We start from the raw sequence: 70,484 nt of genomic DNA, 5'->3' as shown, positions 1-70,484 counted from the left end.
GCTTCCTGCCCGACAGGACAGTAAATCAAGAGACGAGCTGCTGGAGCAAGGAATAGTGGCTTTATTCAGACAGCCAGCAGAGTGAGAAGATTGTGGACTAGTGTCCCAAAGAACCATCTTCCCAAGTTAAAGTTCAAGCTTCTTTTATGCTCAAAGGGAAGGGGGCATAGTCCTGCTTCCAGCCAGACTCCTGAGGGGATGCGCCAATTTCTTCTCTTCTGCGGCCCTCCACGGGTGGGTGTGGTCAGGACGTTTCCTGTGAGCTAGACAGAGGTGTCGCAGCTGAACGCTCATTGCCTGGGAGACAGGGTTCAATCTAAGCTTAGAAGCAACATCCCTTTAGTGATTAACTTGCAGTAGAATACAAAGTTGCTTCCTTCTTATATTTCCACCTCTAACAAAATTAACACTAATCCCTGGGTATTATCTAAAAATCGATCCATATTCAAATTTCCCCACTTGTTTTAAAAGTACCCTTTTCCAGTTTGTTGGAATTCTAGGTTGAATGATCTCTTAGGTCTCTTTTAATCTAGAGAGACTCTCCCATCACTTAAAAACAAAAACAAAAACAGGTGGGTTGACCTGTAGAGTGTCCTGTGTTCGGGAATTACCTGTTTCCTTCCTCCTTGTGTCATTTAACTTCCTCCTTTTGCCTTCATGTTTCCTGTAAACGGAAGTTGGCTCTATAAACTTAACCGAACTCAGGTTCAAGTTTCTGGCAGTATTTCACAGATGGTGGTGTCACATGAAAAGCACAGAACGTCTTGTCCCAGTTTTGCTAAAGTTAAGCCAGATCACTGGACTCAGGAAGTGGCAGCCTGATCCTTCCACGGTCACATCAAACTCAGAGCCAGTCATCATAAAATTTATTGTCCAAATCAGGACATCTTTTTCAAGACTTTATTTTTGAAAAATTGTACATTTGAAATTGTATATTTCAAACAATTGAAATTGTATATTTCTAAGCACTTTGCATACACAGGAGGAATTAATTTTATATTTGTGTATCTACAAAATAATTGCATTCAAATTGATCTGTATAATCAATGCATTCCCCATCAAAATGTCAGCGGGCTTATTTTTTTTTTGTAGAAATTGACAGGCCAAATCCAAAATTTATATGAAAATGCTAAGGACTTAGAGCAGTCAAAACGACTCTGGAACAGAAGGGCTGGAGGCTTTACACTGCTTGGCCTCAAGGTGCATTATAAAGCGACAGTTACCAAGGTGTTGCCGAAATATCGCCCCCGTCCCTGACCAGCCAAATAACCCAGAGACAAGGTCTTGGAGCTTAGAAGAAAAGAGGCAGCTTTATTACCTTGCCGGGTGAAGGGGACTCACAGCAGGCTCGTGCCTTCAGAACTGTGAGCCCGTCTCAGGGCTGGGGCTTAGTGATGACATAGTGAACAAGCTGGAGAGTGAAGGGGGACAGCAGTCAGCAGGGGTCTGTGATGAAGCTTCCTCCGGAGTCTTGGCGAGTCTGTCCCGCATCGTGGGACCGTCCGGTGGTCTGGAGGGCCATCCACCCGCGACCTTCTTTATCTGATCAGACTCATTAGGCGCCAGGAGGGACTTCGGAGGGTCTGGTCACTCTCCTGAGGTTGTCGTCCGGTGACTCCCTTCCTAGGGGGATGCCTCAGAATCCAAACATGATTGTAAATGTCAATTGCCAGAGTGAGGTAAACAAACAGGAAAATTAATAACTCCAGCTCTAATTGTAGCAGTGGGCCTGGGGCTGGGGGCAGGGTCCGGTCAGTCAGAGTTGCCGACCATTTTAAATGCAAACGGCTAGTATAAGGCCAGGAGTTAGTTAGCCTGAGCGCAGCTGTTTTATTATTTCTCTTTCAGAGGCAGCGAGGGTTGGCACTGAGTTGGACAACAGAGTGACGTAATCTAGAAACAGGGCAACGCTCGCATGGTTCCACTTCAAGATCGCAGCTTGAACTGCATACAGATTCAACTCAATGTGGATCATACATCTGAATGGAAAACCTAATGCTGTTAAAAGTTAGGAGATGGCTGAGGAAGCTTAGGGACTTTGGGTCAGACAGGGATGTCTTAGTTACAGCTCCAAAAGCACAGCTTGTACAAGAAAGAGATGGACAAATTGGACCTCATCAAAATCCAGAACTTCTGCTCTTCGAAAGACACAGTGAAGTGAATGAAAAGCCACAGACTGGAGAAAATGCTAGCAAGTGACGTGTCTGGTAAAGGACTTGTATCCAGTGTATACAAAGAGCTACCAAACCCAAGAGTAAGACAGCAAAGGTGGGGGAGGTTAGAAGTCAGTGTGTGCTTAGCATGCATGAGGCCCTGGCTTCCGTCCTCAGTACCTCCACTAAGATAAATGAATGAACCTAATCTCTCCCCTCCAAAAAAAGAAAAGAGCCCAATTTTTTTAAAAAAGAGCAAATTACTTGAATATGTACTTCATCAGAGATATACAAATGGCAAATAAGTACATGAAAGATATTCGACAGCATTAGTCATTAAGGAAATGCACATTAAGACCACAGTGGACTGTCACCGATGAGAACGGCTATAATTAGTGCTGGTGTTGGCCGGATGCTCAGCAGCCGGAACCCTCGTGCACTGCTGTTAGGCGTGCAGGATGGTACAACTTCTTTGGAAAACTGTTTGACAGTTTCTTAAAAAGTTAGGCGTATACCTAACTTATGACTCAGGCACTCCACTCCTAGGTACTTACCGATGGAAATGAAAGCTCGTGTCCGCGGGAAAACTTTTGCACAAATGCTCATAGCAGCTTTGCCTGTAAAGCCAAACAAGGAAACAAGCCAAGTGTCCGTCAACAGGTGCGGTGATAGAGCAGCTGTGTCTGCATTCAGAAGGAGGCCGGGCGTGCTCACGCTCTCGATTGAAGTGGTGGCTTCACGGGGGTGCACATGTGTCAAGGTAATCATATTGTGCACGTTACATTATGTAGAGTGTATTACATGGCAATTATACCTCAAAAAAGTTGTTTAAAAAATTAAAAATGCTTTCCAGGTCAGTGGTCAGGAGGGGCTAGATTCAGGGGAGCGGAGCCCTGTGAAACTGTAGTGATAGAAATGTTCTCAGTCTCACAGTAGCACCGAGTGACAGCTACATGGCTATGAACAATTGCCAGATTCACCAGACTGCACACTTACAGTGGGTGGATTTTATTGGATGTAAATTATAACTCAGTAAAGCTGGGGAAAATAACACTCAAAACAGCTTATAAAGAAATGAGGAAAATATAATGGTTATGTGACTTTCATTTCTAATAAGGTGAAAATTGTATTTACAGAGAAAAAGCCAAATTCTTTCAAAAAATAAAGATAACATTTGCTACATTAAAGCAAAAAAAACCCCCAAAAACCAGATTCCTTCTTTGCATTGATTGTCTAGATATTAAAAAGCAACTGAGTAACTGTTCTTGGTAAAAGTTCACATTCCTTGGTGGGAAGTTTACAGCTCAGTGGTAGAGCGCGGACTGAGCATGCGTGAGGTCATGGGTTTGATCCCCAGTACCTCTGTTAAATAAAATAATAATAATAATAATAATAATAATAATAATAATAATAATAATAAATACATCTGGTTACCTCCCCCACCAAAAAAATTTTTTTTTAAGTTCACACTCCTTAATCTGTTTTTTAATCTTATGTGATTTGATGCCATGTTAGTGGTATTTTCCAGAAGGATATATGACATTCACAGTTGCTTTATTACTTTTAATTTTTCACAAAATTGCCTGGCGTGTTCTTCCAGAAGACATTATGTTGATGATAAATCTGAACTGGCTGGTGAGTTAAACGGTGTCTTCTCTGTAAACCCTGATGCTATTGGATAAGTGAGTAGCCTGTGCGGGTACCACCTGGCCCCGTTCTGCTCAGAGAAGGACACCGCAATGTTTTTGTAATGAAGGTGTTGAAATTTAGCTCAGTTATTTTCACAGGTTCTGTGTTTTGGCTTCCATCCAGAGAATCTTCCTTTCATAAATATTTTTATAAGGCAAAATGTGTCAAATAGGCATTTTTTTTCATGTATGATTCTTTTGAATGCTTTGTCAAAATTATATGCTGAAAACGGTAGGTCTTCTCAGTTTTATTCCATTCTGATACATGCAGACATGTGCATACATGCAGATATATTCCTGTCTATATGTGTACCTCTCCAATTAAAATATGAGCACTGTTCAAAAATCCGCCCCATAAACAAAGATATTCCAAGGCGCCATTTTGGAATTCCAAAGTCCTTCTCATACACCACTTGGGCAGGCATCATGCAGTTTGTTCAGTTTTTCTCTTTCATCTGAAGCGATACATTTAGTCTGTCTGTTTTTCATCTTGTTTTCAATAATGACAATGATTCACCAAAAGCTTCAAAAGAAGTTTTTGGGAATCGATTTGTTGAACAGTTTGATTAAAGATTCTGACCAAAATGCAACCCAAATCCAGAGGATCCAGTTGCTCACACAGGAATCTAGTAACACTGTAAGTCATGCAGATCGATGTGCAAATGACTTTTTCACAGCTTACGCATTTCTAAAAACTGACCAGATATGGACCTCGAAGGGAGACAGAACATGCTGCCCTGATGAAGTCTTTCCTATTTGTGATCTGCATCAGCTTCATCACAGAAATTGTGTAGTTCAGTTTCTCTAACTCTGCATATAGAAAGGGGTTTGTAAGTTTTGATATAATGCAGCTTTTATTTCAATTAATGATATATTGCAGCTGAAGAGTCATTTATGAATTAAGTGTTCACCACAAAAATTCCAACTATATTTCTGCTTCATACTTTCTTTTAAAAAAATCATTAATTAAGTTTATGGAGGTCTCATTGACATACAAAACTCGTTGTTATGGTTTTTTCTCTTGTGATGAGAATTCTAAGATCTACTCTCTTAGCAACTTTCAACCCCCCCCCCCACTTCTGACAGCCACCAACACGTTCTCCATATTTATGTGCTTGTTTTTTGTTTCTTTATTTATTTTTTTTGGTTCCACATGTAAGTGAGATCATATGGTATTTGTCTTGCTTTCTGACTTATTTCACTTAGCATAATGCCCTCCAGGTCCATCCATGTTGTTGTAAATGGCAACATTTCACTCTTCTTCATGGCTGAGTAATATTCCATTGTCTGTTTATCATCTATCTATCTATTTATCTCACGCTTCCTTATCCATTCATCCATCAATGGACACTTAGGTTGTTTCCATATCTTAGGTATTGTAAACAATGCTGGGATGATCAAGGAGGGTACATAAATCTTTTCAAGTTTGTGTTTTCTTTTCTTTGTTTAATACCAGACATGGGATTTCTGGATCATATGACAGTTCTATTTTTAATTTTTCTGAGGAGACTCCACACTGTTTCCACACTGTTTTCCACTGTAGTGGCTGCCCCAATTTACATCCCTGCAAACAGTGCACAGGGGCTCCCTTTTCTCCACATCTTCACTAACACTTGTTATTTCTTATCTTTATAATAGTCAAGCTCCATACTTTCTTAATTTAATAATAACACATTTTTACCATGACACTGTGTGACCTCAGCATGTGTATTTGTTTTATCTCAATGAAAACAAGTAGTGACATCATTAATATTGACTTTTTAGCTGAGTTTGCATTTACATCTTGCATTTTCAAAAACACCACGGGACCCATCTTCAACAGAATAAATGTTCGAAGCTTTACTTGTATTTAATGATTTGAATAAAAATTAAGCAATTTTTAAAATTAGCTTAATTGGCTTTTCTATTTGAAACATCTGATAACACAGGTGGCAAACTGGCGTCAGTTCGCGGTTGGTGGAACTCTCCTGCTGGTGGAGCCAACACGGTAACAGCTATCACTTCATCTTTAAATGCACAAGCAAACTTGAAGTTGAAAATGAACACAGTTAATTAGAATGGCCATTTGCTCTAAATGAAGTCATACCTCACAGAGTGACAGCCACACTCCGCTGACTGTGATCAGCCTTTGTCTTTGCTGGTCTCCAAAGAATGATGCTCACAGACGTAGTAAACAATCTTATGGTTATTAGAGGGCAAGGGGGCGGGAAGGGATAAACTGGGAGTCTGCGATTTGTAAATATTAACTACTGCACATAGATAAACAAGTTTCTGTGTGTGCTGTATGTAGAGCACAGGCAAGTATACTCAACACCTTGTAGTGACCTTCGACGAAAAGAATGTGAAAACGCGTGTGTGCACGTACATGCACAGCTGAAGCGTTGTGCTGCGCACCAGAAACTGGCGCCTTGTGATTGACTGTGCTTCACAAAAACAAAGAAAGAGGGACTTCGGAGTGAGCGCTGACTTACTCAGCAGACCTGTGCCTTCTGCTTCTCACATGATCAGTGATGTCACTGGATGTGGAGGTGGCCACTCAAACGTATGGCACCTGTGGTACCACCGCCACAAATAACAACAGTGCCGGTTATTTGCCCCGCAGTGGAGAGATTATAACCAGAGGTGAAGGTCTTGTCTCCCAGCCCCACCCCAGTGTGACAGACGCAGGGTGGGGAGTCCAGCACTGTGACGCTGGGGTTGGATAATTGCTTGGGGTGCCCTGTGCACTGCCGGGTGTTGAGCAGCATCCTGGCCTCCACCCACCAGGTGCAGAGTGTCCCTCCGCCTGGATGTGACAACCGTGCTGTCTACAGACACTGGCCATGCCTCTGGGCGCCGGGGTGTTGGACAAAGGGAACAGCTGCGGTAGACAAATCCGTGGCTCTGTCTGAGCTGTTTCCCCTTTAGTAAAAGGGGAGGCAGGACCGTTCTTCTGTGTCACTCATGGGGAGGGGGTGCAGGGGGGTGCTGGGGTTCACAGAGTTCCCTGCTGGAAGGCGGGGTTCCCAAGGGCCCAAGCACACGCCAGCACAGACAACAGATGGGGGCCCAGCCACTTCTCCTGTGGGCCCAGTGACCGCTCCTGCCTGGCCCCCAAACTTGCCCCACCTATGCTGCCCTGACCTGGTAGGTGACGGCTGCCTCTGGCTGGCTCGCCTCTTGTTGGTGCTGGAAAGGCAACTGCCTTACGCTCTGACAGTCAGTCAACACAAGCCAGCTGCACACACTGTTACGCTGTTGTTACGCTGGCTGTTACGAGGGTCCTGAAAGTTTAAGGTGCAACCCACGCTCCCCCAATTCACCATCTAGTCAGGGAGACAGAGAAGACGCATGCGTAACAAGAGCCCATGAGGGAGAGGGTGTGTTTCTCAGCTTCCTTCACTGCCATCCAGCACCCAGGGCATGTCTGGCACACGGCAGGTGCTCAGCAAAGATCACGGGAGGAGTGAAGGAGCTCCGGGGAAGAGCGCAGTGAGAAGGGCGGCCCCAAGGCGGGGGCCTGCCCGCCTCCGGTCCAGCGCCACCTTCTCCCTGACCAGCCGGCCTTCAGAGACGTCTGGTGAGGCTGGCGGGGCTCTCCTCCCGGACTGCGGGCCCTGCCGCAGGCACAGCCTTGTCACCCATGGCACAGATGCCCCCTTCCCTCTCCAAGCACCACCGACACTCACACCATTGGAAATGGCGGTGGCTGTGAGGCCCGGAGGCTGGTCCTGCCAACAAACGTGCTTCCAAAGAAGCAGGTGCGACTGTATCTAACTTTGATTTTTCACATTCTGATGACGGCACTTTAACATCACTGGTTTCCTTCGGAATCCTACAGGTGTTTTCTTAACATGTTAACCTGAGAAATATTCGCGGCCTGAAAATGTCAGGAGCCCCCACTTAACATCAGAGCCATCTCTGCTCCGGGCCCCCTTCTCGCTGGGGGCCGCCCTCCTCCCTCCCATCCGCCTCGTCCCACCCCTCCAGGCGGCAACCAGCCGTCTGCCTTTTCACAGAGAGCTGCGCTTTACGGAACAGCCCAGCCCCACCCAGGAAGCCGAGGCCTCTGGGAGCTGCCCACCCCTCACCACCGTCATCCTGGTCAGATTCACCTGGTTCACGTCCCCAGGAACTCCCATTTCATACGGATGAAAGCGTAGCCACCCATAGTCGAAGCTGGGGCGGGATCGGCCAAGCCTGGGGGGCCCGAGGAGCCAGGCCTGCTCCCCCCACCGGGTCCTTTCTGGGCTCGCTTTTCCCCTCTAGAAACGGCCCAGCCCTGTTTTCTTGGCTCACAGGCCGTGTCACAGGTGAGGTCATCCTTGGAGCACCCCAAGAAGATGGAGAGGGTGCTATTTACAACCTTATCAGATCCTTTCCCTTGTGGTGCTGGGAGTCCCCAGGCCCAGCCCAGGCTGGGGCCCGCTCCCCACGGCCCGGAGGGGACAGGTGGAGGGGGCGGCTCAGAGGGCTCACCCTTCTGACTCCACAGACAGCCCCGGAGTGAGGGACACCCCTCACTCCTTTGGGGGTGCGCTTCCCCTCCGTGGTCTGACCTGTTGGCTCCGTCACTGCTTCCTGACATCAGGGGAGGCCCAGGTGGGCACAGGTGTCCAAGGGCGTCCCACGTGGGGAGGCTGTGGCGGGCAGGAGGAGAGCCCAGCTTTGGGGCCTGCAGATCTGCGCTCCCAGCCGGGGATGGCCGGTTCCCGGGCCTGGCTCAACCTCAGTTTCCCCGAGTGTAGAACAGGGTTGGTTCCCACCTTGGGTGGGGTTACATGTGCAGTGCACCTGGGGAGCCCCCAGCTCGTGAGGCTTGGTATAGAGGCCTTTCCTTCCACCTCGATGGAAGGGTGGTGAGGACCAGCCAGCTGTCTGAGGCCTACTGCGCCCCCGTCCAGTGCAGACACAGGACCCCAGCAGAGGCTGGGCCTGCTTGAACTATTTCTGTGACAGCACCGGCCGGCAGGGCCCAGGCTGGGATAGCCTGGGGCTCGGGACAGTCAGTCCTTCCTCAGTGGCGATGAGTCAGCCTGCTAACTGCTGCCGGTGGTCAGCGATGTTTGTCAACATCTGACCCCCTGCCAGGGGGCTCTTCCTTGACTGTCTGAGGGGCGCCCACCCCAGAGGGAGTTTGGGGCCCTATTCATGGAACAGCCGGGCACTGAGGGCAGTGCCCTGTAGCCTCCCGTGCGGGGCGACGTCCCACAGGCCCTGAAGCAGGTGTTTCTGTGACATCAACACACGAATCCCACCCCACAGAGACGCCCACGCCTTCCACGTCTGCCCACCGACACCCGAGCGCTTTGGGGCCCCTAGAACACAGCAAGGTCATTACAGCTGCATCTTCCATTCTCCACGTGGCAACACCTCCCGCGCGGGAGGAAGGACTCCGAGCGGCTGGAGTTGGCTCGTCCTCATGGTTCTCATGCCAGAATCTTCCTTTCCAACGCGGCCCTGGCTTTCCGCGCTTGCGGGAGCCAGCAGTCACCGCCAGGGAGCACAGAGACTCTCAAGAGCTCGGACAAAGCTCACAGGCCTTGCTTGGAAAGGGGGTGACACGTCAGACTGCTTTGGAGAGACCGAGCCGCCATGTCAGGGGACAGGCCTGGAGGGGTCTTAGGCGCAGAACGTCCAGGTAGCTGCTTGTTTCTGACAGTCCTGCTCCAAGGAAAACCCCTGCCTCCCTCCCGTGTCCTCGGGCGCTCACCTCCCCTAGGTGCTGCGCTCGCTGCTTTCACAGCATCTGTTCTCCCCAATTCTCAGCGACCTTTTGGAAAGGTCTGATTGCTATCCCATTTGACAGACAAGGAGACTTGGGGGGTGAACTCTCTGCCGGAGGCCCGGTGGAGCTGGTGTTGGTGGATTTGCGCCCAGGCCCATGGGACACCTGCCTCCCTGACTCCTACACTCTGCTCCCCGCCCCCCAAACCTGGCCGGCCATGGGGGCCACACTGCTGTGACTGCACCTGCTAACACAGGAAGGAGGCTCTGGGCCCCGCAGGTGGAGCTGGCCCAGAGATGGGGGTTCCATGAGCGGGACTCCCCGGGGTGCTGGTCTGATCTGGGAAATGGACCAAGGCTGACGTCACATCCCGTCTCACGCTCCTTTCCTTAAATCTTGTGGCCCCGGCCGACATTCCTGTCCCACTTCAGGTTTCCAATAAGGAGACACTTTCGGTCCTCTTTGTGCTTCGGAGGGATAAACCGGGAGTTCGGAATTTGCAGGCACACACCACTATATACAAAATAGATATACAGCAAGGCCCTACTGTACAGCACAGGGAACTATATTCAATAGCTTGTAATAGCCTATAATGAAAAGAATATGAAAAGGAATATATATGTATGTATAACTGAATCACTATGCTGTGCACCAGAAATTAACACAACGTTGTAAACCAACTATACTTCCATTAAAAACAGAAGGCACAGCTGTGTACACATTTATCTGTGTACAGGGGGCTTTGGGGATGGGGCCAATGTGCAGGTGAGGGTTTGTCGTGAGTCAGGTGACTTGGAGAGAGAAATAGATTCCGCTGAAATTCTCCGTGCAGCTCACCAGAGCAGCTGTTTCTGCAGAAGAGGGCTGGGAAGGATGTAGGCGGGCACATCTGTCCTCTGCTCACGCCCATGACCGAGCCGCCCACCTACGTCCACCTGTGGACTGGCTTTTCATCTTATGTTACTTCCTGAGAGCCCCCAGCCTTACATGAAGGGTCAGAGAAACGACCTCCTCCACCCCCGTGGGGATGAGATTGTGAATTCTGGGAGAGGACACACAGGGCTGATGGAGGTACTGACGCCTGGTGACTGCTCCCCACTCTCCCACCAGGGCTGCCTGCCTGCAGGGCTCACTCCACACTCTGTAAGAGCCTCACTCGGCCTGTCCACGTGCATGTGACAACATTCCAGCAGTTATGATATTTGTCATATGCTGGTGGCGGGGTGGGGGTGGGGTGCAATGAGGAAACCAAACCCGCTCCCTCCTGGGGACACTTGACAGCTGGTCTTGGAACCAGCGGGAAAACCTCCAGGAGCTGCAATGCCTGGTCAGCCCCGGGGCAGAGACTCAGATTCTGGGGCGTCTGTGAGAACCATCAGGGAGATGCCCCACGCTGCAGCCTCCCCAGCGGCAGCTGAAAGGAATGCAGACGGTCTGGGGCCCTGACTTGGAAGAAAGTCTGTGCCTTGGGTGTGAGAGAAAGAAGAGCAAACAGCAGAGTGGTCGGTAGAGTGGGAGTCCATTTTTTGGAAACAAAACCTCAAAATGACCCAGTATTCACATGCACGTGTGTGTCCGCACAGCCCGGGTCTGAGGCCGCCTGCAGACGGGTCACCGAGGGGAGTGGGGGTAACAGGGACACAGGCGAGGACTTAATTTTGTTATTTTATGTGTTTCTTGATTGTTTGAACCTTAAAAACAAATATGCAGATCTTCTAAAATTTTGTTTTTAATTGCCACCCCCACCTCCAAAAAAATACAAAGAGAGGTTCTCGAATGACTCTGCCAATCAACCAAGGTTGGAAATGGTCAGTTTCTACCCCGAAGTCTGGGCCTCGCCAGGGGATGCCAACTGGCTGTCCAGGAGGAGGACAAGGCGGGGGTGAAGGCAGACAGGTGATTGTGAGACCAGGAAGGACCAGGTCCCGGCGGTCTGGTCCTTCCTGGTGGATAACAGGTGAATTCACATGTCTTCGCTCAGCGGGGCGCCCATCCTCCAGTCACCGCAGGCACTGCCCCGCGGCTGGCGCCCCCGCCCGGCCCCTGTGGGTGTGGAGAGTGAGGCAACTCCACCACCCCGCACACAGGGGAGCCCCTGAGCTGCCACCAGCACTCAGGGTCACCACCAACAGCTGCCGCTCCCCACCCCGATTCCCTCTGCTCGCAGCCGCCACCACTCCCGTGTGCCTTCTCCGGAGCACGGTCCTTGGTGAACAGGAGCTGCCAGACGTGACCCCCGCTCCCAGCAGCCCTCAGCTAGGCACTTCCAGGCTGACACTAAACCACCAGCCCGCGGTCTCAAGGACAGACAGGGCTCAGGGACGATTTTACCCACGCCTTTCACAGCCTCCTTCTCCCCCACCCATCTCCTCTCTCCCCCAGCCATTTCCACAGCGCACCCTGTCCAGAAAGCAAGTGCGCCGTCCCGCCTGGGCTCTGGGTTAGGGGCGTGGCCCAAGGAAGTGACTCTAAAGATGGGTTCCAGGGCGGGATTCTGTGGGGCAGCAGCGAGATCCCTGCACGTGTGAGCTGGAAGATTGACAGCCCGGCCGACGGGAGCTTCAGCCTGGCCGGCTCTATTACTCAGCAGTTTACATAAAAGATGGGCGCCTTTACAGAGAGCCCCGTCTCCGCAGCAGGCAGAGCCGAGGACCAGGACGGGACTTAACCTGGGGAACGAGAAGTGACAGGGGCAAGGCCATTCCAGTTGCAGCCCAGAACTGCCCTTTATCTGAAAGGCAGTGCTTGTGGGGGAGACTTTCTGGGCCTTGGGAGAAACACCATCTGCCCGTGGGATGTGGCCAGACAACGGCATTTCCACCAGCGGACTACTATCCAGCCGTAAGAAGGAACGAAGTTCTGACCCGTGGTGCGAGGGATGGACCTTGAGGTCATTATGCTCAGTGAGAGAAGTGGACAGAAAAGGGCACACACGCACGATTCCGTTTATAAGGCATGTCTAGACTAGACAAATCCATGCAGGCGGGCAGTAAACAGATGAGTGGGTCCCTGGGTGATGCAGATATTCTAAAGTTGACTGGAGGGATGGCTGCACACCTGTGATTACACTAAAAATCATTGTATTGTATACTTTAAATGGGTAAATTGTGTGGTATGTGAATTATATCTCAATAACCCTGTTTTTGAAAAAGTTGTGGAATAAAAAATGAAAACAGTAACCACATCAACACAACCCCCACGTGAGTGTGCTGAGGGGTACTGATGCCTCAAGTCAAATGCAGAGCAGTTTCTCTCATTTGAAAAGACATGTGCACCGCAGTGTTCACAGCAGCACTGTTTACAACAGCCAAGACAAGGAAACAGCCTAAATGTCCATCAACAGATGACTGGATAAAGAAGTTGTGGTGTATTTCTACAGTGGAATACTACTCAGCTATTAAAAAGGAATGAAATAATGCCACTCGCAAGAGTATGGATGGATCTGGAGATCATTATTCTAAGTGAAGTAAGCCAGGAAGAGAAAGAAAAGTACCATATCATATAACTTATATGTGGAATCTGAAAAAAAGACACAAATGAACTTATTGACAAAACAGAAACAGACTCACAGACATAGAAAACATAGTTGTGGTTTGGGGTGGAAGAGGGTGGGAAGGGTTAAATTGGGAGTTCAAGATTTGCAGATACTAACTACGATATATAAGAGAGATAACCAAGTGTCTTCTGTACAGCACAGGGAACTATATTCAATACCTGGTAGTAACCTATAAGGAAAAGGCATATGAAAAGGAATATATGCATGTACATGTATGACTGAAACATGATGCTGCACACCAGAAATTGACACAACACTGTAAACTGACTGTACCACGATTAAAAGAGAAATCTTAGGCTATCTTCAAAAAAAAAAGAATTGTTCCAAAAAATGATTTTACTATTAAAAAAATTATAAACAATTGAAAACCACAGTAAGGGAAAATATTTGTGGTCTGTGAAAAAAAATTATGTAACTTTATATATTGCATGATCCCATTTGGTAGAAACATTTATTTGTCGTTTTTACAAGCTAAATTTTAAGCAAAAACAACAACAACAACAAGTCAGCAGTACAACATTAAAAAAAATAAACAGTTTGAAAACAATGTTTGAATTTAGAAAGACAATTGGAACCCAGGTTTGGCCCTCATTTCCCTTGGTTCCAGTGGCCATGGCCTTGGACAAGTCTGTTAGAAACCAGCGCAGCGCGAGGAGGGGAAGGGGAGGGGATCTCACACGCCCCGCGGGGTCGGCGTTCTGAGGCTCCTGACTGTAGAACTTACGGGAAACGCGCTGTTTCCACCATCCAGCGCTTGTGGGATGAAAGAGCATCCGATGTGGATTCAGAAAATCTGGATTTTTGCTGACCATTTGACCTTGACCTGAACTAGGCAGCCTCCCTCCGAGCTCACGGGGCTCCTATGAGGATGAAGAGGGAAGGAGTGAAGGCAGCTTGAAGGTGTCCAGGGAGGGGGACGAAGCGTCCCCTGCAGGGTCACTGGGACTGGGTTTTCATCCAGGGACATTTTGGACCCACTCTGTCTCCACTCCTCATGCGTCGGTGTCGCCCTATGAGGAAAACAATCTGTTTTTACCATGTTTTCTAACACGTGTTTATCACACGGAGGCCAAGCAGGAGACTCCTGACTGCGTACCAGGCTCCTCAACTGGCCTTGACTCACACGCCCTGGGCCGGCTCCTTTGAACTCCCAGGGATGTTTGCCCTGGTCCCCTCCGGCACGTCTGGCTCTGTGCGGCCCACACACCTGCCCGTGTGCCGAGCCTTCTCCGTGGGGCAAGCAGGAGGTTCACAGAGGAGCAGCCCCTTCCTCCGTGGTGCTCAGCTGCACAAACTTGCATCTCCACGGAACAGGCAAAACACAGACTCACCCCTCCTCTGCCCTCCCCTCGTCCATTCCTAAGACCTACAGTGCCTACAACCTGCTGCTGGGGTCTGGACACTCGGGGCCCTGTGCTCAGAAGGCCCCCCAGCTTGGATTAAAACTTTGCTGTCGATGTCCTGAAATTCCTAGTACTTTGTGAACAAGGAGCCCACGTCTGTAGTTGACACTGGGCGCTGCAGACTCGGTAGCTGCTCCTGCCTGCCGCCCGTTCCTCCCCGGCTCCCCGCACGATTCTGTCCTCACCTCTGCAAGGATGAGGGGTGTCATCAGCAGTGAGCCTTGCGGGGCAGAAGGAGGTAACAAGGGAACAATCAGCAGGTAGAGGACCAGGTCTGGGGCACGTGGAGGGCGTCCCGCCTCATCCCTTCATCCTTCCTTCCAAAATCTGGGAAGGACTAGGGATCCGTGCCTTGCTTTGCAAAAAGCAAAGGAGAAACGGGTCTCTGGTCTTCTGATTTGGCCACATTTCTGAAGCACAACAAGGGGTAAACATGATGGTCCCACGTTGATCTCAAAATACTTTACAACTTTAGAATGCTTTAGAGTCTCTCTCCTTTCCCTGTGTTCATTCTCTGGGCTTTGCAGCCAGGAATGGAGGTAAGGGGGAGTGAGCAGTTCAGGTCCTGTGTCCTAGAGGCCCCTCCCCAAGCTGGGACTCTGGCCTGGGGTCTGGGGTGGGGATCGGGCCCCCCCCAACTCCCCCTATCAGCGCTGTCCCTTCCTTGTGACTGAGGGTCCCCAGGAAGACTTCCTCCTGAAGGCTGCTGCTCAGTCCCTGAATGCAGTCTTTGAAAGTCACTCTTAGTCACTGAAATCTGAAACACAGGAGCTGACAAATATCTTATTAGTTTATAAAACAGTAATTCTAAAACCAAAAAGAAATGAAATTTTTTAACACTTTCTCATTAGTTCTTATCAGATCCTTAGACAAAGCACCCATTTATAAACGGCTTAAGACTTAAACTCAAATCAGATGATCTTAGACCTAGGGCACTGCCTGTAATTCACAGGTGAAGAAAGAGAGGACAGACCAGAGAGGTGAAGTAACTTGCTCAGATCACACAGCCAGCAGCAGAGCCAGGGCTGGAACCCAGTTCTTCTAGTTCTTGGGCTGGGGGAGAAGGAGCTGGGGCCTGACCCAGAGCAGTCAGCGGGAAGGGAGACTCCGGGTGAGAGGCAGGCATTGCAGGAGATCCAGCCGTGGGCCCAGGGACTCACGGGGGTACCTCCGAGGCCACAGGGAGTCCTGGCCCTCTGACAATGCTAAGAGGCAGGAGGGAAGGAGGTCAAGGATGGAACCAGTCTGAATTTGTTTATGTCTATTTTTGTTTAAAGATACCTTATTTAATATACATTGCTTTTCTTCTTCTTTTTTTAAATTGAAGTACAGTCAGTTTACAATGTGTTCATTTCTGGTGCACAGCATCATGTTTCAGTGATACATATACATACATACATATATTCCTTTTCATATTCTTTTTCACGATAGGTTACTATAAGATACTGAATATAGTTCCCTGAGCTGTGCATTAGAAACTTCTCATTTACCTATTTTATACATAGTAGTTAGTATCTGCAAATCTTGGAACTCCCAATTTATCCCTCCCCATCCCTTTTCCCCACCAGTAACCATAACTTTGTTTCTATGTCTGTGAGTCTGTTTCTGTTTGGTAAATAAGTTCATTTGTGTCTTTTTTTTAAGTCCACATATAAGTGATTATCATATTGTATTTTTCTTTCTCTTTCTGATTTACTTCACTTAGAATGATTCCCAGGTCCATCCATGCTGCCGCAAATGGCATTATTTCAGTCCTTTTTATGGCTGAGTAGTATTCCATTGTATAAATATACCACAACTTCTTCATCCAGTCATCTGTTGATGGACATTTAGGTTGTTTCCATGTTTGGCTGTTGTAAATAGTGCTGCAAATGTTGTAAATGAATATTGGAGTGCATGTATCTTTTCAATTTAGAGTTCCCTCTGGATACATGCCCAGGAGTGGGATTGCTGGATCATGTGGTAAGTCTATTTTTAGTTTATTGAGAAACTTTCACACTGTTTTCCATAATGGCTGCACAAAACTATATTCCCATTCACAGTGTAGGAGGGCTCCCTATTCTCCAAGCCCTCTCCAGCATCTATGGACTTTTTAATGATGGCCATTCTGACTGGGTGAGGTGATGCTCATTGTAGTTTTGATTTGCATTTATTTGAGCAATTCCTGAATGAGGTCTTTTCACTTGGGGCTTTTGAAAAACAATGACATTTCAGAGAAGAAGTCAATATTTTGGCTGAAATACTTAAAGGGTTACGTAACAATGAAAAGCCTGTGAGTGGTTCTGGTCCCCGTGATACAGGGTTGGTCCTGGGGCCTGACGCTCCCTTCCACGGATACCTGGGAAGCACTTCTGGCTGGAGGAGGGGCGGAGGCGTGCAGGTGCCGGGGGCTTCCTCCTGGCCCTGGGGTCTTCTTCCCGACTCCCTCCGCTCTCTCCTGGTGCTCGTGGTTTGCTCGTGGTTTTCTCGTGTCCTGAATAATGAACACTCATTTTCTGCCCCTCCCATCAGTACTGCCGTTCCCCGTCTCTTGGCCTGGAACGTCCTGGACACGTCACCCAACGGCGGCATCATTTTACCTTGGATTTTCACCCACAGGTCTTGTTGACAACATGACTTTGGTGTCATAAATGTGGAGCCAGACAAGCCGTGAGAATGTACTACGTCTGAGGGGAGGCCCCTTTGCCCTGTTAGACCGGAAGGTGAGAAAAAAAGCCACCTGGTCGACTCTGACGCACGGGTGATGCCTGGTCTGGCGTCCCCAGCCGTTGGCCTCCGTCTGTGGTCTAGGATGGCAGCTGCACTCCAGCCAGAAGGAGGCAGGACAGGAAAGGAGGCCGCGTCCACCGCCCCAACCGTGTAGGCACTGCCCATTCTGTGTCCACTTCCACCCCACGGCCAGATCTTGGTCACAGGGAGTGGGGTGGGGAAACTGCATTTTTATTCGGCCTGGTGGTACGTCCAGCCAGGAAGTGGAGGGTGGTGATGACAGAGGAAGGAGATGGGACAGGAAGGGAACTGCCACGGGGGAGGTGTGGGCTTCAGCCGGACGGAGGTGGGGGGTGAAGAAAACACAGGGGCCTGGGGCCCAGGCTGCCCAGGCTGCCCAGGCACTGGTGCCCCTGTGACCCTGACAGGCTCAGCGGGGCCACCTGTGTATCCGGGAGAGTTCAGATCTGGGGTCCAAGTTGAAAGTCTCCAGTTAATAAGCAATTTTACCCTCTAGGAGGAAAACCCCAGTCTGCCTAGGAAAGTAAAATTATTTTCTTACTTGGCAAGAGTCTTCTAAATCTAGGAAGGCCTAGAAGTCAAGATGGAAATGATGCAGCAACTTTAAGCCCCTGGAGCTCAGGGAAGGGACCACGTCTGTGACAACGCTCTACTGCAACTCCTAAGGAACTGGTTTCTGGAAGGTTCTTTCTAGGGGTAAAGACGATGAGGTTATAACAACTCAGGAAAGTTCACCACTAAGGTGCCTAACTTGGGTATTTTTTTCCAGAGCTGTTTTATCGCTTTCAGTTTGTAGAACTTGGGGACTATTTCCATTTGTACAGAAAAAAAAAGACAGCGACAGACACGATTCAGTGAACATTCAGGCTGCCTTGCTGGTGGCCCTGTGACCAACAGAAACGCTAGCCGGCCTTCAGGCCGGGCAGGACGCGGGAGCGGTGCGTTCCCTCTGATGCTCTCTGACCGCCCCAACGGCCCCACGGGAGGTGGGCCGGTGGGGTTGTTGCTCCTCCTGGGGTTTCCAGGAAGATCGGGCTTTCTCACAACCCTGTCTTCAAGCTCGGAGAAGCCCCTGGAACTCCTCCTGGCCCTTTTCTACAGCTCTTCCCCCCACCCCTTCCAGCGGCCCCCTAAGATGGGTTCTTCCCCTCTGCATCTTCATTACATCTGCTGAAAAGACAGAGTCAATGGAGGTCTGTGCTTGCATCACTATAATATAACGCCCACCACAGTGGGGGGCTCCCCCAGAGAAGCACCCCAACCATGAGTCTGGCCCTGCCCACGGGGAACGCAAGTCCCCGCTCGGGGGGCTGTGGGGGCGTGGGGGGCTGTGGGGGCGCGGGGGGGTTGTGGGGGTGCGGGGGGTGTTGTGGGGGCGTGGGGGGCTGTGGGGGCGCGGGGGGTGCTGTGGGGGCGCCGGGGGTGCTGTGGGGGCACGGGGGGTGCTGTGGGGGTGCTGGGGGCTGTGGGGGCACGGGGGGCTGTGGGGGCGCGGGGGGCTGTGGGCTTTCACCTGGAGTTGGTCTCTGGATGCTCTTTGGAAGCAATGAAAATTGCAGGGGAGAGTGGATATACACCAAAAATTGACACAACATTGTAAACTGACTATACTTCAATTAGCAAACAAACAAACGAAGGGAAAGTGGGTAAAAATCGCATTTTCCGGCAGGTGTGTGAGGACTGCCCCCAGCCCAGGCACTTCCCTGCCAGAAGATCATTCCTTCTGGGGTGAGGCATCACTTTCTGGGGTGAGGGTCATATCCTGGGAGTGAGCGAGGTCACAGGTGAGATGCTCACTGGACCCAGAACCTGGGGGCTCTGTGTCAGACGCCTGAGTCTGCATCTGACTTGTCACCCTTGTGTGACCTCAGCTAAGCTTGGGTTTCTGAAATCTGGAAATCCAGCTTGGATTCCTGTTCCACAACCAGAGGCAGCAACAGCCAGTGCCCAGCAGCCAGGTCTCAGCCACAGCCGGCACACTGGGCTGCGGGCTTCCTGTCTCTCGGGGGAGCGAGGTCTCCCAAGCCCGCAGGAGGGCTGTCCAGTGACATGCTGGAGAACACGAGGGACCCAATGGGGCAGGTGCCTTTGGTTTGGACCATTTTCTACTCTGGGGGTGGGTTGACACCTCTGCTAGATTCATATGCACTCATAGAAAACTGTTAGCGCTGCACATGTTTCTACCTGATGACAACAGTTGAATTCTGTGCTGTGGAGATGCTAAGAGTTTATCAACCGACAGATCATCACACCAGGGAGAGTTTTATTGCATTGTGGGGCCCTGTGCAATCTGCCAGCATCACCCCAGCCGCCTTCTGTCACAGACCACGGTCTTCCGTTTCCTCTGCACTCTCAGAACCAGCTGTACCGTCCCACTGGCGTCCCTATAATTGGGATCAGTGTCACCACCAGATGCTTACTTCGTAGGAGTCAGACTTCTGACTGTCAGACGGTTCTGCTTCCCCAAGGCATCCTCCTCTGCTCCCATTCTGTCCCAGCGGCCGCGCCTCCTCCATCTCCTCCGTGCGCCCCTATCCTCGTGTCAACTTCCATCTCCTCCCACCCACGCTCACCCCTAGCGGATTCATCCAGTCTCAGAACTGGACCGATCTTGTTGAGACTCTAAAATTCCTCTCTCTCCAGAACGGACCCCTCCTCCCAGTTCTCAACCTGTACACTTGCCCCCATGTCTTGTGAGCGTCCCAAATCTAATGAGCTGAAACTGAACTCCTGATCACCTACTTCACCCCAACCTTGCTTCTTCAACACAGCACATGGCAAATCCATCCTTCTAACTGTCCAAGCTGAGGGGAGGCGGAGGGTAACCAAACAGCCAAAATGTCACGGCTGAGAATAAGGCCCGCTGCTCTGCTCAGTCACCCCACGGCACCGGCCCCGCCTCTCTGCTGTTCGTTCTTTCTCAAACACCAGAAGCAGGATCCTACCTCGAGATCCTCCGTCTCACTCACATCTCACACTCGCACGTGGGGAAATGCTGCTGGCTCCACTTCCCAAGCCAGAACCAGAACCCAAGCTTGTCTTAGCATCTCCGCCACGCCACCCTGGTCCAGGTCACCCTCACTCTCTCACCTGTGTCATTGTGACAGCCCCCCACTCGGTCCCTTGTGTGCCTTTGTCCTTTTGTAAAAGTGATTCTCTAACCAGCCCTCTGCTCTGAGCCCTCCAGTAGCTTCCTTCTTTTGACAAAGCTGTAGATCCATCATTCTCAAATGGGAGTGAACATTCAAAATCAAGTGGAGAGGCAGCGAGCCTGCAGATTCCTGAGACCCATCCGCAGAGATTCGATGCAGTAGGTCTGGGTTGGGCCTGATAATCTGCATCTCTACAGAGTTCCCAGGTGATGCTGCTGCTCCTGGTCCTCACCCTCTGTCATCCATTCTCCCGTGTGGTCCCCTGTGAACCACACCTCCCAGCATTCAAGCCTTGGCACGGTCCCCTCCTCTTAAATCTGGCTGGCCCTGTGACTCACTTGAATCGATAGGATGCAGCAGACGTGGTTGTTGGTGGGTCTAAGCCTTAAGACTTGGCAGCCTCCACTTTTGCATGCCTGGTGCTCTGAGTCACGACGTAAGAAGGCCAGCTTCTCTGCCGGAGAGGTACGTGGAGAGAACTAGAAAGTCCACAAAAGGGAGAGAGGCCTTGGGATCACGTGGAGAGAGAGGAGCCAGCCATCCAGCAGCCCTGTCCTGGTCAGCCCCCAACTGGCAGGCCAGCTAAATGCAGCCACAGCAGGGACCACTGGCAAGACCAGCAGAAGAGTCCCCAGGCTGAGCCCAGCCCAGACTGCAGACTCCTGAGACACCAGAATGGGAGTTGTTTGCAGCCGTGACGTTCCGGGTGGTATGTCACCCTCTTCTCTCCTCTCAACTCAGCACCTGCTGCTGTTCCCTCCAGTCACTCCACTCCAAAAGCACTGGCCTTCATACTGCTTCTCAGACCCCTTAGCACAATCCTGCTAATGGGTGGGTGGGCGGGTGTGTGGGTGGATGGATGGTTGAGTGGTGAGTGGATGGGTGGAAGGATGGATGGATGGATGAATGAATATGTGGTTGGTTGTGTGGGTGGATGGTTGGTTGGTTCAGTGGGTAGATGGATGGATGAATGTGTGGATGGATAGTTGGGTGGGTGGGTAGATGGGTGGATAGATAGGTGAATGGATAAATGAATGGATGAGTGGTTGGTTTATTGAGTGGGTGGGTAGTTAGTTGGATGGGTGGGTGGGTGGATGGTTGATGGATGGGTGGATGGTTGATGGATGGATGGATGGACAACCTTTACTTCTCTAGCTTGAGGTTTAGATGATGTTCCCCAGGGCTTTGCCGGTTCTGTTTGCCTGGAGTCCCATAATTTTTGAGGCAGAATGCTTGTTGTAGAAAGTCTTAAGTTAGGAGGAAAGTGTGAGTAACTTACAAGTAAGACAAGAATGAGAAAGTGATTGTGGTGGGTGGAAAGGGGGAAGCAACCACGAGGGGGCAGACAGAAGAGACTGAGAGGGAACAGAGAAACTGGGTGAAGCAAACGGAGTCTGGCAGCTTTGAAGGTGTCCCCAGTTGCAGGTCCAATTACTTCTAATAACACCTTGGAGCTCACGGCGCCCTTCTCCTGAGAGCTCAAAGCCTTTTACTGACATCATGAACCTGCATGACATTCCATCGAGGGAGATACTGTTATTACCATCACCACCGTTTAATAAGCAGGGCACCCTACAGAAGTGGGAGCATTTGCCAAGGTCACGGGCAGCTCACAAAGGATGGAGCCAGGCACGCAGGGAAATGTTCCCTCCATTAGCAGCCACCTCCCGGCCAGGTGAGGAGCATGGCCTGCCTGACCCGAGCTTGACACGGCTGGGGCGCGCAGCCGTGCGCTGCTAGGAGTTAGTAAGTCACCGGGTCGAGTGACACACTGCGAGGTCACGGACCTTGCCAGCTTCGTTCCCAAGCAGAGGACGTCCCGACGCGGGGTTTGAGTGACTCCTTCTAAGTGACTCGATGTGTCAAGGCTAGACCCAGGACAGGGTGAGCCTCAGGGCCGGGGGGCCGGGTTGTCCTTGGGCGGAAGAAAACACCGCAGCAAGCAACGCCCGCTGCGCCCCAGGAGACCGCTGCCCTGCCGGCCCGGCCCCCCGGAAAGGAGAAGACCCCAGTCCTTGTCTCACCCGGAAGATGAGTTTACAGTCGGGAGACGGTGCGTTGTGCAGCGAAAGGCTTATTTAGACAAGGAAAAGCACGCCTCCGGGAACGGCCGGGCTGGCCCCAGGGCGGCGGAGCCGCGGCTTTTGTCTCCGCTCTGTCTCGTGCCCCACGGAGAGGTGGCCTCGTGGTTCGTTGACAGCTCTTGTCCCTGGAGTGCTTGGTCCTGTTCGCTGCCGCCTGCGCCCGTCCTCACCCGCAGTGTGCACGGACAGACCCCCGGGGCGCCTACGCCGCAGTGTTAATTATAATACAGGGAACACGGGTCCTGTCCGGTTAAGTCCTTTCTGCTACCGTGCAGGCGTGGCTGTCGGGTTCTAACCGGGTTCTTACTGGCAGCCGTTAGAGGTGAAGTCCCTTTATGCTGGAGGCAGGCATAGCGCCGTCTTCCAGACCATCCTCCCTCTCCTCCACCTGTCTGCCCAGTGCCCCCACTTATCTAAATACCTAACACCACCCCCTGGGGCCTCCAGCCCCCTCGCTCCAGGCCTCAGCATCTCAGCTTGTCCCTCTGCTGTGCCGGGCGTCACTCCCCCCCCCCCCCCCGCTTGCTCTTACACACACCCCCTGCCCCAGGGCTTAACCGAGCTCCTGGTTATCACCAGGCAGGGCTGAGGGGTCTACAGGTCAGGAGGCGGGCGGAGTGGCTGGCATCACTCAGGCCTGAGTCAAAGAGATCAACTGTCAATATAAACCAGTCCCCCCTCCGAAGGAAAACAGAAAACAAACCACAAACGCAATTCCCAGCACCAGCCAAGCAGGCACCTGAAAGGGCAGGATTTTTTGGCTTCATTACATCAGAAGTACCCTTTGTACCTTTATTGAAATGAGAAAAATGCGGAGCATTCTTGAGCCGCTCTGGCCTCCGGGGAGTCTTGTGGAGACTGGCAGGGGCGAGGCTGCTAATCACCCTTGCCTGGGGCTGGAGTCTTCCTCCTACAGGTTCCCAGGCTTCAGAGCGGGAGGGAGCAGCCCTGGTGGAGGGGTACGCCCTACCTGGAATGCAGGGCTGCTGAGAAATGGGCCTGAAAGCCAGAGAAGGAAGGGGGAATCGCACCAGCTGTACTGCGCTGGGGAAGCTGCTTGTGCCCTACGACTGCAGATGACCCCCACCAAACAGGCTGTCAGCTTCCTTGGTAGCCAGAGGCTCCCTGGCCGCAAGACTCTGGTCTTGAAAACCTTTGTAGCTTCAGAGGCAAGCATAACTCCAGGCACAGCAGCAGGGGCTCAACACTTTTCTATGAGATGGATGGATGGTGGATGATGAATGGATGATGGATGATGAATGAAGGATGAATGGATGGATGGATGAATGATGAATGGTGGATGGATGATGAATGGATAATGGATGATGGTGAATGGATGGATGGATGGATGGATAGATGGATGGACAGATGATGGATGAATGATGCATAGTGGATGGATGATGAGTGGATGATGGATAATGGTTGATGAATGAGGAATGGATAGTGGATGGATGGCTAGATGAACAGATGGATGAATGGACAAATGAACAGGATTCTAGGACATAAGGAAGAGGTTTGGGAACCTGCCCACATCCCCACTGTGGCATGCTTAAAAAGGCCAGGCTTACATATGGGGTGTGTGGGGAGGAGCCCCCTATGCCCCACGCAAGCAGCCCAGCCAGACTCTTGGGCATCTCTCAGCCTTCGAGAGCCACAGGGCTCGGTCAGGCGGCAGAGCAGGAAGGAGGAGTGAGCGAGGGAGAAAGCGGAAAGCTGAGAACTGGGGCAGCAGGGCCTTCCTGCTCCCCTGCCACTCGGCTCTGCTCTGCCCTTCCTCCCAAATCAGGCCAGATGGCTCCAGCCAGGTTGGCGGTCCTCAGGAGAGTCTAACCTGGGGCCTGGCTCTGCCCTGTCATCAGGGGCTTCAGGTGGCCCAGTTACAACTTTCCTTTCACTAGCATCTTTCATCTGTCTGGATCACAGTGGAGGGCTGTGATTACAGTCCCACCTTACAAGGGACGTGAAACTGGGGCACCTCAAACGTGCCCTTCATGCTCCGGCAGGACTTTACGAGCTGCCGGTGAAGTTCTCAGAGCTCCGGGGAAGGGGCACTAATTGCACGTTGCTGCTGGAGGAAGCCCCCCTCCCTGGTTGTTGGTTCTGTGTCCGGTGCCTGAGGGAGGAGGAGAAGGCTGAGAGGTAAAGGAGGAACTTGGTCACCACTGTCCAGCTAGACCAGGCTCCCAGGCTCCCAGGCTCCTAGGCCCCAGCAACTGCAACACCTGGGAACATCCGGGCCAAGCCAGCACCCTGCACCTTCCTGCCAAGGCTCTGCTCCCCTTGTCTGCCCTCATTTCCTCTCCCACCCGCTGGGCCTGAAAGTGTGCCTCCTTTTGCAGGCAGAGGGGGTTTACCAGGAAATGAATGAGCTTAAGCCCAGGGCCTTCATCTGAATGACCCCTAAGGGTATGCAGGGCTTCTGGGAGCTATAGAGTGTTGTAGTCTGAGAGGAGAGGCCAGAAGGCAATCTATATAGCCACTTCTGGTCAATTGCTTAAAAAGATTGCAGAAGAGAGACATCCGAATGTCCACAGCTCTTGCAATTTCTTGTCAATTGTTCACATTCTAAACGTGAATTCACATTTATGCCTAGTTTTGTGTGTACATCAGAATGTTAATTTTAGAAGATGTTTTATAAAGTCAGGGGACTTCTCTTTTACTTCTGCTATTAATATCTCTTTCAAGTATATATTATTCTAAAATTTACATCAAAGGAACTTGGTCCTTTTTATTTGATTATTTAAAAAATTTCAAGTAAATTTATTTTCTTCTACTCTTTTTTTTGGTGGGGGTGGGAGGTAATTAGGTCTATTTATTTATTTACTTATTTACTTATTTATTTAGTGGAGGGACTGGGAATTGAACCCAGGACCTCGTTCATGCTAAGCACGCAATCTACCACTGAGCTGTACCCTCCTCCCACCACATCTAATTTTGATTTAATAATTTTGTGTTCTGTTCCTTAAAGAGGGCCCCCATATCATATAAACTTCAGTCCCGTAACATCTGGTTGTGGATCAGGGTGGGTGTTAAGCCCCCTGACTGGTGTCCCTGGAAGAAGAGGGAATTTGGATAGAGACACCTGCCGAGTGAAGGTGGAGCAGGGACGGGAACGATGTGTCGAGCCCGGAGCCCAGAGCCCGGAGCCTGCTGGCAGCCCTGGAAGCTGTGGGAGGAGGAAGGAACAGGTTTCCCATCAGAAACCTCCAGAAGGAAACGATCCCGCCCACACCTGGATTCCAGGGTTCCAGCTCCCGAATTGTGAGAGGACAGGAATTTCTGTTCCTGTAGGCGCCCGTTGTGTGGCGCTCTGTCACAGCGGCCCGAGGACACTGACACCTTACGGGAGGAAGGAAGGACCTATGAAGATGGAGTAAAATTCTGGGTTTCAGGGGAAATGATTTAGACCATCAGCAGTTCATGTGTGGCTATTGATCAGGTTGGTAATTTTGACTCTCAGACTGTGGTTGTGAACAGTGATCGTCGTGATTTTTGCTAATGATTGTGCAACTGTTTAAATCCCTGGGAAGGAGCTGACTGACACCACGTCACCACAGCTGTCAGTGCCCTGCGTCTTGGCTTCCTCAGGGGTGCTGGCTGACGGAAACCTTTTTTTTTTTCCTTTTTAATCATAGCTGCCTGAATTGCTCAGCATTTCTTAGACGGCCTCATAAAGCTCGTGATGGCTCTAGTCTTGTGCAGACCCCGTGAGTCACTCCAGGGGTTTAGAGATGAATGAGGCCGAGCCGGCTTCCCAGGAAGATCAACCACCGGTCGTGGCTGGGCCTGCGGGGCTGGGGCCGCCGGAGGGATGACTCACGTGGGCCCGGAGGCACAGCCACGTGGGCGGCTGGGAAAGCACAGGACCTGAAGGCCGTGATCCGCCGTGTCCACACGTTTTGGGGGGCGTTTCTTCATTTTGTTGTTTCTTTTTGTTATTGTATATAGTACAGACCACATAAGTGGAAGTGTCCCATTTATAGCTGTGTACATATGAGATACCTCTGTTTATATATATATATCTATATATACGAGATAGCTCTATTTATATTTATATATATACTATATATATATACATGCACCTATATATACGGGACACCTCTCTTTATATGGTCTGTATATGCTATGCACTATACGCTATATGTGTGTGTGCGTGCGTGTGTGTGTATCGGTGTACGTCCCTGCCTCTGTCTCTGTTTCTCTCTGTATATAGAGAGAGAGAGACACACACGATATATAGGGTACTATATCTTGCATATATTACAGATACGGTGTACTGAGAAGGACTAAACCAGTGGTTTTCAGATTTTTAAAGCTGGAGAACTTTCTTTACTGTGAAACACGCAGAAGAACGTGCACAGACGGGAAGAGCACAGCGCCACGGAAGATCACGAGGTGGGGAAACCCCGCGGGACCCCCTCCCAGCAGCCCTGCGGGAGTCCGTCCCCAGCGCCTGGAGGACAAGAAACACCCGCTCAAGGAGAACGCAAGCCTGCTACTTAGGGAGGTGTGCTTGGGCGGAAATCACCACCAGAAAGGTTATTCCTGCCAAGGTCCTGGTGGTGGAAAGGAGGACGGAGTGCGGGCAGGGATTGCTCAGGGTGGGGAGGGAGCACAGGCGCCAGGACCTTGGCACCCTCCCTGGAACCCCCCGGGCCCCCACCCCTGCCTGCCATTACGGCGGTGGCACCCTGCATGTGTTCCATGCACGCGCGCACCCAGGGTGCTCCCTCTGCAGTTAATGTCCCTCGGGGTTGTGAGCAGCTTGGAGCCAGTGTGAGTAGATGTGAACCTTCTGTCCAGGTCTTCCTGGGGGTTAAGTAGAGGCCAACGCTTCCCTCTCCCTTCATTCCTCCCTCTCTCCCGCCCACCCTCCTGTTCACTTTTTCTCTCTCCCTTGCTTTCTCCCGCACCTTCCCTCCCCTCACAATGGGCACCCAGGCCAGCAGGATGGTGAGGACCTGCCTGCTCCGGACGGGGCCAGGGAGCACCGTGCCCTCTGCCAAGATGCACCCGGGAGGGCGAGGCTGCACCTGGTCTCGTGAATGCCCACAACAGTGCCCTTTCTCAGTGTCTCTGCCCTCCACCCCAGGGAAGGTCCACTTTATACTCAATTTCCAGCCCCGACTACCAAATCTTTTCCTCCCAGAAGGCATATACTTGATGAAATTTGTAAGGAACAACCTGTGACCTCGGGCTCCACAAAGGGCTCATACTCTGCTTGGGAGGGCTCTCATTTGGATGACCCCCTCTACTCCTCCAGACACTGCGAATTCTGCTCACCTTCTGGTAACCCACCTCTTCCAGGAAGCCTCCCTGGGTTGCCCTAACCCTGTGAACCCTTTGTCAACTGCTCCCATTGTCCTGGGATCTACATCTAGCTTCTCAGCCCCACCCTGCTTGCAAGAGAATAGGGGTGTAAATGCTGCAAGCTTTCTGGATGGCTTCTTGTTCTATTTCTCTCAAAGTTAAATGCACCCCTATCCTCGGGCTGAGCAGTCCCATTTCTGGAATCTATTCTAGAGATGCTCCCCAAACTGCTTTAAGAAGGATGGACAAGAAAATTCATTATATAATTAAATACATAATAAATAAACCTCAGCACATGCATTCAATGGAGCCATTAAAAAATTGAGGACAATATCCGTGGAACACAGGGAAGTGGGAAATATCATGTCTAGCACAGGACTATGTTCAGAAGAATCTCAGACTCCCCATGCGTGTGAGTGCTGTGTGCACAGGAGCAGATGGGGAGGACTCCACCAGCCATGTGGGTATGGCCCTCGGGCAGGTGAGCAGGCAGGTGGGGGAATCTTCCACTGTTTTCTTTATATCATCTGTCTTGTTCCAACTTGTTGCGTTAGGCAGCTCTCATAACTTAATTACTTTTAATTTTAGTCACTTTCATAATAAAAAAAGAATGAATAAAACAATATGTCAAAACATGTAGAACATGCAAGACCAAGAGTAAACCCTAATGTAAATCGTGGACTTCTTCAGTACTAATAATGTAGCAAAATAAATTGGTTCATCAATTGTCACAAAGACACCAAGCTAGTGAGGATGTTTCTCGCAGGGGAACCTATGTGGGGGCAAGGGGCATATGGGCACTCTCTGGATAGCTGTACATTTTTTTTCCTGTAAACCTGAAACTGTTCTAAAAAATAAAGTTTGTTTCTTACAGAGAGAGAGAAATAAACCAGTTAATGGAGACTTGGAGCAGAGCAGGGATTGGCAACTTCTTTTTCTGTAAAGCGCCAGATGGAGACTAGTTTTGGCTGTGAGACCCTGCAGTCTCTGTCGCAAATACTCAGACGTGCTGTCACCGTGCAGAAGCAGGGGCAGCTAATGAGCTCATGTAAGTGAGCGAGGATAGCTGTATTCCAATAAAGCTTTATTTACACAACAGGCTGAGTTGTCGTTTGGCAGTCCCTGGTGCAGAGGCATTGAACGAATCTGGGTGAGTTTCACATCCGATTGAGGGGAAAGCTGAGAAGTCACCCCCTCACCTTGGGCTGGCTGGCAAACCCAGGAAACAGTGGGTGCTTTTCCTTGGTATTGCATGTGGCTTTTTACCAGAATCAAAATGGATTTAATCGATAAATAACAAGGACCTACTTTATAGCACAGGGAACAACTATATTCAATATCATATAATAACCTATGACGAAAATGAATATGAAAATGTATACATATGACTGAGCCACTATGCTGTACACCAGAAACTAACAGCCTTGTAAAGCAAGTATACTTCAGTTAAAATACTTTTTAAAAAATGGATTTAAACAACTGGTTTTGTATACGTTGTTTCGCACTGTCTGAGCCCAACAGAGCAGAAGGTCGCTGACAGCTGGCGTTTCAGGGAGAGCAGTGCTGATAATTTAACTGGAGGAATTGACTAGGAAGAGAACTGGCTGCCTCCGCGGGCGGCCGGCGGCCGGCGGCCCCTGACTGTATTCCCTACGCCTCCGGGAGGACTTCTCCCGCAGAAGCGGCCTGAGGGTTTCCGGGGCCCAGCACGAGCCTGGCCGGGGTCGCATTCACTTTCTCCAAGGAACTTGAAATGTTGTAGAGGCCAGCTAGGAGAGCTGTCGTTCCCATTTCTAGAGGAAGATTAATAAGGGAAACCACGCGGAATCCTTTTGGCAACAGGGAGGTCGTGGGGCGGAAAGGAGGAACTTGGGCGCTGTGGCCCGCAGCCGCACCTCTGCGCGCTAGTCTGCGGCTGGGAGAACGCGGTCGGGCCCCGGGGCCTGCCCGCCTTGCTGGCAGGGCCGGCTGAGGCCCCTTGCTGCCCCTCCGCCCCGTCTCGGCTCAGGCTGGGCTAGGTGGGCCCTACTCGGGACCTCGGTAATCCTCCCCGAGACGCCAGTAATTGCGATTAACAAGCTCATCTTGCAGACATCTTGAAAACCTGGCTGTTTTTCAAGAACGTGTCACTTTAAAATCGCGGAAGACTGGAGCAGGTCCGAACCACCGCTGGTCCACCCGACTGACGGCCGGGTGAGATTGCTGGGGCGGCTCGTATCACCGTGTCTCAGCCCCGGGAGTGCGTGTGTGTGTGATTTTGCCAGGCTCGGGCCGGCAACGCTGGCGAATAGCGTCTTCAGGTAACAACGCGGGGCGCGGGCTTCGTCAGAATCCCTGGGGTGACGAGGGCGAAGTCCGAACGCCGGTCTCCTCCCGTTCCAGCCGCCCTCAAGCCCCGCGGCTGGGCTCTGCCTGTGCCCGCACGCGTGGCAGGAGCTGTGACATCCGCGCGCGTGCCGCCTCTTCAGGGGAGGGCCTGACCCAGCCCCGCCGGCCTCGAGGGCTGCCACGCCCGCTGAGCCGGGAGCAAGGCCAGAGGGCGTTTCCGGGGTCCCGGGTCAGGCCCCCGCGGAGGGCCAGCCGGCCTCGGTGGGCCAGCCGCGGGTGGAAGGGGCGGGGAGCGGGCGCAGGGGAGGGGCAGCCCCTTGTCACCCGCCCAGTGGGGAGGGGCAGGATGGTGTCAGCCGCGTGGACCAATCAGCAGGTAAGACCTGGGCTCGAAGCCCCGCCCCCACAAGTCATTGGCTCCTGTGACCGAATAGTGAGTAGTTAACTTCCTTACCTGATGCTCTAAGGCTTGGGGTCCTTCTAAGCAAGACACCTGGCGCATACTAGAGTCTTAATAACAGAGAGTTTCTAAAAGATTCCTCACGAAGCAACAGAGCCTCTTGATTTGGGCAACAATTTTTAAATCCTTTTTAAAAATAATCTGTTACAATGAGTCTGCTCCTGCCTTCCCTTTGCCTATGACCCCAGACCACAGCACATGTCCCAGGAAGGGGTGGACAGAAGGTCCCCTGAGAATACAGAGACCAGCTGGTCCACCTCCCATCCTGCCTCCAGGGGAGAGTGTCCTCTCTTCACTTTCCCTGGGAAAAGCAAGTGCGAAGGACGCAGGAGGAGTGATTTTGACTGAAAACATTCATACCGTTAACGCTGGCCGCCGCATCGCGCTTCTGCGCTGTGCAAGCTGTTTTCCATCACAGACACATCACTTCCTGCATCCATCACGTATCCATGTGCTCACTGCAGTAGAGTATCTTCCCGGGGGCTGGAGGGAGGGGCCCGTCCTGCTTATTCACGACTGTAACACCGGCCCCTAGAACAATGCTGGACACTTGCCTGCACTATTAAAAAAAATAGTTACTGTGCTTTCTTACTACATGAAGTAGAAAGTTAAATCTCCCATAATTCCATACCTTGCCTCCCCCACCCAAATTAACCATTAAAAAAAATTGAGGTATAGTTAACATAATATTGTATTAGCTTCAGGTGTACAACATAGTAATTCGATATTTTTATAAAATACATTCCATACAAAATTATTATAAAATACTGACTATATTCCCTATGCTGTACATTATATCCTTGTAACAATGTACTTATTTTATACCTAGTAGTTCGTACCTCTTAATCCCCACCATCTGTTTTGCCTTTCCGCACTTCCTCCTCCCCACTGGCAACCACAACTTTGTTCTCTGTATCTGTGAGCCTGTTTCTGTTTTGTTATATGTATCCATTTATTTTATTTTTCAGACTCCATTTATAAGTGAAAACATACAGTATTTGTCTTTCTCTGGCTTATTTCACTAAGCATAATATCCTCCCAGATCCATCCATGTCACAAATGACAAACATTCATTCTTTATTATGGCCGAGTAGTATTCCACTGAATGTATATATACCACATCTTCTTTATCCACTCATCTGTTGATGGATACTTGCATTGTTTCCATATTTTGGTTACTGTAAATAATGCTGCTGTGAACATTGGGGTACATGCATCTTTTTGAAGTAGTATTTTTGTCTTCTTCAGATAAATACCCAGAGTGGAATTGCTAGATCATATGGTAGTTCTGTTTTTTTAATTTTTTGAGAAACCACCATACTATTTTCAATAGTAACTTCACCAATTTACATTCCCACCAACAGTATACCAGGGTTCGCTTTTCTCCACATCCTAGCCAATGTTTGTTTGTGGTCTTTTTGATGATAGCCATTCAGCATTCAGAGAGGTGTGAGGTAATAGCTCACTGTGGTTTTCATTTGCATTTCCCTGATGATTAGGGATGTTGGATGTCTTTTCACATCCCTGTTGGCCAACAGTATGTCTTTTTTGGAAAAACGTCTGTTCAGGTCTTCTGCCCATTTTAAAATCAGGTTGTTTGTTTTTTTGATGTTGAATTGTATGAGCTATTTACACATCTTGGATATTAACCTCTTATTGGTCACATCATTTGCAATTTTTTTCTCCCATTCTGCAGGCTGTCTTTTTCCTTTGTTGATGGTTGCCTTGCTGTGCAAAAACTTTTAAGTTTAATTAGCTCCCATTTGTTCATTTCTATTGCCTGGGTAGACTGCCCTAGGAGAGCTTTGCTAAGATTTGTATCAGAAAATGTCTTACCTATGTTTTCTTCTAGGAGGTTTACAGAGTCTCGTCTTATGCCATTTGTGTATTTTTGTTTTTATTTCCTTTGCTTTAGGAGACAGATCCAAAAAAAATATTGCTATGATGTATGTCAAAGAGTGTTCTGCCTATGTTTTCTTCTAGGAGTTTTATGGTCTATGTTCTTACATTTAGGCCTTTAATCCATTTGGAGTTTATTTTTGTATATGGTGTTAGAGAATGTTCCAATTTCATTCTTTTAAATGTAGCTGACCAGTTTTTCCAGCACTGCATATTGAAGGGACTGTCTTTTCCCCATTGTATGTTATTGCCTCCTTTGTTGTAGATTAGCTGGCCATACATGTATGGGTTTATTTCTGGGCTCTCTATTCTGTTCCATTGATCTATGTGTCTTTTTGTGCTAGTACCATACTGTTTTGATTATTGTAGCTTTGTGGTATAGTCTGAAGCCAAGAAACATAATTTCTCCAGCTCTATTGTCCTCTAAGATGACGAATAAGACAAGAATGCTCACTCTCACCACTTCTATTTAACACAGACTTGGAAGTCCTAACTACAACAACCAGACAAGAAAAAGAAATAAAAGATATCCAAATTGGAAGGGAAGAAGTAAAACTGTTACCTCCTCTAAGGTAAATTTGTCCTATTTGCCTTAGTAAGAAAAAGAAATTTAATATCAGAAACAAAGGATGGACAAGTACATTCAAGTTACGCCACCTGCAGGAGCTGCTGAGCCCTCTGTCAGGTGCACTGTGGGGACAGGAGTCCCTTTACCTTCCCACAGAAACGTCTCCAGATTTATAAACTTCCTGGAAGTATTTACTTCTGCTTTCTAATATACTACTATTCAGACTGCAATGCTTATCTTTGTAACATTTTCCAGAATATCCAGAGTTTAATGAGAGCATATTTTAAAAATGGATAGTTCAAAGTTTTGTTCTAATCTTTTTATTAGAAGTGGTACAACCTTCTTTTCTTAATTGTTTTTATATTTTTGTATTTATAAAAATATTTTGTATATATCTAGTAGCCTATTTATTTAACATACGTGCATCTGCTATTTAAATAGAACCTAGAGTAATACTTGACTTTCAACAAATATATACGGAAAGAAGGAATAACTTTTTGATGACTTTGGCAGACCCCAGTGGCTGGCAAATCAAATTTCCATTCCCCTCCACATCATATGTCATCAGGGAAATGCAAATTAAAACAACAATGATGTACCACTACACACCTATTAGAATGGCCAAAATCCAGAACTGACAACATCAAATGCCGATGAGGATGTGGAACAACAGGAACCCTCATTTACTGCTGACACGAGTGCAAAATGGTGCAGCCACTTTGCAAGACAGTTTGTCAGTTTCTTACAAAACTAAACATCCTTTTACCCTATCATCAAGCAATTATGCTCCTTGGTATATACCCAAAGGAGCTGAAAACTTATGCCTTCATGAAAGCCTACACATGGATATTTATATTCATAATTGCATCTTTATTCATAATTACCAAAACTTGGAAGCAACCAAGATGTCCTTCAGTAGGTGAACAGATAAACTGTGGTACATCCAGACAATGGAACATCACTCAGCACTAAAAGGAAATGAGTCATGAAACATACCAAGGAACTTTAGATGCTTAATATTACTAAGCGGAAAAAGCCAATTTGAAAAGACTGCATACTGTATGATTCCAACCGTATGACATCCTGAAAAAAGACAGAATTTTGGAGACAGTAAAAAAATCAGTGGTTGTTGGAGGCTGGGTGAGATGAACAGGCAAAGCACAGAGGAGCTTTGGGGCCGTGAAATCCTGTATATGACACCTTAATGGTAGACACATCATGGTATGTTTGTCCAAGCCCACAGAAGATAAGACATCAAAAGTGAACCCTAATGTAAACTATGGACTCTGGTGAGATTATAAGGTACCAGGGTAGGTCAATCCTTGGTTATAAATGTACTAGACTGGTGAGTGATGCTGATAGCGGGGGGAAGATGTGCAAAAGTGGCGGCAAGGGGTCTACGGGAAATTTCTGTACCTTCCTCTCAATGTTACTGCAAACCTAAAACTGCTCTAAAAACATGATTTTTTTTTTTAATTGCCGTTCTCAAGGATGTTCTCTCGCTCCCATCTACCAACTACAGAGGCTAGAAAGTCTCACTCTTCAAGTCTCTACTCTTCATGTGTTTTCTGAGTGAGGCTTGGAGTCTCCATCCAACCAGAGCCTCAGAGTTGTCCATTCTCCATCCCAGCATGAAGCGCAGCCCCGCGGTGCAGGAGGGATTCAGGGTTAACTTGTAGGATTTGTTAATGAATGGATGGCTGGTGGGCATGAACTGATTTAAATAAGTGATGAGGAGAGGGAGTGAAGGGAGCTTCCACTCCCTGAACTCAGGGAAATGCATGCAATCTCTCAGACCCTAGGGACCAGAAAGTGGAAGGCAGTTTGCACCCTGACCTCTGGATCCTCCTCTTTTCAGATTGGCACTCCCAGGGCACCTCTGGCTGTCCTCAGCCCCCTCCAGGGAGCCCTGCAGGGGAGGGTGCAGGGGAGGGCGCGAGGCAGAGGTGAGGCTTGGAGCGGGGATGTCCGGGCTTGTTCCTAGGCCCGAGGAGCGAGCTGCAAGCTTCCCACAGGATCCAGATCAAAGCCCGTCCAGGTCCTAAAGCTAAAGTTGCTGGCAGCGGACACATATCCCTGCCTGTCTTGGCAGCGAGAGGCAGGAAAGGAATCTGGGAGGTGCTGCCTTTCTTACCAGGAGGACGCGTTCTGAACCCACTGCACGATGCCCTTTACGAGCTGAGGCCCACCCGGGATGGAGGGCCCGGGGGTGCTGGGGCTGTGGGTCAGCTGTGTGTGTGTGGGGGGGATGCAGATCAGTAAGACAGACACCCCTCAAGTGAGCAGGCCCCAGAGAGCTCAGCCTGAAACCCTTGCATTGTTCGTGATCAGCCACCCTCAGCAGCTACAGGGGGACTGGGCCTCGAGCAACGGAATTCAAGCATTTAGCAGGGACCAGTCTGGCTAAAAGAGAAAAGAAAAAATCCAGTTGTATTGCCTCTTTAATTGTTGCAGTCCACAAGACAAGGGTAGGGACCCTCTGCCTCGCCTTCCCCAATACAGGGCAGGTGTTTGCAAAGGGGTGAGGTGGACTTCGGAATTTCTTCTGCCCACCCTGAAACCCTCTGGGCCTGGGGCGGGGCAGTCGCTAGTGACGTGTGAGGACAATCAAGGCGTAGGCCCACCCGCCAAGGCAAGGCATGGGGCGCCCTCACCTGGCGGCCGCCGCTCTGAAGCCAGGTGTCTGTCCTGCTCAGGCTTCGCCCGGCTCCAGCAAACAGGAATCACAGAGAGATGCCTCCCTCCCTGTCTGAGGTGAACGGCCTTTGGTGCGTCTTCCTGGCAGAGGATGTACTGGTGCACGCAGGGCATGCGTGCGCTGGGATGCCAGCTGCCGGCTGCGCTCCTGCTCCGAGGGGTTGACGTCTGGTGACGCACTGAGGGCTCCCTCTCTGGCCTGCGGACTGTTGCACCTCCGCCTTCCGCCAAGACCCCCAAACCCCTTCTCTATAGGATCCAGATGTGCCTCTCCTGGCCGAGCTGGTGCGCCCCGTCTGCAGCTGACAGCTTCACGAGGGAGCTCGCCATCTTTGACCATCCAGCAGGGCTTGCACAAGGACACAGGCATTTCATTACAATCTCCCTTCTCTTCTAAAAATCAGAGGCAGTGGAAAAATCCAGGTGATATAAAACACAGTTTTATATTTTAGATTTAACCCGTTTCAGGCCAAACTGGGACTCCGTGGGCTGAAGGAAGCCGGTCTCCAACCCCCTAGAGGAGGCTCCGGGGGCCTCTGAGGCGACGCTCTTGGGAGGAGAATGTCAGAACGAAAGAAGGTAAAGATGCTGGACTGTGCCTGAGAGAATTGTAGCCACAAGGCGAGCAGGAATTTGACCATTTTTTTAACTCTCCTGGCCCGGAGCTGGACATGTGCAACTTTGTGGCCAAGGGGGACATTCCGTGCGGGGTGGGGTGTCCACAGCCCTGGGGCTGCCCACCAACCCGCGGGGAAACGCCAGGAAGGGAAGGAAGCCGTCCTCCAAGGCAGGCGTTTCCAACTCCGGCATGACAGCTGAAAAGCACACAAGCCAACGTAGGTAAACGCAAAACGGCCTCAAGGAGTTTCTGGAACGTCCCAGAGGAAGCCTGTCCTGGCAGACGCGACGGGAGCCACCGTGGGCCTTGGCACCTTAACCCACAGGCCAGCTTCTGACGATGTGGAAAGCGTCTTAGGACTCCAGTCCCTGAAGAAGTGCAAACACAGTCTATTCACGTATAATGTCTGATTTATCGCACACCTCCTCCCCCTAAAGCGTGAGCCTCGTTCTGGTTGTTTCTCCCCACTCCGGGCCTATCTCTCCTCCTTAACTTTCTAATAACCCCTCGCACTGTATTAATACTGTCAGTGTCTTTCCATGAACATGTCTTAGTGCATTCCTACTGTTTGACCTTGGCTCTGGCCTTGACAGAGACTCAGTCCTCCTTAGAAAACGGATTTAAATAATCTCAAGTCTTTGGGATCCCTTCCCACCATCACAGTGGCCTCTGTAAAAAGCAGCAACAAAAGTCCCCAAGTACTGCCCGAACTTTCTTAGTAAAGGATCATGGCCACAGATCTGGACCTTATACTTAACTGGTTGACCCTGTCAACCAGTCCTCTCGTTAGGGCCAGAGCCCAGGGCGCGCAGACGTGAGCCGCACTGCCCCCTGCTGGCCGGAGCGCGCCAGGCCGCCCCCATCGCTCTGTAGCTGCTCTGCCTTCTGTTAGCGGGAGAGGCTCGGAGCCTAACTCTCCGACAGCTAAAGGAAATGTCTTTTACTCATAAGAGGCTAGATTATAATCCCAGAGGGCTCTTCAACACCTCCCCCGCTCCCAGCTCCAGGCCTTCTGGGCAGCCAGTGAGCTACGCAGGCTGCGACCAAAACTGGCCAAAAACTCAGCAGCGCCCCCTGCTGTCGATCAACGGGCATCTGAGACCACCTGCCACGCGCTCAGCCCTGTGCTTGTCCGGGTGGGGTTCCGAAACGGCGGGATCCAGCCCGGGTCTTTCCAGGACTCACAAAGGACTCCACGACCTTCCACCCACCGAGCGCAACACCCAGACCTGCTTCTGCTGGTTGAGGATTAATGAGCGGAGTCCATGCTTTTCCCCCAGGTCGTCCATCAAATGTTTCGTGGACCACGAAGGCCACCCTCCATGAAATGGAGCGAGCGGAGAAGGAATGGAAAGAGAAGAAAAGTGGGGATTCCGGTTTTTGGCTGCGGTGAAGGCCCCCCACCCCGCAGGCCGTCATAACCACAGACATTCGTGAGTTACCTCTCCTCAGGGGCCCAGTCTAGACCCTGTGCCCCAAGTGAACACGCGAAACCCCTGGGAGCCTTCGCCCAGGCTCTGCAAGCTGAAATTGCTCTTCTGGGGGCCTGGGAGGGGCCAAGGTGAGCTCCCCCCACCTCAGGCAGGCAGGTGGGGATCCCTGAGCCCCTGCTCCGCACCCCTGTCTGGTGGGAGCCTAACTCCAGTCCCGGAAGGGGGGCCGCCCGGTAACGCTGGGCTTTCTGGTAGCTGCACCGAAGCCAGTTAACAGTTAAAACAGCCTGTTAAAATCAATTGTATCAATATGTTTTCTTTAACTCCATATATCCAAAATATTATCCTTTCAACATGTAATGAGATAAACGTTAAGGATGAGACATCTCACGTTCTTTGCACCGTCTTTGGAGACCTGCGTGCATCTTACACCGAGTCTGTGAGACCAGCCGCGTCCTGACTGCCTGGGTCCACAGCGGTGGTCCAGGCCACATTTCCTCTTCCTGATCTGGGAACAGCCGCTCAGCCAGGAAGGAGCCAGCATCCAGAAACACAGTTCTGGGTGGGAAAAGCTGCAGTGTTCCCAGTCATGTCCCTCTCCCCAAATCCACCTTCCATGCCAGTGCCTTCAGCTCGACTCTGTGCTGAAAAAAGAAATAAGCGACTTTCCTTGGTCTGTGAATTTAACTCCGGTCTGCAAGGGATTCGGGTGTTCCCGCCTCTCACCAGGAGGGCAGTATGCCACAGCGCAGAGCAGTGCGGGGGCCCTGGTGTGTCGTGGCTCTTCTTTGATAAACCTGTAAGTACTAGATGAAAGAAAAGTGTCTATGTACAGGAACTCCACCTGGAAAAATTCTCCACGTTTCCTGTCTCCTCCAGGGCATCTCAGAACTGGTGACAGGTGGTGTGACTACCCCCTCCACCTGCCGCAGGGAGCTTTGGAGCAGTGTGCAGTGGGCCCCAGCTCCACGGGGCCCAGCGCCTCTTCTCCCCGAGCGCCTCTGTCTAGTGCCAGGGGACACAGGATGAGGGACGCTGAACCAGTTCTCCAGATACGCAGACTGCTAACGCTTTACGATCCCAGGGGCTTTGTCCTGGGGGGAGAGGATTTGAATTAGAATCAGAAGGCCCAGATGTCAGCTTCCCAGGGCGGCCACAGCAAGTGGCCACAAACTCTGTGACTACAGAGGTCTGTTCTCTTCACCGCTCTGGAGGCCAGAATTCTAAAAGCAGGGTGCGGGCAAGGTTGGTTCCTTCGGAGGCTTCAGGGGAGAATCTGACCCAGGCTCTCCCGGTGTCTGGCGGCTGCCGGCAAGCTCTAGACTGTCCACGCACCACTCCAATCTCTGCCCTCAGCTTCACGTCACTGCCTGTCTCTGTGTGGGCTCCTCTTCTACTAAGGACAGCAGGTGTTGGATGTCCGGCCCCTCTGGGTAATCAGGATGCTCTCACCTCCAGGTCCTTAACCAATTACACCTGCAAAGACTCTATTTCCAAATGAGGTGCTGGAGGGACACCATTCAACCCACTGTACCACTGAATACCTATATTCAAGAAAAGTGAATGGGACGAGCATTTTGCTGTTCACACAACCTGATTCTAGCCTGTTTCCTTGGACCCTGGAGCAACACGGGTGCTTGTCCTGGCCTCTCTAGCTTGGCCCGAGCCACCATTCCCCCGCATGGATGGATCTCCGTGGACACCCATGATGACCCGAGCCTGACGCCTTGTCTGCTGAACGGATGTTCGAGAGGCTCTGCCCAGTGATTTTATCAATATCACCAAGTTAAAGTTCTGCAGAATGGTGAGACAAGCATTGACAAAGCAGGATGTGGAGGGCCAGATGTGAACGGAGGGGCTGGCGTGATTTTAGTTGCTTTTCTCCTCCCTTGTGGCAGCCGTCAGAGTTTGCATTCGTCACGGCTCTGTGGCACGAGCATTGGATCTCACTCCTGGGAAGTCTACGAATGGGTTGGTTTGAGTCATGTGCTCAACAGTGTCATTGAAAACCTGCTTACCCTGTGTCTCTCAGCTCTATCCTAATGGGTCTCCCTCATGGTGACAAAAATGCTGCAGTGATTCCAAGCATCATGTCTTCAGCATCCAGGAGAAAGAGAAAACAGGCTGGTTTCCAGAATGTCTCTTGGAAGAGCAAAGAGCCTTGTGTTCCTGAGCTCCCGTGAGGACACATGTGCCCCATGACTCAATGGCAGGAGGCAGGATGCAGGCTCTTTTCTGAACCCAAATCACACTGACAACCTTGGACCACAGTCACTCTAACTGATCCCTGGGCTGAGAGGATGAACCCACTCATTAGGTTCAAACAATGGAAACCATTTCTGCAGCTTGAGTAGGTCCACCCAGATCCACCCAAATGCTCAGAAATGCAGGAAATGATTTCCACTTGAGGGTGTTCATTTGCATTTCTTTTTCATTGCAAACAATTGAAAATAACTGAAATAAAATCACTTAGCTATTTGATGGCATATTACATAATCTTCTCAACAAATAATACAGGAAAATGTTTCAAAGGAAAACTACACAGTATGAACTTAGCTTGAAGCCTACACACCTGGGGCAAAAACCTGGAAAGGCGCACACCAGCAAGTGTGCTCTCCCTAGAACTAGGGATAGTGCTTTCTTCTTGATGATTTTTATATCGTCCATATTTATTCACAGACGTGTATTTTGTGTACATCTGTACATACTGTTTCCTGTAACCAAGCACCACAAACTGAGTGGCTCCAACAACAGAAGTTTATTGTCTCACGGTTCTTTCTGGAGGCCAGACGTCTGAGATGGAAGTGTGTGCAGGGCTGGTTCTGAGGGCTCTGGGGGAGAATCTGTTCCAGGCCCCCCAGCTTCTGGGGCTTTGTGAACGATCTGGGGTTCCCTGGCTTGTAGGTGCATCACACCAGTCCAGTCACTGCCTTCATCTTTGCAGGGCGTCTCCCTGTGTGCCTGTCTGTGCCCAAATTTCCCCTTTTATAAGGACACCAGTCATACTGGGTTGGGGGCCACCTTACTCCAGTCTGACCTCATCTTAGCTAAGTACACCTGCAGTGACCCTGTGTCCAAATAAGGTCCCGTTGTGAGGGGCTGGAGGTCAGACTTGAATATATGAATGTTGAGGGGACACAATTCAGCCCATGACTATCCGCATATATATGTTTATACACACACACATACACACACACACACAGACACACACACAGACACACAAACACACATACACACACAGACACATACACACACACAAACACACACACACACAGACACACAGACACATACACACACATACACACACACATACACACACAGACACAGACACACACACAAACACACACACAGACACACACAGACACATACACACACAAACACACATACACACACACAAACACACACACACAGACACACAGACACATACACACACATACACACACATACACACACACATACACACACATACACACAGACACATACACACACACAAACACGCACAGACACACACACATACACACACACAAACACACACGCAGACACACACAGACACACACAGACACAGACACACACACAAACACACACACAGACACACACAGACACATACACACACACAAACACACACACACACAGACACATACACACACACAGACACACACACACACAGACACACACACAAACACACACACACACAGACACACAGACACATACACACACACAGACACACACACAAACACACACACAGACACACACAGACACATACACACACAAACACACATACACACACAGACACATACACACACAGACACACAGACACACACATACACACACAGACACATACACACACAAACACGCACAGACACACACAGACACATACACACACAGACACACAGACACACACATACACACACAGACACATACACACACAAACACGCACAGACACACACAGACACATACACACACATACACACACACAGACACACACAGACACACACACAGACACACACACACACAGACACACACAGACACACACACACAGAGACACATACACACACACAAACACACACACACACACAGACACATACACACACATTTCTAAGCTCTGAGAGCAGAGTGGTGGCCGCGGTGGGAATTTGTAGCCGGCTGGTGAGTGGGGCTAGGATCGGGGACAGGAGGGAGAAGCCTCAGCGACTGTGAGGGCTGGAAACACAGGCCCATCTCCCAGTAACCCCTGAGGCAGGTAAGGGGGCCGTGTCCTCGCTCAACTCCCCTGGCGCCCAAGAAGCTGGGACACTTGGGAACTTTGCAGGTGTTTGCAGTCCCTGTGCGGCTAGCGTGGTAATTAGGATGGAAACCGTATCAAGCTTTCTCAGATAACAAGCCCGAGTGGGCAGCTCAGAGTGGCTGGACGGTGACACTGGATTCTGGAGACGCTGTGTGTTGACAGAGCTGAAAACTGCCTGCAGGGTGGGACCGGGGAGGCGGGGCAGGGGTGGGGGGCGCTTCCCAGGCCATCGGGTGCGCCCCAGACTGCGCCCCCAGCGGACGAGCGTGGAAGGACACCCGCCCTGAGTCCCCTGGACTGGTTGGCTCCGCCCCCTCCTCCCACATCCCCTTCCTGCGTCCCCCGCACCCTGCCCGCAGACCCCCTTGCACAGCCCCGCCAGCGATTCCGGCCCACCTGCATCCCTGCTTGCCCTTTTTGGTTCAGTCTTTGGTGCCAGCCTGCTTTCCTCCGGCCTCTGTGTCAGAACCTGAATAAATGTATGTGTTTAGTCATTGTTATCTCACTCCCCATCACTAACCACGGCACAGGAGCTCTGGGGCCAAGGAGAAGATGCTGCCTCGGGGACAAACGGCGGGGACAGTGGGAAGACACAGCGACGATGGAAGTGAATTAACCCCTCGCCCTTGTTGAATCACTCCTCGCTGAGTCGTCAGTCTGCTCACCTGACCTTCAATGTGCCGCCACCAGAACCAGCCCCCGTGCTAACCAGGGGCTCCAGGTGCATGACCACAGTTCCTATCCGCAGAGAGGCTGCCGTCCAGGGGAGGACACATATGCATGAACGATGATTAACTTGACAGTGTGGGACATGCTAGCATGAGGGCGGGCTCCTTCCACGACAAAGGGGCTTCCCAGAAGGCTGCTTGGAGGAGGCAACATATAAAAGGAGGTTTCCAGGCTTTGAGAGCAGGCTAAAGGGGGTGGGTGGGCACGGATTGCAAGGTGGCATCATTCTGACTGGACAGGGCTTCCCTTGAGAGGGTAGCAGGAGGTGGGGTCTCGGCCAGGCTACTCAGTGACCACGGTCAGGACCACAGTCAGCGCTGGCTGGGGATAAGTGGGGAGGCAGGGCCATGCTCGCTCCAAAGGCTCAGAGAAGAGTGCTTCCTGGCCTTCGTCGCAGCAGCTGGCATGCTGACAGCCCTGGGCTGTGGCCGCATCATTCCTGTCCCATTGTAGCTTGTCTGTGTCTGCATCTCTCTTCTTCTAGGACACCAGACTCAGGAACCACCCCTCTCCCCACTCCGGTCTGACCTCATCTCACCTTGGTTACATCTGCAAAGACCCTATTTCCACATAAGCTCACACCCACAGGCACGGGGTGGGAGCGGGTAGGACTTGGACACTGCTTTTGGGAGGGGCACAGTTAAACCCACAGACTGCACACAGCGAGGCAAGCATACATCAGCTTCGCCCCCTCAAGACATCTGGAGCTTTGTGCAAAAACAAGAAGCTTTCCCCAGGGAACAGGGAGTGGTGAGAACCCAGCCACCACCCCTGGGGGAAGAGTTGTGAAACCTCAAGAATGTAGAGCCCCAAACTTCCTTAACTTGAGACAGCGAGAACTCTCGAATCAAAAGCACCCGGGAGTAACGCCCCGAGCTAGTGGTGTCTTCTCCCATATCTCCTGTCAGGCTTGAACACGCTTAGAAACTCAGCCGCCACTTTAACCCCTGCCAGCACCGCGTGTGCCTGGGGCTTCCAGCTTCCTTGGGCTCCTCCCCAAAGCCAGCAGGACAGAGTTCCAGGCTCTGTGCCCAGGTCACCCACAGCCCAGGGGACTGGTCTCTGCCCTCTCGTCCCAGCGGGACAGCTGGGCCTGACCACGGCCTGGAGAGCGGCTCCTCCCCAGGAAAGGGCATTAGGACCTCGTGAGTTGGAGGTCCTTCCCTGGGGAGGAGATTAGTCCCAGCTCGAGGGGGTACTGGTAAGCTAGGGCAGAGGGAGGCCACACCACCAACCTCATGGCAGGTTTCCACTTGGTGCCTCTGCAGCCTTGGGAATGCGGGAAGGTCCTCCGCCTTGCGCTGGTCAGTCACCTCATCTGGAAAGTGGGCCAGTAGGAGGTTTAAACAACCCAGTGTCCTAGCCCGGGGCCTGATCTCAACTAATGATGCTGTGACTTCTGTTATTCTTGGCTTCATCATCCTCATTTGCATATTCAGAGGCCCTGGCCATCCCTTCCAGGTGCTTGGCACGACCTGCTTCCACCCCAGGGCAGCGGTGAGTGTCTGCTCCATCCATTTGCTCCAGCCAATGGACACGGCCTCTCTCCTTGTGAAAAGGTAAACCGAGGCATAGTGAACATTTTAAGAGTTCATGTGAGCAAAAATCAACTAGAATGGGGCAATGCCAAACCAGCAGGAGGTGGGGTGCTTGCAGACAGAGGCCGAAAAGATTTACACAAAATGGAGAGGCAGACCGGATGTGACGGGTGGCGGCAGCCCTGGGACCTTCAGGCTGCCCTTCAGGTTAGACTTCAGAGCCCTGAGGGGTTTGCAGGCTTGGATCTGGGTTTGCTTCCGTAGCTGCCACAGCCTTGGAGTCTTATCCGTCTAATGGCCTCTTTGTTGAATTAATTTAACACCTGCTGGGGGACAGCCGGTCTCCAAGATGGCTCTGGCCCTTCCACCTGATGAGGACCTCCCGGTTCCTCTAGGACAAACCTCTGGCCCAGGCCGGCCTCTTGGGCTGTGATCCAGATGGCCGCACAGGACCCCTGCAGTGGCACCCCCAGGGTCCCAAGCTCCATGTGCCCCTGCCCAGCATGGCAGTCTGCACCCCCTACCCTCTTCACTTGGTCCAGTAGAAGTATTCACGTGCCCGGGAAAGGTCCCCGCACTGTCCTGGGAAGGAGACGGCAGCATCTCCATCCGGAAGTGCTCTGCCTCACCCTCCGTGCCCAAAAGGCAGAGTGGCTCCAGCATCCTTGGATACTGCATACTGGATACAACCAAACAGTGAGCTCACCGTGCCCTAGGCACGTGCACGGAGGGCCGGATTCCCGCTGCCCCCAGCCCATCTGCTCATCCTCTCAGGGAGCAGGCGGATCTCTGCGGGGGCTCCGTCCCCTGACCTCATCTCTGAGCTCTCCTGCTGATCTTGCTGTGTTCCGATGCCTCTGTCAAATGCACGTCTCCGTGTGGGTGGGTGGGGGTGGGGGTTGTGAGGTGCAGGTGCCCTGCAGTGAGGCTTGTCCGAGGCTGTGGGCGGTCCTGGCTCACGGGCTCCTCTGTGTCCCTCAGGGGCCAGGCAGGCACTGTGCGATGGGCAGTTGTGAGGACCAGCACTGCTCCACTGGGACTGCTGTGGCAAAGCACCACAATCTGGGGGCTTAGTCAATAGAAACCCACTCTCACAAGCTAGTGGCCGGAATCCAAAGTCAAGGCGTCAGCAGGACCGTGCTCCCTCTGAGGGCTCGGGGGGGATCCTTCCTGCCTCTTCCAGATGCTGGGGGCTGCCAGCATCCTTGGCTGTGGCTTCCTCACTGCTTCTCTGCATCTGTGTGTCTCCCGTTTCCCACAGGGACATCAGGCATTGGGTTAGTGCCGGCCCTATCCAGCCTGACAGCATCTCAACTTAATTACACCTGCGTGGATCCTATTTCCAAATAAGGTCATTCTTCACAAGTAGAATGAAAAAAGAGGGGGAGAGAGGATAAGGGGAGAAGAAGCTGGGGAAAGGTAAAATAAAACGGAAGAGAAATGTCCGTGAGTTTGAAGGCAGCAGTGACGGTGACAAGAGGTGAGGGCAGGAAGGAGGTTCTGGAGGTGAAGGGAGCTGACTCTTCACATGAAGCCCTTTCAGCGTGCTGGGCGTTGTTTGAGAGCGTTACAGAACCGGTGGTCTAGCTTTTACAACAGCCCTGCCAGTGGTTATCATCATCTCCACTTTCTCTGCTGGCAAAGGGAGGCACAGAGAGGTTGCGTGACTTGCCCAAGGTCACACAGCCAGTAGTGACAGACTTGGGACTCAAACCCAGGGAGTTATCCTCTTGACCCCTCAGCTTGGCATGGGGTGGCAATGGGAGGTTTGGTGAGTCCTTGAGCCCCCCACTCCCCTCGCTTCCCTGTGGGAGGGACAGCGGAGCTGGGACTGCCTTGGGGCAGAGGCTGGAGCTGGCGAGGGGGCTACTCCACCACCACGTGGCCGTACCGGACATCTCAGAGGGGCAGCTTCATAGGGCTGAGGATTTATTTTCATTTTTCAAAACAAACATGGATGGTCTATGTAATAGGATGACGATATTTTGCAGCCTTTGAAGACAGACGTCTCAGAAGACGTTTTGAACTTCGAGGAGGCACCTCCGGGCCAAAGGTGCCCAGGATGCGTGTAGGATGTTCCCAGCGTTAGGGGCGTGTGGGCCGGTGGAGAAATTTGAGGAGTGACTCGGGTTAACCCTCTTCATTTTAGAGCTGCAGGAACTCGCCTGGGGAAGTCAAGGGACTTTTCCAAGACACCTTTGTGGGTAATTGGTGGTTGATTTTTTTTCTTTTTCTTCAAACATTCAGCTATTCCTTGCAGTCTCCTGAGGGCTTGGCCGGCGTCAGACCAGCTAACAATCAGATGCCAGGCCGGTGACTGGGCGGCCAGCGTGTGACCAAGCTGGGCGTGACCGCTCGGGAGACCACACCCCTTCCCCATCAGCCCCCGGCCTGGGCACGCACTTGGGAAGGCCGTCTTCACCTGCTTGGCACAAGCGTCGGCAGGACTGTGGGTGGAGCCGGGGGAAGGTAGCCCGGCCCTTTCATACTTCAGATGCCCTCTTGTCCAGCATCTGGGTGGCCTCTGTGTTAGCCAGGAGGGGTTTTGTAATGTCTTTCCACTGTGAAAGGGGCAGAACAGGCCCCCAGAACTGCCCTGTTGATGTAAGGATCAGTTTCCGCTGAAGGCACTTGCCGGCAGCAGGTGCAGGAAGGGCGCTCTGAGTGCCCCCCTCCTCCTCAAAGTGGGAGGTAGAGGTCCCCTGTGAGGGCGGCCCACCCAGCACCAGGAGGACGGGGGGGGGGGCTCTGCACAGGCCTCGTTCGAACGGCGCTCACGCTCCTCCCCACCACCGTGTATTCAGTCACTTTGCGGTATGAACGCATGTAGGTGTTGCTGCTTCTCGGGGCCTTCACTTCCTTGTGAGGGTCCTGTGCCTGGTGAAAATTACATTGAATAAAAGTGTATGTGCTTCTCCTGTCAGTTCACCTTATTTCATTCTCAGGCCAGCCAGAGACCTGAGAGGGAGAGACAGGGTTCGCCCCCTACACCTGCATGGCACCGGGCACTGATCGGGTGGACGGACACTGGCCGGGGTGCAGGAGCAGAGCCCCAGGGCCCCCAGAGGGGGCCTCCAGGGGGAGCACTTGGAGGGTCTTGGTGCAGGGGCCACCTAAGGACAGGTCCTGGAGTATTTCAGGGACAAGAGGCCCAGCCCTGCTGGCTGTCCTGCTGTCCACCGTCTCCATCCTCAGCTCCATTTGTCTGTGAACGTCTGCCCCTGGAGCAGCTCTCTGTGGTCCTAGCGCCCCTTCCACAGACCCTGGGGGACTTATCATCTCTAAAGAGCAGGACCAGCGCCAGTGCTCTGCAGGTATTGATAGAGACGTGCTGAGTTGGGGAAGAGCGTTTCTGCTAGTGGCACATACAATCTGCAGGCCCAGGGCAGGTGAGGCTCTGTATGCATCAGCTATGGCTGCCTAACAAGTCAGCCCAGGGCACAGCGGCTCAGAACACCTGTCATCTCACAGGTTCCCCGGGGGGGTCCAGGCACAGTGTGGGCAACCCCTCTTCTTTGGAGCCTCCCCCAAGCTTGCAGTCCAGGTGCCCATTTGGGGCCCCAGCCACCTGAAGTTCCACTAGGGTGGATCTGCCTGGGCACTCTCTCAGCGCTTGTGGGCAGGACCTGGCTCCTCGCGGGCTGGCTGTCAGCCTCAGGGCTTCACTGGCTGTTGGACAGAAGCTGCCCTATTCCTTGCCACGTGGACCAGGGCCTCTCTGATGCCGCTGCAGCGTCATTGGAGGGGGCAAGCTGGCAGCACAGTAGACAAAGAGTCCCACAGGACGGGAGTCAGTCTTAAAACATTCCATCATGCTTGCTACTTTCTTGTCCTTTAGAAGCAAGTCACTAGGTCCAGCCCCCACTACAGGGGAAGGGATCACACAGGAGGTGAATGCCAAGAGGCACGATTATTGCTGGGGGGCCGTCTTGGCGCCGGCTCGGTGTAGCCCAGCCCATCAGGTGGGCTGGCCGGAAGCAGCAGCACTGACGGACACTCACCAACTGCTAATTTTGTGCCAGCCTTTGCTCAGGGCTGTATGTTAATTACCTCCAGCTTCAGGATGTCCCGCCCTACAACGTGGAGACTTGGAGAAGGTGAGTGACTTTCCCCTTTGAGGGACAAAGCTTGGTGCTGACCCAGACCATCTGGCTGCTTAGGCTCAGTTTTCTGGCTGCTCAGGCTCAGTCTTCTGGCTGCTCAGTCTTACTCATCCTTTCTCAGAGTTGAGTGGTTTACTCTAAGCAGGCTTCCTGGAGGAGGAGGAAGCAGTGGGTGCAATATGACGGAGGCCAAGGACAGTGGCCTGCTGACTTTCATGAAGAATGTTCTTATAGGGGAAATGCCGAGTGCCGAGGTTAAGTTGTCCTGACCTCGGCTGCAGGTTTTTGGTGCTGAGGAGGGAGGCAGAGGCATGTCCTCAGGCTGCTGATTCTATTTGTACATTCTGGAAAACTGCCAGGGTTGACTCTTGGCAAAGTGACCCACAGCCTGGGTTTGCAGGTGACTGAACACTGAAGAACAAGCCAGCTGCTGTGACAACCCTCCAGCGGTCCCCTCAGTGTGGGGCGTCTCTGGGGCTGTGACATTCACCTCTCCCTGGGCTCTTTTGCACACAGGCAGGATGAGTCACAAATGCGAGACAAACAGCTGCACAGAGATGGGGACAAAGGCGCTGGCATCTGTGTGACCTGTCCTGCAGGGGCCTGACCCCTTTTTTGCCAGAACCTCGTCTCTTCCAGGAACTGACGCCGCTGTGAAGGCAGTGCCTGCCTGCAAGCCCAGATCAGTGCATCTTTTTTCCGTCTGAGGGCCTCTCTTTCTGTCTGGGGATCTGCACGTTGCAGGTGAATGATGACCCTGTTAGAAGTCAGATTCCTCTCTGTTTTTCTTGCTCTGGTTCAATAAGGAGGAGCAAAGGGATCCCGCACGGTGCCAGAAAGCCCTGAAGGAGGTCGTGTTGATGGGAATTGTTAACCGAAATAAAACGCACAACCTAGAAGCTGAGAATTATGTTTTATTCGAGGGCTGAGGACTTAAGCCAGGGAGACAGGCTCTCAGAATTCCTCCGGGCATTAGGCTTGGTAACGCACATCCGCCGCACCCAGGGGCTTCGCGGTCCCATTCCACTGAATCGAGGACTCTGGAGAAGGGCGGACAAGGATGCCTCTTGAGTAGGTGGAAGGGCGCTCTGGAGGGATTGCTCCAAAGAGATTAGGGAGGAGCCAGGATATATAGGGGCTTTTTGCAACAAATACCACCTAGTTGAAACATCAAAAGATTACCGTTAATTAAGAAAAACCAGACATCTCAAGTTAAGGAATTTAGGGCTTTCCTATGTATGAGAAGATGCAATCACTGAAATCACTCCTTTGAGCTGCACCTCAGCTCTCTAGGGCCAGCGTCCTGCTGTTCTCCATCCTGAGTCCCCTCTGGGTGCACAGTCGGGAGTGGCTGCAGTGGCTGATGGCTTGATGGCCACAACATCCTTTGTTTACTGAGATGGCGGGCAGCATTCTTCACCCACAAGCCTAGAACTGTGAGTTTGGGAAAGTGCCTGACATCTCTGCGTGAACCATTGGGTGGCTTTTCTCTTTCTTTCTTTCTTTCTTTCTTTCTTTCTTTCTTTCTTTCTTTCTTTCTTTCTTTCTTTCTTTCTTTCTTTCTTTCTCTTCTTTCTTTCCTTCTCTCTCTCTTTCTCTCTTTCTTTCTCTCTCTTTCTTTCTTTCTTTCCTTTTTTTTTGTCTGCCAATTTACCATGGGAGGACAGCAGCCAAACTAACTTTCCCAAGGGCATACCTTAAAGTTTCCAAGACACCTGAGTCTCAGGGAAAGCAAAGGCTTATCTAGGATTATTTACCTGGTGATAGAAATGGCTCTTTGAAAAGTCTTTCTACCACCGCATCAACAGTAACTCTTAGTTAAAATGTAAATTATTAACACATTCTTACAGAAAAAGACACAGAAGGCCCATTAATGGTATACCCTAGTTACCTCCACAATATTATTTTCCGGTTGCTTAATATACTTACAAAGCAGAAAAGCTTACAAATGTCAGGGAGCCTGGCCAGCAGAGATCACATTCGCATGGCAGCTTTGCAGATTAGACAGTAAATGGAGCGGCTCATATTTCAAAGAGCTTTCTTAACACCTATTGTCCTCTTGCCCAAGGAATCTTGCAGGTTTAGGAAGAAAGATTCTTTCTGAGAATTGAAAAATTTTGTGCCAGCCAGACCCCTTCCCAAAGCCACACTAGAAGTCCCTTTTCTGCCTCTTGGTGACTTTGTAGCACTCGTTTTTCTTTAAGGCAGGTTGTCACCTCCCCAGTCCGTGTGCTAATAATCAACCAGAGTTAAGTGTCACAGGAGTGGAACCGAATAGTCCAAGGACGTCATTGCCTCTCTCCGGTTGCTAAGCAACACCTCCTTTGCGGAGATGGACAAAACAGGTTGGGGGAGATACCAGAAAACAAGCCTTCTTATTCCAGGTCGGCCCCACTGCCCCCTGGAAGGGGACAGGACAAGGGAGCCTCTCTCGGGGCCACCTACTCAAGAGGCATCCTTGTCCGCCCTTCTCCAGAGTCCTCGATTCTGTGGAACGGGACCGCGAAGCCCCTGGGAGCGGCGGATGTGCGTTACCAAGCCTCATGCCCGGAGGAATTCTGCCGCGCCCGCTGCCTCATCCTCCGCCCGGACCCGGGGACGCTCTCCGCGCGTGGGCGGCTCCGTGCTCCATCCGTTTCCCGGGTTCCAGCTGAGAAATATCGCTCAGCCACGGGGATGCTCGGACCCCCAGATTCACTGGCCACAGGTGTCAGGCGCTTGCAGCGCCGCCCGCCGCGTGGGATGCTGCCGCAGCCTGTGCGCGACGAGACGTTTACATTCAGTCCCCTGTGCCGTCTAGAGTCCGCGGGGCAGACGGCGGTGCGGGAGATGGACGATGTGATCAGCTTTCCTGGGGCCGGACACAGCAGACTCTGGACTCCATCCCGGCCCTGCTGTGTAGACACTGAGTGCCCTGGGCGGGAGCCTTTCTGTGTTCTCTTGCTTAAAAAGTGGACATTTTCCCCTAGGAGCCAGCCCAGCAGGAATGCTTGCACAAGGACACATGTAAAGGGTGTTTACCATCACATTGCTTGTAACAGTGATGACTGGGGAAAAAAAAAGGCACAGCATAAAAGTTGAGAGTTATGCTTTATTTGGCGGACATTTCTGAGGACTTGAGCCCAGAGAAGCCCCTCAGGTCGTTCTGACGGCCGGCTCCAAAGAGGTAGAGGAGGAGCCAGGATATACAGGCGTTTTGCCACAAAGACCAGGTAGTCAGAACATCAAGAAATTACTGTCAATTAAAGAAAACCAGGCATCTTAAGTGAAGGAGTTTAGGGCTTTTCTGTGTGTGGGAAGATGCAAAAGTCTGGGCTCACTGAGACCACTCCTTCGAGGTGCACCTGGCTGTCTGGGGCCAGTGGCCCGTTCTCTCCCATCCTGAGCCCCTCAGGGGACGCCGCTGGGGGCGGCTGCAGAGGCCGGGCTGCCTGCCTGTCTCCAGCCTGAGCCCCTCCTGCTCACCACTGGGGACGGCAGTAGTGGCTGATGATTTGATGGCCACAGCGCCCTTTGTTTACTGATGTGGCTGCAATATTTTTCATTCACAATGACAACAACAGCAAAAAGGAGCCTAGATGAAGACTGTTAACAGCGGAAAGGTGCCATTGCACCATGTCTGTGCGAGGAGCTGCTGCTCGGGCATTAAGAAGGGCGGGGTAGCTCTATTCGTGTGGACGAGGGAAGAAGGCCTTGATGTGTTACTTGTTCAAACGAGGCTCCAATAAAGCACACTGCTGATGCTTCTCTGAAGCCCCTTCTGATTTACAGTAATTCTTACAGCGTCTACTTGTTAAAGAAATCCAGGGATTTGTCCAGGAGATTTTTCAGCATTCTGGATCAGGTTGTTTGAATCTTTAGATGTTCTTTAAAAAAATTCCTCCATCTCCTATATTGCCTGTAAAACGGGAGAAGATCTACGGACGGGCTGAAATGCAGGTTCAACTCCGGCGAGGATGCTTCCCAGGAGCTTTGTGCTTCCAAGAGCGCCTGTCACATGGAGAGGCCAGTGGTGTCTGGGTGCCTTGGTTTGGGGGATGTGCTGTTGAGGTCGACCCCTGGGGCAACTGCTGTCAACCTTCTCAGTTTCTGCAGCCACTGAAAATCTGGGTTTAGATCCATTATGTCATTGGGCTTTGCAAGATACAACTGTCGCCCATTTCCTCTACATTTAGAAGCTGGAGTTCTATAAAGAAGCATTTTGGGGGAGGGTGTAGCTCAGTGGTAAAATGCATGGCTAGCATGCACGAGGTCCTGGGTTCAACCCCTAGTACCTCCGTTAAATTAAAAAAATACATATACCTAATTACCTACCCCCCAGATTTTTTTAATTAAAAAAATACTAATTAATATGTACATAAAATAGATAAACAATAAGTTCATACAGTATAGCACAGGGAAATATATTCAATATCTTGTAGTAACTTCTGGTGAAAAAGAATATGAAAACAAATGTATGTATGTTCACGTATGACTGAAGCATTATGCTGTACACCAGAAACTGCCACAACATTGTAAACTGACTATACTTCAATAAAAATGTGTATGTATTAAAGATAAGAAAAAAAGAACTTTCCTTCAACGCCTATTTGTTTACACTAAAATGCTCTTTTTATAGGAAAGACCAGATACCTGATTTATTCTGTCCTTTTTATTAGTTTTCAGAATAACCGTCTTAGTAACTTCTGTAGTACCCTCGTTTGGAGGATGGAATGACCCCTTTGGTGGGCGCCAGTGGAAGCCCCTGCAGGCTGACTCCTGTGTCCTTTTGACACCATCTCAGCAGTCTTTGATAGCTTCCTTGCTTCGGAGCTGAAGATGGCCCAGACTCATTGTGCTTATCTCTTGCCCCAGAAGCCTGCCATCCCTCCAGGGAGCATCTGGCCCTTTTCAGTGGGAAATGAGATTTAGCAACCACAGCTGGGGTCCTGGGGCACTCACTGCTAACGGGCTGTCATTGCTTCAAGGTCCTTTGCTGCAGACGGAGGTGCTGAGATATTAGGTTTATTAGGGAGCTCTCTTGGGATCAACATCTGTGGAGCGGAAGGAAGCAGGATTGAACTCAGGCAGAGCTGGGCTGTGATGCATTCAGTGACCTCAGAGAGAGATCTCAAGTTGGGAGTGTCTGTTAGAGCTGCCCTGAGTTGGGGCCCCAGACCAGGCCTTTATTGCCCTGGATCAGTGATTACATGTGAGTCCCCTGGGAAGGGGGCCTGACCTTGGTGAACACAGCTGTCTCAGAGTCAATTCCTGGAAAGGGATGACAGCTGACATCAAACACCTGCCTTCTAATTTTTCTAATTCTGTCTTCAGCTGTGTCTAATATTCTGTTTGACGTATCCATTGAGTTTTTAATTTCCAATACTTGACTTTTTTATTTGTAGAAGTTTTATTTGTTTCTCCCGAAGTCTGTTTCTTTCTTTTATTTTAATAGACTCTCACTTCGTTTTCATAATGCTCTTTTATTTCTTTAAATAAAAATAAATAATTAAAAATAGATTTTTTTCCTCTGACAGTCACTGTGCTGTGCATCACATCCCCAGGACATATTTATTTTATAACTGGATATTTGTACCTTTTGATTCCCTTTGCCTATCCCCTCCCCCTACCTCTGACAACCACCAGTCTGTTCACTGTATCTATGCATTTGTTTTCTTCTTAGACTGTATGTATAAGTGAGATTATACAGTATTTGTCTTTCTCTGTCTGACTTATTTCATACTCATAGTTATTTTAAAATTCCAACCTGGCAGCTCCAACCTCTGGGTCACTTGGAGTCTAGTTGTGTTGATTGCTTTGTCTCTTGACAGTGGATTTATTACCAACACCACCCCCCTGCTTTTTTGTATGTCTTCTTTGTTGAATCTCAGATATCATGTGTTCATTTCAATGGACATAAAGTGTTTCCTCCTGGGAATGGCCGTGTCTCTTCTGTAAGGCATCAATGTGTTGGAGGGAGGTTTGAATCAACCTGCTCAGGTGTTGGCCTCAGTTTGGGACTTTCAGCGTACCAGCAACTTCAGATTCCAGTGGGGATGCCAGTGTCTTGTGCTTAGGACAAGAGCTGGGGGACGCAATGTTTTGCTCTGCCCTATGTTTTCAGCTGGCCCTGCTTGCCTGGCACACAGAAGGGACCTCTACACGTATCTGCCTTTCCCTGGTGGAGACTGACACAGTTCAGGCAGCTGCGCTGACGGGCTGGAGTCGGGAGCCAGGAGGGCTCTCTGGTCCTGGTCCAGGGCCAGCCTTGGCAGGCCCTGTGTGCCTGGGGCTTGGAGGGTGAGGCTTTCTCAGACTTCCTGCCTCTTCTCCTGGGACATCCAGCCTCCCCACTGTAAGTGTGATGGGTTTGTGTGGGTGTTTCTGGCCCTCCCTGTGTAGTCACCCTTTAGGGACCAGGTGGGACCCAGGCCTGTTTCCCATCCGCCTCTCAGAGGGAGGGAAGTCCTCCCCCACCCACAGCATGAGTCTCGAGGGGTGGACATGGGGACACACCTTCCTGACCCTCCACTCACCAAGGCCCCCACCCCAGCTGGGCCGCCAGGAGGCTCTGTGAGGGGGCTGCTGTGCTTGTGGTTTGTTCACACCTCCAAGAAGAAACTTCAAAGTATGTGGTGACAGAAAGTGAGGATGATCATGCTAAGTGAAGTAAGTCAGACAGAGAAAGACAAGTGTCATATGATGTCCCTTATATGTGGAATCTAAAAAAAGGTACAACTTTTATTTATAAACCAGACATAAATTCATAGACAAAGAAAAAAACTGTGGTCACTAGAGGGGAAAAGGAGGGGCAGGGACAGATCAGAAGTTTGGGATTAATAGATATACATTACCATATATAAAATAGATAAACAACAAGGACCTACTGTGCAGCACAGGGAGCTCTATTCAATTTCTTGTAGTAAGTTTCAATGGAAAAGAAACAGAAAAAAAAAAGTATGTGTATGTATCACTGAATCGCTTTGCTGTTTATCTGAAATTAACATTGTAAATTGACAATACTTCAATAAAAAAATAAGAATTAAAAAAAATGGAGGGACACACTCCATTGAGAAAGCATGATTTATTTGTCACACATGGGATGTGGCTTCCTGCCGGAGACAGAGAGGGACCCTGGGAACCAGGGCTTCCAGAGGAGATGCGCAGATTCATAGAAAGATCCAGATCGTCCTGCCACGCTCTTGCCCCAGAGTTCAGAGGGTTGGTTCATCATGCGTTTTTCATCTGCCACGTGCAGAACCTGGAGGCCCATGGAGGACTCGTTCTGGGAGGGGCACAGGTATGAACTCATCTGCACAGGGGGCAGCTGGGAGGAGGCTCACGGTCAAAAGCACGAGGGGGTGCTACAGGAGGTGGGTCTGCAGACCAGGGTGGGGCAGGAGGGCTGGAAGCACCCGGAGGACTGGCAGGAGGGGGCCACACACACGACCTGTTTGTAGCTCACGGGCACACGCACAAAGGACTGGCAGGAGGGGGCCACACCCACGGTGGGCCTGCAGCTCACGGGCAGGCACACGGGCCTGCAGCTCACGGGCACGCACACAGCTGGCTTACAGGTCAGGGGCACATAGCAGGACGCCTGGCAGGGCCTGGACGTGCAGCTGGACGCCTGGCCGGAGCTGGGCACGTAGCAGGCAGCCTGGCAGCCGGAGGAGCAGCTGGTGTGGCACATGGTGGCTTAGGGCTGGGCTGGCGTCGGGAGGAGGGCGGTGATGTCTGCAGCCTCCCTGCCCGGGCGGCCTTTATACCCGGGCCGTGGGCGTCCCAGCAGCACAGAAGCTCACCTGCTGACTTCCTCGAGGTTGTTGCCAACGCCTTATTATCATGGGACGCACTTTCCTGTATTGTTCTTCACCACAAATTAGTTTGGCTTTGAGGCCGATTCCTCCGCCCGTAAGCAGGATGTTCTGGTCTGACTTTACGTGGGGTGTGTGTTGTTCCTCCGGCCATCACTGTGCCCAGCGCACCCTTGCATGGACTCGGTGCTGTAACCTCTTACTCCTTTAGGTCTCATGACGTCAGCGAAGACTTTGAGGCAATACTGTACTTTGAGGGTTTTTTGCAGAGGAAAACGCCGAAGCGGGAGCCTGTGGGACAGCGCTGGCCTGCTGCCTGTGTGGCAGCGGAGCTCTGTGGGCACCGCCCGCCTGCGTGCTTAGCGTCCGGGGCCGCTCGCCCGGCCACGCTGAGCTGTGCTGAGGGAGGCCGCGTGACCGCGGAGCCTGAGAGTCTCGCTCTCTGCCCTTTACAGAAAGTTCGCCGGCTCCTGCTTCACAGTAATCAGTACAAGAGCTGGTTCGTTCATGCAACAAATTACACTGCGTGCTGGCGAGAGAGATGCCCCCGCCGCCTGAGCCTTCCAGGGCAGTGAGCAAATGAGTGCATGAAACATTCGTGCATGAGATGATTCCAGAGGGGCTGAGTCCCGGAAAGGAGAGCAGGCTCAGCAGGTGGAGAGAAGTGGGGAGCTGGTGGGTGGTCTGGGGGCCCCGGGAGGGGAGGCGACGCTGAGCTGGCTCTGCGTCCAGAGAGGGGGTCGGGGCGGCACTCCAGGCAGAGGCAGCCAGGGGGCTGTGAGGACATGGCTGCAGAAACGGGCAGTTCCAGGGGCAGCGGGGAATCCCACAGCTCGGGCCGACAGGGTGCGGGGGCCGGTGGAGGATTCCGACCGTGGGAACCGAGGAGCAGGCGTCACCACCCTGGGCTGATAGAGGAAAGGCTCGGTGGACCTGAGGACACGTCAGTGGAAATCATCCAACCTGAAGAAGGGGGACAAGGAGCTAAGAAAGATGAGGAGGCCTGTGAGACAACATCAGAGAGGCTAACGTGCGAGTGATTTCTGCCCGGGGAGGAGAGGAGAATGACACTGATATATAAGAAAACTGGGAAGAAATAGCAGATAAAATTCCCAAATTTGACTTTTTAAAAAAAAATTCCAATTGACAGATGCAGGAATCTCAGAGCACACGCCCAGGGCCCCAGCGCATGCGGCACAATGTGAGGACCCGGGACCCAGGGGGCTGACACCTCCAAGTACCTGCTTCTCCGTCTCAGCGCTGAGACCGTGCGCCCGTCATGGGCTCCTTCTGAATCGCCCTGAGGGACCGCCTGTGCACACGGGGCTCCAGCCGCCCCCGGGCGGTGGCAGGACTGGTCATTAATCGGTTACAAGGGGGTCCACGTGAAACGCTTAGCTCAGCCCCGGCACGAAGCTGGAACCCCGTCGCTGTGATCGTGGCAGTAATGTGGCTGCGGCTCCCAGTGAGGAGCCCAACCCTGCGGAAGAACCTCCTGGATCACTGAGTTTCCGCATCAAAGTTGGGGACGCTGTGCTTGTGCGGACGGACACAGGGTCCTTACAACTGGGGCGGACCCTGAAAATACGATGTGAGACTTCCGTCCCCACATGGTGGCCCTTCCCTATCCAGCCCAGGCTCCAATCACAGAAGTCGCAGGACCACTGTGTCACTGGGTGCCTCCCGCTGAGAAGGAGCTTCCTGAACTGGGTCACTTCCACCGGGAACTCCAGGAAGAGACTGTGGGGAGGGACGAGGAGGAAAAACAGCAGGCGGCCGGGAGGAGGGCACTCGCGTGCCTTGTGGCCAGGATGCCATGGCCTGGGCATAAAGGTCACCCAGGGGAGGAGCCTCCAGACCAGCCCTGTACTCAGTCCTGACCCCACCTCAGCGCCTCACCTCCAGGTGCCACACTAGCTGCTCTGCGGGCTGCCGGCCGGCCTGCCGTGAGCCCGGCCCCTGCCAGCAGACTTGCTATGTGTCACTGAGCCGCAGGCCTGTCGTGTGCGTGCCTGTGAGCTGCAAGCTGACCACACGCCTGCCCGTGAGCTGCAAGCCCCTGTGTGTGTGGCCCCCTCCCGCCAGTCCTCCGGGTGCTGCCAGCCCTCCTGCCCCGCCCTGGTCTGCAGACCCATCCCCTGTGGTGTCCCTTCCTGCTGCTGAGCCCAGGCCCTGCCGGGACCCCTGCCCGTGTGTGGGTCAGAAGCAGCCAACTCTGAACTCCCAGGGGGCGGCCCAGACATCGTCCTCTCCACACCTTCCGCACCCAACGCGACTGCGTCGCAGCAAGGCTGCTAGATCCCAGCCGGCCAGGCCGAGGGCCTCATCCTCGGCGGGGTCACCTGCCTGGCGCCCACGCCGGCTGGGGCGGCGTCCAGGCTCGGCAGCCTCCCGCACTGAAGTTCTAGTACACATCAGAGCGCGATGCTTGCGGAGCAGTGTCTCTCCCCTCCTGCCATTCCCTAAACTGCTTCCTCCGGGGGTGGTTCCCCCAGATTCTAGAAAATTCCTTTTACAGAGCAGGTCAGGTCACCAGATGACCATGTGGGTGACCAAGCTCGTGCCAAAGGTGAACTCCCAGCGCTCAGGTGAGGGACCCAGCTCTGTCCCCTGACCTTACGAGGCCAGTCCTCACCCTGCTCTGGGTGGACCGAGGGCATTAAGGTCCTGAACTCACCCCTTTTGTGTAAAATGTCCTTCTGCGCAGCATTGATAGGTGGCGCTCACATCACTAAATTAAACCCGGATGCTCTGCGGATACGCAGGGCTCCTCCCCCTCCCCATGGGTGGGAAAGAGCCTGATGGGGGCGGGGGGGGGGACTTCCGTGGTTCCCCAGGGATGCCACGTCCTGCCCTCAGGACCTGCGATACGTCCCCTTACACGGCAAAGCAACTTTGTGGACGGGAGTAAATTGAGGGCCTTGAGATGGGAGATGCTCTGAGTCCTCCAGGTGGGACTGATGGGGGGCGGGGAGACGGCCACAGAAGGGGAGGCCACGGGAGGGGCAAGCAAGACTCGAGGCCACGAGCCAAGGATGCAGGGCCTCTAGAAGCTGAAAGGACAGGGGTCACACTCTGCCCTGGAGCCTCCAGGGAAGCCCGCCCGCCCACACCCCAACTGTGGCCGGGAGACTCCTTCCCATTCTGCCTCCACGGCTGGGGGGCAGCACGTTTGAGCTGCTTCAGCCACGTTCGTGGTCACTTTTACGACAGCCACAGGCCGGCCAGCTTCTCGGTGGCACAGCCCCCCCTTCCACACTCCGTCTGTGGTCCTTCAACTGTGTGGTGACCTTCGGGGTTGTGGGTGGAAGTGGGGACACATAGGGCAGGAAGGAGAGCCACGCGGGGGCTGCGGAGCCGACTCCCCGGCCCTGCTGCCGGTCTCGGAGCCCATTCTCCCCCTGCGGGCTCTTCCTGCCCTGTGCCCCCGGCCGGGGGAAGAGCCCCTCCAGCCGGACCTTCCCTCCTCAGTCACTTGGAGGCTGACGGTCTTTCTGCCCAGGTCTGTCCTGCTCCAGGCTCTCTCCCCTAGTCTGAGTCCACACTGCCCTCTCTCCCACGGGTCCACACCGGGGCCGCGGGGACTCTCAGGCAGCATTCCTCTTAGCCCACACCTGTGCCCCCTCCCCGAGCATCCAGCACAGATTCTGGGCATCACGGCCTGGGGCAGTGGTGGTCCTCCCTGCAGGGGGCTCTGACGCCCTCGTGGTGACCCCCTGGGAGCCCCCTCCCTTGCCTGCAGAGGATGTAAAGGCCCCAGTCCTCCCTCCCTCAGGGACAGCTTTCTCCAAGGAATGCTCTCCAGAGCTCAGCACCCCAGGGCCTGGGTCCCTGACCCACAAGCACCCTCTTCTTGACCTCTCCACCCTCTGCAAGGGCCAGAGTTGGGGAGGGGCTGCAGCATCCTCTTTGGGCTGTCACGCAAAGCACCCAGGCTGGGCGGCTTCAACCGCACAAACGCATGGTCTCACAGTCTGGAGGCCGAGGTGTGGGAGGCTGGTCCCTTCCAAGGGCAGCAGGGAATCCGCTCCATCCCCTCTCCTGGCTCCCCGTGTTTTCAGGCATCTCTGGTGTCCTTGGCTCCAGGCACCACCCTGATCCCTGCCTGCATCTTCTCCCGTCTTCCCTCTGTGCAGCTTCCTTTTTTGTAATGAGGACACGATCATGTGACCTCTGGATTGGGTCCCACCTTCCAGGCCTCATTTTAACTTGATCAGATTTGCAAAGATGCCATTTCCAAATAAGGTCATGTTCAGGGGTACTGGGGTTAGGGCTCCAGCATGTCCTGTTCAGGGAACACGGTTCAGCCCATCACAGGGGCAGCTCGAAGCTGCAAGACTGGTCTGGCCCCTCCTTTGCACACCACATGGCTGTGCCTTGGCTTCCGTTGTTTCGAGGATAGTCCAGTTGGAGGCAGGCCACACTCCCATCCGGAACCACAGCGATCGCAGGAGCACTGTGTGTGGGATGCCTGCTCTATTCTGGGAAGGGGAAACCTGGCCCAGAAACCGGGGGGGCTGCCCTAGGAAGTGCCAGCTCAGTCCCCGTGGTGTGAACACTGGCCCCTCCAGAGCGTGGGCGCTGGGCCACCGTGGGCACAGGGCCGGGGGCGGGGGCGGGGGTGCCGGGAGGAGGCATCAGCCACGGCAGAAGGAGGCACTGCCACGCCAGGGTGCCTGCGGGAGCTGTTTGGGGACCAAGAAATAGTCTAAGAGGTGCGCCACAGGGAGGCCGCCCTGTGCGAAGGCACGTATCTAGAAAGATGTCATTGTGATGTCACGTGATCCCCAGGATGTGACGTACAGAGGGAATCCTTAGAGCATCCACGATGCCTGGCACTTTCTCATCCTTCATTCAATTCAAATCAAACCTCCTCTCCAGCCCTGTTTTTTTTCTTGTCCCCTGTATCCAAGCCAAGCCATTTGATGTCATGTCCTGGCCTTGCCCACACCCTCCCGGACACTCCCAGGAGCTGCCTGCGCTGTCCACCAGATGGGAGGAAGGCTTCACGGTTTACTCTTGTTTCATGTGGTACCTTGGTGGGCGGCATCTGTGAGTGGCCATTGTCCACATCTCAGTCACGTGGATGACAAAGGTGTCACAGTGACCCTGATCTGGAGGGTCTCAGCATTTAGAATTGTCCTTGTGTTACAAACATGTGCTAAATAAACTCTCCAAAGTAAAGACACCGTCATCTCGACTGATTCTTTCCTTTCATTTATCTCATTTTATTAATGATGGCAGTTGACCTTTGACACATGGAATATAAGAACCCAACCATGCAGAAGAGGGCTCCCAGGGCCGGCAGTTCCCCGACGGCTGGGGGGTTTGAGGGTGGCATGTTCAAGTCCCCTCCAGGCAGCAGCTGTGTGTCCACCGACGAGAAAGGGGAGGTCCTGGTGCCAGCAGAGGGACTCCAGGGCTCCTGAGAGAGGACAGCTGGGCTCAGGGTCAAAGACAGAAGCTGGAGAGAGGCCGGCAGTCCAGCCGGTCAGCAGCTGGACTTCTAGGCCGAGTCAGAGACACAGCAGGCCAAGCGGGAGCACCTGGGGCGGCAGAGCAGGGACACGCAGGAGGCCGGGCGGCAGCAGCTGGGCTGGCAGGAGGGGGCGGGGGCACAGCAGGCAGGTCTGCACACGGGGCGGCAGAGCAGGGACACGCAGGAGGCTGGGCGGCAGCAGCTGGGCTGGCAGGGGGGGGCGGGGGCACAGCAGGCGGGTCTGCACACGGGGCGGCAGAGCAGGGACACAGAGGAGGAGGGTCTGCAGCAGGACGAGGGGCAGAGGGTGGGCTCACAGCACACGGGCCTGCAGCAGACAGGTGTGCAGCACACGGGCCTGCAGCACACGGGCCTGCAGCAGTCCTGCTGGCAGGGGGAGGAGGTGCAGCAGGAGGGCTGGCAGCTAGACTGCGGGCAGCACAAGGCTGTGCAGGAGCTGCTGCAGCCTGATTGGCAGATGCTGGGCTCACAGGTCAGCTGGCAGCAGGGGCTGGGCTCACAGCTCACTGGGGCGCAGAGGAGGGTCAGGCAGTGGGGCTCGCAGGAGCGGGGCTCACAGCAGAGGGGCTCACAGCAGCGGGGCTCACAGCAGAGGGGCTCACAGCAGCGGGGCTCGCAGCAGAGGGGCTCGCGGCAGCGGGGCTCGCAGCAGCTCTCTGGGCAGTCGTCCACCTGCCAGGAGGAGCCAGTGCAGGAGTCACAGGAACCGGGCAGGCAGACCCGGCTGCCGTAGCTCAGGTCGCTGGAGCAGGTGGACAGAGCGGAAGCGGCCATGGTTGGGGTGTGAGGCTGGAGGAGGGTGTGAGCGTGAGTGTGTGAGTGTGTGTGTGAGTGTGAGTGTGAGGTGCTGGGGCTGTCAGCTTTTATACCCCGCCCGGGTGTGCGCGTTGCCCCAGCGGGAGGAGGCTCCCACGCCCTCCCTTCCGTGTTGACGTTTGGAGCTGGGCGCACGGGACTCTCTTTAGTGCTGGTGTGTTTTCTACAATTAGGTTTTACTCACTCAACACGTGAGTATGTTGCAAGGATCTGTTTTCCCATCTCTTCTTTGGCTCCAGAAAACTTGTGGAGAATATATGAGGCAAGTTTCTGCCGAGTGTCATGTTCACGGAGGGGCTGGGCGTGAGACAAGCTCCCAGACACTAGCGGCCCCTCCCTCACACCGCCTGTGCCCGTGTGACACCCTGATGGGGAGAGGTGCCCAGCGCTGTGGCAGCCACACTACAAAGCACCTAAGAAGAAAGTTAAGAAGATAAGTTGGAACAAAATAGTAACCTGACCAACGGACACATACCTCGTATGTCCACTGGGACCCGAGAGAGCTGTGGGCAAGAAACTTAGGGCTGTAGAGTCTCCACTCCCCCGGGTCGATCCATCACTGATGTGATTTCAGTCGGAACCCAAAAGGAATCTTTTTGATGTGCAAATTGGAGATACTGAGCTGCCAGAAAATATTGCAATATAAAATCAAGGTGTCTTTAAAACAGGGTGAGATACAAAAGCATCAAATACATCCTCCGTTCAGATCCCCAATTAGCATATGAAAAGCTACCCAATTTCATTAAAAATTGAAGCTTCTCAGATTAAAACATAAATGTTCCACCTGTAACACCAAGCAAGGTTTTCAGCGCCGGTAACGCCCTGTGCTGCTGTGAGTGAGGGTCTTGCTCTTAGAAATCGTTAGCAGGCGTGTGTGTGTGTGTGTGTGTGTGATAATGTACAATATTAAAGTTACCCTTTTAACCATTTGAAAGTGTTCAGTGTAGTGACATCTGGTACAGTTATCCTTTTATGTGTTTGTTGGCTGTTTGTATGTCTTCTTTGGAGAAATGTCTATCGAAGTGCTTTGTCCATTTTAAATTGGGCTGTTTGTCTTTTTGTTGATGAATTACGGGAATTCTTTATGTATTCTGGATACAAGGCCCTTATCAGAATTATGATTTGCAAATATTTCCCCTCATTCTGTGGCTTTCCATTTTACTCTATTGATACTGTCCTTTGATACATAGAATTTTTTAGTTTTAATGAATTCTAGTTTATCTATATTTTTTTGTTGTTGCTTGTCCTTTTGGGTTTGTATCTTAAAAATTGTTGCCAGATCTAAGGTCACGCAGATTTACCCCTATGTTTTCTTCCAATAGTGTTAGTGTTATAGCTTTATCTATTATAGTCAGGTCTTTGATCCATTTTGAGTTAAATTTTATACATGGTGTGAGGTAGGGTTTGACTTCATTCTTTTGCATATAACTATCCAGTTTTCTCAAAGTCACTTATCAAAGAGACTATGCTTTTCCCATTGAATGGTCTTGACACCCTTGTTGAAAATCAATTGACCAAAGACATGCGGGCTTATTTCTAGACCCTCAATTTTATTCCATCAATCTATATGTCTACCTTGATGCCACTACCACTGTTTTGATGACTGTAGCTTTGTGCTAAGTCTTATTTCTTCCTTTCACAATTTGGATGTCTTTTATTTCTTTTTCTTGCTTAATTGCTTTGGCAAGACCTTCTAGCATAATGTTTAATAGAAATGGTGAAAGTAGGCGTCCTTGTCTTACTCTTGATTGTAAGGGGAAAGTTTTCAGTCTTTCACTTTTGAATAAGGTGTTAGCTGTGGTTTCTTTCCTTTTCTTTTCTTTTCTTTTTTTTTGTAATGCCCTATATTATATTGAAGAACTTTTGTTCTAGTCCTAGTTTGTTGAGTGTTTTTATCATAAAATAGTGTCAGCTTTTGTCAAATGCTTTTTCTGCATCAGTTGAGATGATCATGTGTTTTTTTCCCTTTCAATTCTGTTAATGTGGTACATTATACTGATTGGTTTTCATATATTGAATTACTCTTGTGTTCCTAGGATAAATCCCACTTGGTTGTGGTGTATAATCCTTTTAATTTGCTGCTGTATCTGGTTGGATTGTATTTCGTTGAGGTTTTAAAAAATCTTCATCTCTAAGGAATATTAGTCTATAGTTTTCTTTTGTTGTCTTTGTCTCTAGCTTTGATATCAGGATAATGTTGACTTAACAGAATGAGCTAGAAAGTGTTCCCTCATCTTCTATTTTTTTGGAAGACTTGATGCTAATTGTTATATAGATGTTCAGTAGAATTCAGCTTGAAACTTCCTGGTCCTGGGCTTTTCTTTTGGGGGAGGGTTTTGACTGCTGATGTAATCTCATCGCCTGTTTTATATGTATTCAGATTACCTATTTCTTCTTGAGTCGGTTCACTCACTTTAGATCCAAAGATACAAATAGATTGAAAGTGAAAGGATGAAAAAGATAAACTTTGTGCAAAAGTAGCTGAAAGAAAGCTAGATGGCTATAATAAAATCAGACAAAATAGACTTGGAGTCAAATATTATTGGAAAAGACAAATAAGGGCACTAAATATTGATAAAAGATCAATTTATCAAGAAGCTATGACAATTATAAACACATATGCACCTAGCATCAGACCCTCAAAATATATGAAGCAAAAATTACGGGATTGAAGAAAGAAATAGACAGTTGCAATATTACAATAACAGTTGCAGACTTTAAAAAGTCATCTCCACTAATAAAAAATGAAGTAATACAACTAGACCAAAGATCAGTAATGACATAGAGGGCTTGAAGAATGCTACAAACCAGCTAGACCTAACAGGCATATACGAAATGCTCAACTCAACAACAGCAGAGTACACATTTGTCTCAAGTGCACATGGGACATTTTCCAGATTAGATCATATGTTAGGCCACAAAACAAATCTCAAGCCATTTAAAAAGATTGAAATCATACGAAAATATCTTCTCTGATTACAATGGAAAGAAACTAGAAATCAATAACACAACAAAAACTGGAAAAATAACTCAATAAAAAAGTTTAAAAATAAAAAAAAGTACTTAGAGCTGTGCCTGAAAAAACAGAAAGAAAGAAAAACTGGAAAATTCATAAGTAGGTAGAAGTTAAACAACACACATTTAAACAACAAATGGATCAAAGAATAAATCACAAGGGAAGTTAGAAAATACTTTGAGATGAATAAAAGTGAAAACACAGCAGACCAATGCTTATGAGACATTGCAAAAACAATGTTCACAGGGAAATGTATAACTATCAACACTTAATTTAAAAAGAAAAAAGATTTAAATCGAGAACCTAACTTTACACCTTAAGGAATCAGAAAAAGGAAAGCAGACCAAAGCCAGAGATAACAAAGAGGAGGAAATAAATATTGGAAAACAGATTAATGAAACTGAGACTAGAAAATCAATAGTGAAACCCTCGAAATCAATCAGTGAACCAAAATTTGGTTCCTGAAAAGAGCTACAAAATTGACAAAACTTTGGCTAGACTGACTAAGAAAAAAAGAGAAGTCTTAAAACTACCAAAATCAGAAACAAAACAGGTACATCTCTGCTGACCTTACATAAATAAAAACGCTCACAGTTGACCCTTGAACAACACAGCGGTTAATCCACATGGCCTTCTATTTCTGTGGTTTCTCTGCATCTGTGGATTCAAACAACCATGGATCAAGTAGTACTGTTCTACTTACTATTGAAAACTATCTGTGTATAAGTGGACCCATGCACTTCAAGCCTACATTGTTCAAGGATCAACTGCCTGTGAGACTAGTATACATCAAAACATTAGAAAAGCTAGATATAATGGAGAAATACATGTAAATTCACAAACTACCCAAACTGTCAACTTTCCTGGTGTTACTTCTCCATATGGCTTCAAGTTACTGTTTAGTGCCTTTTTATTTCAGCCTGAATTATCATTTCTTATAGGGCAGGTCTACTAGCAATGAACTCCTTCAATTTTTATTTATTTGGAAATGTCTTAATTTTGCCTTCATTTTTGAAGAATGCATTTGTTGGGTACAAATTTTTGGTTGACAGTTTTTCCTTTCAACATTTTAAATATGTCATCCTACTCCTTCTGGTCTCACAGTTTCTGATGAGAAAGTGGCTGTTAACTTTCTCTTTTGCTGCTTTCTGTCTTTGAATAATTTAGTTATAATGGGTTTCAGTGTGGATATTTTCAAGTTTATTCTACTTGGAGTTCATTGAGCTTCTTGGATGTGTGGGTGCATATCTTTCTTCAAGTGTGGGAAGCTTTTGGCCATTAGTCCTTCATATATTTTTTCTGCTCCTTCCTCTCTCTTCTCTACTTCTGGGACTCCTATTAAGTGTATGCTGGTGTGCTTGACTCTGTCCCACAGGTCTCTTAAGTTCTGTTTATTTGTCTTCATTCTTTTTTCCCCCATCTACTCCTCAGGCTGGAATATTTCAATTGACCTAGTTTCACGTTCACTAATTCTCTCTTTTGCCTGCTTAAATGTGCTGTTGAGCCCCTCTCGAGAAGTTTTCATTTTACTTATTGTACTTTTCAGCCCTGGAATTTCTATTTGGTTCCTTTTTATATTTTCTTTATTGATATTCCTTATTTGGTGAGACATTATTCTCTTGGTTTCCCTTAGTTCTTTGTTCACAGTTTTTTTTAACTCATAGACTATATTGAGAGAGTTTTGTCTAGTAAGCCCAATTCCTGGGTTTCCTCAAAAACGTATTCTACTAATTGCTTTTTTCACCCTGTGAATGGGTCATACTTTCTTCCTTCTTGCATGTTTCATGATTTTTGTTGAAAAATGGACATTTTGAATATTATAATGTAATAATTCTGGATATCAGATTCTCCTCCCTCCCTCTCATTTGTTGTTGCTGATTGTTGTAGCTTGTCATTTATTTATAGTGACTTTTCTAAACATTTAAGTTCTTCTATTTTGCTGCAGTTTGTTTTTTCTTGATGAAGAATTCGTTGGTTGTTGTAAACCTTTTGACTGTTTTCTGGAGTTCAGATAAAGATGATTCTAATAGTTTTGCTAATTTCCTCAGTGTTTCTGTGAAGGAGTGGGCCCTTAGATTTCTCTATTTCCTGTGTTTTCTCTGACATCACTCTTGGCAGGCACATATTTGAGGACATCGACAGGAGGGTGGAATTAAAATTACTTTGTTATTATAAGGCATTAACACTACCTGTGAGTTAGTGTAGTGTTATTTGAAAGTGAACTTGGATTAACTATAAATGTATATTGCAAACTCTACGATAACCACTGAAAAGGGGGGAGGAGAAGAAGTGTAACCAATATGCTAACAAAGAAGAGAAAAAGGAATCATATAAAATGCTCAGTTAAAACCACAAAAGGCAGGAAAAGAGTGGAAGATAAAAATAGAATCAAAGAACAAGGGCAATAAATGGAAAATATTAACAAATAAGACATTAATCCAACTACATCAAAAATCACTTGGCATATCAGTGGTCTAAATGCACCAATTGAAAGACCAATTGTCAGAGTGCAGCAAAAAACAAGAGCCAACTCTGTGTTATCTACCAGAATCTCATTTTAAGTATAAAACCACACATAGAATAAAAGTAAATGGATGGAGAAAGACATACCATGTTACTGCTAATCAAAAGAAAGCAAGACTAGCCATAATAACTTCAAAGAAATCAGATTTCGAAGTAAGGAAAGCTATCAAAAATAAAGAAGGATATTCCATAATGATAAAAAGGCCATCTCTCCAAGTGTATACAGCAATTATTAACATGTATGCTCCTAGCAACAGAGCATCAAAACATGTGAGACAAAAATGGACAGAATGGCAAAGAGAAATAGATGAATCCACTATCAGAGTTGAGGATTCAACATCGTTCCATTAAAATGGACAGGTCCACAGGCAGAAAATAGAACAGACATAGTAGGTGATACAAAGACCTTTACTCTTGTGTCCACTCCCACCTGTCCATCCACATGGCTGTTCCCAAGACTTCCTAGCTGCCAATCTTCCCATCCTTCTCCTTCCGAGCCATTTGCCACTGCCTATTAATCTAAGTGCACTCTACCCTCAGACCATCTGTACCTCCCAAAGTTCTGCTCATCGGGAGCATTTCCCTGATCACTGTCTTTCCAGGCAATCCCTTAGGGGGACTGCCCCACCTGCCAAGCCTACCATTTATCAACCGAGCTTGTGCTTTGCCATCTCCAAAATCTGATTGTAAAAGGCCTTCCATATGATTACAGTTGAGGGAGGGCTGCTGGCACAGCAATGGTAGGAGCCACTGGGGTCTGAGCTACCTGTTCATGCAACTTGCTTGGATCCCCTGACCTCAGTCTTACCATGGGTTGCTGCTGGATCCTCCCAACCTTATGATTTGGTGGGTCTGACAGAACACAGCTCAGCATGGGAAGTTTTGGTGCATGGTGCTCAGATATTCTATTTCTACCAAAGACGAGAACCTGCTTTTCAAAAGGTATATTCCCCCCTACTGCAGGTGGCATGGCCTTGCTCTGGAACCCCAGTGTCCTGAATTGTGAGCTTACCACTGGACCTTGTCACAAATCCATATAGTATCTTTTCCTACCACTCATAGTTTCAATACCATACAGTCTGCTGGCCCAACAGGGCCAGCTCGCTCTGGACTTGAACCTGCTGCAGACTCCTTTTTTTTAAGGCTTTACTCAAAGCTGACAGTCTTTGCATTACCTTATATGTGGGTCAAATTCATGTTCCCAGGTATAGAATATGTGTTATCTTCATCATACAGTGATGCCTGTCAGGCACTGGGCTTCCTTCTTAGTGGTGAAAAATACAAGACACGGTAATTTATCCTTTACCTTGAAGGGGATGTCCTAGCATGCCCCAGAATACTGGACTCTTGAACATTTTACTTCTGTGGCTGCTTTCGGAATCTCTGAAGAGTTTATCTCCAGTACTCTGGAACACATGTGTCTTACCAAAGCTCCCAACATACGAGCCACTTCTTGCTCATGAGGGTCCAATAGCCTGACAGTCACGATCCAGGGGACCAGTGTGACGTTTTGAAAGAGGTCTTGATGGTTCAGATCTGTTTTGACTATTTTATGTCAGAGGATGGTACAAAACCACAAATATACAGCTTCGCTTGTTTTTTTTTTATTTTTTATTGATTTATAATCATTTTACAATGTTGTGTCTCCTTCGCTTGTTTGATATGGATGTGAACTCTTTATGATCCTCTCCTATGATAGAATGGAAAAGTATATGTCGACTGAAAAAAGGCATAACCAGAAGTTGAAAGTTATGTTTTATTCAGCAGATTTTCTGAGAACTAGAGCCCAAAAATTGACCTCTCAGGTCACTATAATAGACTGCTCCAAAGAGGCAAAGGAGGAGCCAGGATGTATAAGAGTTTTTGCAACAAAGACCAAATAGTTGGAACATCAAAAGATAACTGTTAATTAAAGAAAACCAGACATCTCAAGTGAAGGAATTTAACACTTTCGAGGCGTGGGAAGGTGCAAAAGTCCGGGCTTACTGAAATCACTCCTTTGATGTGCACCTTAGCTGTCTAGGGCCAGTGTCCTGTTCTTTTCCACCCTGAGTTCCCCAGGGTGCCCCACTGCGGGTGGCTGCAGGGGCCGGACTCACAGTCAGGGGTGGCTGCAGTGTCTAATGACTTGACGGCCACCACATCCTTTGTTTACTGATCTGGCTGCAGTATTTCTCATTTGCACATGCGCTCACCAAATCGGCAGTTGCTTACTGCGCACTGAATCCTGGGTGAGGCTGCTCCAGCAAATACAGCACATCTGTCACAGCAGCTGCAACCTGGGCTGCTCCTTGGCTGAGTTTGCAACAGTTCGCCGTCATTTTCAGGATCTGTCTGGGTGTTTCAGGGGCCGCACTGGTGAAAGGAGGTGTTATGGGAACCACCCCCACA

At 50.7% G+C, this 70,484-nt stretch overlaps 1 protein-coding gene and 6 long non-coding RNA genes across 8 annotated transcripts; 2 read left to right on the top strand and 5 right to left on the bottom strand.

Annotated features, from left to right (window-relative positions):
* Positions 1-1,138: 1,138 nt before the first annotated feature.
* Positions 1,139-8,174, bottom strand: LOC116279951 (uncharacterized). Its single transcript, XR_004189344.2, has 3 exons — positions 7,936-8,174; positions 2,708-2,770; positions 1,139-1,635 (listed from the first exon to the last, which is right to left on the bottom strand). It is a non-coding gene; the product is annotated as an uncharacterized lncRNA (long non-coding RNA).
* Positions 8,175-19,483: 11,309 nt separating this feature from the next.
* Positions 19,484-23,402, bottom strand: LOC140685819 (uncharacterized). 2 transcript variants are annotated; one of them, XR_012059274.1, is made up of 2 exons: positions 23,264-23,402; positions 19,484-20,868 (listed from the first exon to the last, which is right to left on the bottom strand). It is a non-coding gene; the product is annotated as an uncharacterized lncRNA (long non-coding RNA). The 2 variants fall into 2 exon arrangements; XR_012059288.1 differs by lacking the exon at positions 23,264-23,402 and adding an exon at positions 22,177-22,951.
* A 6,979-nt stretch (positions 23,403-30,381) lies between these two features.
* LOC140698724 (uncharacterized) lies at positions 30,382-37,858 on the top strand. Its single transcript, XR_012076587.1, has 3 exons — positions 30,382-30,487; positions 32,949-33,042; positions 37,635-37,858. It is a non-coding gene; the product is annotated as an uncharacterized lncRNA (long non-coding RNA).
* Positions 37,859-40,526: 2,668 nt separating this feature from the next.
* On the bottom strand, positions 40,527-42,537 carry LOC140698725 (uncharacterized). Its single transcript, XR_012076589.1, has 2 exons — positions 42,469-42,537; positions 40,527-40,752 (listed from the first exon to the last, which is right to left on the bottom strand). It is a non-coding gene; the product is annotated as an uncharacterized lncRNA (long non-coding RNA).
* A 114-nt stretch (positions 42,538-42,651) lies between these two features.
* Positions 42,652-47,255, top strand: LOC140698722 (uncharacterized). The gene is made up of 3 exons (XR_012076585.1): positions 42,652-42,793; positions 44,263-44,360; positions 46,587-47,255. It is a non-coding gene; the product is annotated as an uncharacterized lncRNA (long non-coding RNA).
* A 2,081-nt stretch (positions 47,256-49,336) lies between these two features.
* Positions 49,337-50,866, bottom strand: LOC140698718 (uncharacterized). The gene is made up of 2 exons (XR_012076578.1): positions 50,372-50,866; positions 49,337-49,600 (listed from the first exon to the last, which is right to left on the bottom strand). It is a non-coding gene; the product is annotated as an uncharacterized lncRNA (long non-coding RNA).
* A 10,573-nt stretch (positions 50,867-61,439) lies between these two features.
* Positions 61,440-62,591, bottom strand: LOC140698716 (uncharacterized). The gene has a single exon (XM_072969504.1). The coding sequence runs from the start codon at positions 62,510-62,512 to the stop codon at positions 61,745-61,747; it is 768 nt and encodes a 255-aa protein (XP_072825605.1). The 5' UTR covers positions 62,513-62,591; the 3' UTR covers positions 61,440-61,744.
* Between the last annotated feature and the right edge of the window lie 7,893 nt (positions 62,592-70,484).

This window comes from Vicugna pacos, chromosome 1 (assembly GCF_048564905.1).
Source record: "Vicugna pacos chromosome 1, VicPac4, whole genome shotgun sequence".
Taxonomy (NCBI): Eukaryota; Metazoa; Chordata; class Mammalia; order Artiodactyla; family Camelidae; genus Vicugna; species Vicugna pacos.
The sequence above is the reverse complement of the archived record's forward strand: the minus strand, read 5'-3'. Positions and strand labels throughout refer to the sequence as shown.

What these genes read in the sequence shown, in the direction of transcription:
- LOC140698716 (XM_072969504.1), bottom strand. Translation starts at nt 62,512, where the DNA reads ATGGCCGCTTCCGCTCTGTCCACCTGCTCCAGCGACCTGAGCTACGGC.